At 46.8% G+C, this 71,573-nt stretch overlaps 1 protein-coding gene across 3 annotated transcripts; it reads left to right on the forward strand.

Annotated features, from left to right (window-relative positions):
- Positions 1 to 4,498: 4,498 nt before the first annotated feature.
- On the forward strand, positions 4,499 to 33,759 carry JCAD (junctional cadherin 5 associated; the record flags this gene model as incomplete). 3 transcript variants are annotated; one of them, XM_082325371.1, is made up of 4 exons in its annotated part: positions 4,499 to 4,579; positions 17,475 to 17,833; positions 24,642 to 28,291; positions 32,320 to 33,759. In XM_082325371.1, exons 2-4 carry the CDS (start codon positions 17,535 to 17,537, stop codon positions 32,352 to 32,354), a joined length of 3,984 nt encoding a protein of 1,327 aa, XP_082181497.1. In that variant the 5' UTR covers positions 4,499 to 4,579; positions 17,475 to 17,534. The 3 variants fall into 3 exon arrangements, with proteins under 3 accessions (XP_082181497.1, XP_082181496.1, XP_082181498.1); XM_082325370.1 differs by lacking the exon at positions 32,320 to 33,759 and having other exon boundaries at positions 24,642 to 28,386; XM_082325372.1 differs by lacking the exons at positions 4,499 to 4,579; positions 17,475 to 17,833 and having other exon boundaries at positions 24,710 to 24,942; positions 25,161 to 28,291.
- Between the last annotated feature and the right edge of the window lie 37,814 nt (positions 33,760 to 71,573).

Genomic DNA, 71,573 nt, shown 5'->3' on the forward strand with positions numbered 1-71,573 from the left:
CCTTGATGGAGCTATAAAATATCTGAAGCTCTTCTGTTTCAAACTCAAAAGAGGTGCCAATTCTATAAACAGGTGATTACTGGCGGGATGGGTAATGTGACATGTTTTCTTGCAAAAGGGTAATAGCTGTTTTGTTTATTACTAGCATCTGTTCTAAGAAAGTTTAATATATCATGGCTGTAACGTGCCATATAGGACGGACAAGAGGAAAAAATAAGCATGGGTTTAATAGCACATCTGTGGCTAGTTAGTTATGGTAAACTTCAGGTATGTGGTGATTTCAGTGTATGTTCCTAAATACATTCCTGGCAACTGGATCTAAGACAAAAACTGTTACAGTCTTTCAGGGGATAATTAATGCACCTAGTCACTTCAAACCACACCAAATTATGAAGAAATCTGCTTGATTTCAATGTAAAAACCACTAACACAGGATCACCTCCAGAAATGAGGCTCCAAGCCTGCAACAAGCTCGGTAGGAATGGCAGGAAAGCTCTGGCCCCGAGCAGCAACGCTGATGATGGGACATAAAACATAAACAGAGGACTCCCGATCAGGGAGGTTTTGAGGCCAGAGAGAATTATAAAGTCATAAAGCAGCAATAACTTGCACTGCGCAGAGCAGGACTTCCCATTCACTCATCACACAGCAATGGCACGCAGCGGTGCTGTTGCTGAAGAGCTGGCGGGCGTGCAGCATGCCTGTGTGTTTTTCCTTTCCCCTACCCTGTGCATTAATTCATCTGTATTTCCCCCATCTGGCCTGTCTCTCTTGTGTTTGTGCATTTCTGTTTTCCACGATTTCTGTCCATAACGGCCACTCACTCAGACTTGCAGGCGCTGCTCTTCGTCTCCCGAGGAGCTGAGCCTTGGCTTTCCCTGCTCACCCAGGCACGCAGACCCGCTCTACTGTGTCCCATGGGATGCCGATCTGAACCTGACTGCTGTGACACAGGGGACGGCTTGACCGCTTGCTGGGTTCATGCAGCCCGTCCATGCTCCTGTCCAGATACCTGCCTTTGCCACGCAAACCCACTGCTGGCGTTTGATTCATGGGTTCTTTGCCCTTCTCCTTGCCCCCTGCAAGCCGTGCAAAGCAGAAGGGCAATAATGGCTCTCTCCTCTGTTGCCCCATCGTGTCACCCTGCCCCATTACACTGATTTTCACCCATCTCATGAGTCCTCAGTGGCAGGGCAGAGGCTTTAATGCTCTTTTCTCTTCCGCAAACCCCATTTGTATGCTTCTCTCGCAGCCATGTTTAGTTCTTCCAGCCTTTTCAAGGCTGAAGCTCTCAGCTGAAGAATGTCCAGCTGCCATCCCTATCTCCGGAAAGAGCCAGGAGGAGATCTCCCCAGGTGGTTTTGCAGGGGAGCAATGCTCCATCGGTTGTGCACATTTACTCTCACCATCAAAAAGCAGAATTGCTTTCCTGCCTCCTCTGCTTTTCTTCATCCTTGCCCTTCTCCTGGCAGTCATGGTCTGCATTGCAGTAGCCACCTGCGACCACAACCCCATTGATCTGGGCACTGAGCTAAGGCAAAACCAGAAGCAACATCTGCCCAAAGAGTTTGCTCTCTAACAGGCAGAGGGAAAGATGCAGCAGGAGCAAAGGGAGTCCCTGAAAGCCGCATGGCTGCTGAGGAGCACAGACCATCACAGCACTCAGGCTTCCCAACCCACAGACTAATGGCTTCATTTGTTACCCCAGCCCTCTGGACAACCCCGCTTGGACATGACTTGGGGCTGCCAGCTGTCATCGGTCGTTAATTGTGAATTCAGCCCGAGAGATCCCTCAGACTGTCTCAAAAATCATGCAGTTTGCTTTCTGGTGTCTGACTGTGGAGCTATGTTCAGCTCAGTTTTTCAGGCTTTTCTCTGTAACAGGAGAGGTAGAAGCAGGGGCGGCTGTTTTCTTTTTTTAGGAGGAAAGCTCTGTTTCTCAACTTGAGGCCCTTTGACTTGACTCGAGGGAAATCTTCAGTGACTGCAGGACTCCAAGCAAATCTGCAGAAGTGCCTCCTTCCAAGGGCTGTGCCTCCCTTTGCAGCTCACAAAGTGTTCTCAGAAGAGATGTAACAAAAAATACCCCCAGGTGCAGAGAGGCAGCTCTGAGGTGTGCTGTCCTCTGCGCTTTTATCGTACTATCCTCAGGCTATGACCTCCTGAAGGTAAAAAGATGTCCTTTCCTTTCACCTTGACATTTTTCAGTAAATGATCCAGATTTCCTTTGCTGGAGTGGCAGCTCCAGCCTGCGCCTCCCTCTTCCCATCCCCTGATGCCAGTGCCGCAGCAGCTTTCCCAAGGAGAGGCGAGAGCTCCGGCAGCGAGGACCTGCTCTGTGCGGTGCCTCGAAACTACCCAACAGGGAACAAAACCTTTTTGGCTCGGGAAGGAGGGACGTAAACAAGACTGTCTCCTCCAACCAAGGAGAGCAAACAGCTCTGAGCTGCAGCCATGCAGATGAGAAAAATCATCCTGGAATTTTTTTCATACAAGACAGTAGAGACAGGTATTTAAAAACCCCACAACTCCCAATTTGCCTGTCAGAGTCAAGATATTTAAATAATAAACCATTACTTATGCCAGCACGGCTTCCTTGATGGAAACCCGTGCTATCGTCACACCCACAAGAAGCGGCTCTGTGACAAAACCTAAACTTTCTACTGATTGACTGCGTCAGCTACAAGGCTTTACCACGGGAAAATACGGGGGGTTCCCAATCAGCAAAGCCATGGAGAACTCCGTGGGTACCCTGCAGGGACAGGGTGTAAGGCGCCTGTGCAGGGTCCTGCTGGAGGTCCCCCTGCCGCCGGTGGCATTGCCCTTGGTGGATGCTTCATGTGTCAGCGGCTGCAAGCTCAGAGCCTCGCTGCTGGGAGACAAAAGGAGATGTCCATAGAAAAGCAGGTCAATGACGATTACTCCCAGCACCCTACGAAACCGGGGCACTGGGAAACCTGCACTCGGTTCTGGGCTCTCCTGCAGACTTCTCCTGTGACCTTGGACTCATCGCGTAACTTCACTGCCCTTGTTTTCTTGGTATTAACTAGAGCACGTATTGAATAGGACTCAATTTATGAACATGTGTAAAGCGCTTTGATAGCCTAGGGTAAAAGTCAATTAAGACATGGTGAGTTGTTGATGGGCCCAAGCAATTGCTGAAGTAAATGATTCACAAACATACTCTTTCGAAAGTGTCATGAAAACAAAACAGATTTGCAAATTATTCACCTGTTTCTAGAGGCTGAATAAATGACAGGGAGGGGAGAGATGGGGAAGCAGGCAACCAGCAATGCTTCAAAAACGCTTGCTGATGTCCCGGTGAAAACCACGGCAAGGACAAGCCCTTTGGGTGTGCAGCCACGTGCCGGCAGGCACAGTGAGCTTTGAAAGGGTCTAGTGCCCCTGTACTCGGCACTGGTGAGGCTGCACCTCGAGTGCTGTGTTCAGTTTTGGGCCCCTCACTGCAAGAAGGACATGGAGGTGCTGGAGCGTGTCCAGAGAAGGGCAATGAGGCTGGGGAAGGGTCTGGAGCACAAGTGTTATGAGGAGCGGCTGAGGGAGCTGGGGTTGTTTAGCCTGGAGAAGAGGAGGCTGAGGGGAGACCTTATTGCTCTCTACAACTACCTGAAAGGAGGCTGTAGCGAGGTGGGGGTTGGTCTCTTCTCCCTAGTAACAAGCGATAGGACGAGAGGAAACGGCCTCAAGCTGCGCCAGGGGAGGTTTAGGTTGGATATTAGGAAAAACTTCTTCACCGAAAGGGTGAAGTCAGGCATTGGAACAGGCTGCCCAGGGAAGTGGTTGAGTCTCCATCCCTGGAGGTATTTAAAAGATGGGTAGACGTGGTGCTTAGGGACATGGTTTAGTGGTGGGCTTGGCAGTGCTAGGTTAACGGTTGGACTTGATGATCTTAAAGGTCTTTTCCAACCTTAACAATTCTATGATTCTCTGGTCCCTCTCCATCCTTGATGGATCCCGGTTTTCCCTTCTGCAGTTTTTCCTCTGAGAAAGTTGGTGTCTGTCTTCTCAGCTGAGAGGGAGGGGGCAGGAGGTGCCGGTTCAACTTTGCGGAGAAAACAACCTGCACCCCGTAAGAGCGTGTTCCCGGCAGGGCTGCCGCTGCCGGGGCAGGCTCTGGGGTCCTGGATGTTATCTTTCTGGAAGGATGCTGTTGGACGTGTCCCCGGCACAGCTAAGCGTCCACAGAGCAGGCCTGTGACGGGTGGGTTTGGGTGCTTGAAGGTAACCAGACCTTCCACGGCTTTTTTAGCTTCCTAGCGCGTTTCACCGCCGGCGCAGGACGTCGGCTCCCCAGTGCACAAGGCAACGTGTGTTACAGGGATGGATTAAAGGAAAATCGGTGGATCCCGGGTTGGGAAGGAGCCGGCGGCGGGGGGGGGCGGGACGGGGCGGGAGGGGGGGGGCGGGCGGGGCGGACCGCCCCGCCCGCCCCCCCCCCTCCCGCCCCGTCCCGCCCCCCCCCGCCCCACAGCGGGCTCGGCGCCTCACGGCTGCCGCGGCCGCTGAACGCGGCGGCCCCAGCCGCCACCGGAGGGACCCGGGAGGGTTGTACGAAGAGGTGAGTCCCGGCAGAGTCGTGGAAGGAGCAGCGGGAAGCTGGAGGAGCCGGGAGGGGGAACGCCGGGGCCGGGGGCGGGGGGGCTCGATGAGCGGCAGCGGGGGACGCGTCCCTCAGGTTCCCGCCTTGCACCTGCTCGTTCCTCTTTTCCCCCATGGCCCCCGTCTCTTGAGGGCCGGCACCCCGAGCCCCGCATGGGGCCCGGCTCTCCTGGGGGGCTGGCCTGGAGCAGGGGTCCCAGGGCAGTCAGTCGGTGCCGCTCACCTTTGTTTTATGCCTGGTGCCGGGGCAGCGGCTCCCATTGACACCGACTGGGATGTGGCATCGGGCTGAAACATCAACGGCCGCCCCTCTTGGCGTTTATTCTTATTCCGATATGTACACAGCAGTCAAATAGATCTTTTGGGTTATTTCCTTTTCGGTGGTTGTTTTAAAGCATGTACTGTTGCAAAGGAGATGAAGAAAAGCTGTTATGTCAGAAGGAGATCTGTGCTGTTATGTCATGTCATAATTGCCTCAGAATTACAAATTATGGCCTTAGTCTGCCACTGGATCTGTGCCAAAGGACTCTTGCATCTATTAAGCATTTTTTTTTTTTTCCTTTCTTTTTTGTCAAGAGTTGAGAATAATGGCTTTTTTGTGGCGTGGATCCTACATGTTAAGTTACTCCAGCCCATGTCTTTAAGTGAAAATACGATGTAACTGTTCTGAGTAGTCAGTCTGATCCAGGCAGGCAAGACATTAAATCTTGGCTAGTGGCAATGAGAATTGTGTCCTGCTGAAAAGTATTCAGCTACGCTTCTTTGCGTGAGCTGAAGCATTTTCTCTTTGTTACTTTAAAAGTTCTGATTCTGCCAGAAACGCTGTTGCTGTTTGTGGGTAACAGACAGATGGAAAATAGCAACCTTCCGGCTTCAAACTAAAGAATATCGGATTAATGACAGAGAAGGGCTCTGCAGTTCAGAGATGCAGCCACTGCGAGAGCCTCAATTTGTGCCAGCGCTTAGTTTGTAATCACAGAGGCTAGGTCTGCCCTACCCTACTATGCTCTTGCAGTTCTACCACTCACCATGGTACCACTCGGAGGAAAAAAGTGTGGTCCTGCCAGCTATTCCCTTTGCCAAGGATGCTGAGGGCAGCAGGAGTCCGGAGGAGGTCAAGGCAGGTTGCTGCTGCGGGGTAGAGAAGCTGGGCAGGGCTGTCCCCCTCAAGGCGGGATGCTCTCCTAAGCTGTGCCACTGGAGCATGTTACAATACCAACTAAAATACCAATTTAGTCTGTTGTTTCGAAGGCTGGGCCCAATTCTGCATCCTCCCTTCCTATGGTGATGTTCAGGATTTCTCCATGCTGCAACATGTATTTGCCAGCTCTTGGAAAAGACAGATCTTTCAGAGTCTGACAGGCTGTGTGTATCAAGTGGCATATTACAGTAGTATATTGTTCTTTAGATGCATAATTTCACTGGCCTCTTATGACCTAAAAAGCACACAGAAAATAAACAAGGGCATATTGTTCGGTGGGAAGGATGCAGAAAATTCTTCTGCCTTAGCCGTTAGTTAGGGAAAGATTACTTTTAAGTGTTTCTCCTGATTGTCAGAGAAATGACATGGCACATGTGAGCTTGGTTTTTGCCAAGCAGGCTTTATTTGGAAGGTGAGGCATTTCTGAACTTCTCGGTCACCTTGGAACTAGTTACGAGTGCATAGCAAAGTCCTGCCCAAATCTTCTCTTCTAATTAATTTGGCTGGAGGCCATCCTAATTAACCTTGAGGGAGTTCAGGGGTGGGAGAGCTTGGTATGAAACAATTGTTCTCTTGTAATTTGCTCTTCACAATGTGTTGACCAAGCCACGAGCTGCATCTCTAAAATCCTTTGGGTCTCTTGCTGAAGCCATTACACCGGTTTGTTTGGTTTTTAACAGATGTTGTTTTCCACTTCTTGAGTGGAAAGGGTTATCTCACTTTCTGCAACCTTGTTATTGTGCTTTGTTTCAAGAGCCAGTGGACTCAGGCTTTCTGGGGAAGCTTACTCACCAGTTCCAGCTATGAAGGAAGGGGTTGGTCAGCCTTTCAGCAGTCTTGATGCGACCATTAAGGTCCCTGTGTGAACTGGTGGCATCTTTTCACATCTACCTAGACATAACCCTCAGTTCTTCTGGTATTGGCAGAGCCTGCAGAGAACAAAAATCAGCAGCAGCCTCTTTGTCCCCCAAGTGTGTTACAGTTAGGATATTAATAGAATTTGTTGGCCCTAACTTGGACCATTTCAAATGGTGGGGCAAGGGAAGGGGTTTTGAAATCTGAGCTAGTAGGAAAAAAAAAAAAAAGTTAAAGGCTGAGTTCTGCTTGTTGAAAGGGCTGAGAGCACCCTGCAAATCACCAAGTGCGTGACAAAGAGGGAAAAATTAACAGCTCTTTCTGAAATTTTAGGTTGGTCCCTCTTCCCCTGTCATGATGATGGCTGCTCGCCTTGTTGGTCCAGGGGGCTCATCCGTGCTCAGGAGCTGGGCCACTTTTCACCAGCCTGGGTTTACTTCACCAGTAGGCAGCCCTGCCCAGCACACGCAGTGCCTCAGCAGCATAACGGCGCTTGCGTGTAGGCTTCTCTAGTGTCTGTCTTATTTTTTTCTACGCTAATGCATACAAATGCCACTTTGGCATTTATTTTCTGGTAGCGTAAGGGGTCGGGGGGAAATCCTGCTGAGACTTCAAGGCAGGACACACAGATGCAAGAAAGAAAGATCAAAGGCATCTATAATACAGGAAGAAGCAGAGGGTCAATCCAGAAGAGAGGGCATTTGATTGAACATACAAGGGTAATATAAAAGGGATAACAACACAGGAGAGGATGGCAATGTCTGAAAATGAGTAAACAAACAGATGTGTAAGACTATGCTGAGAATTTATTTACTCCAGCAGACACAATCCTTATCTCTTTGAAAGAGGAGAAGGCCACATCAACCTTGGAGCGCCTCTGCTCCCAGCCACGTTTGTGAGCGGGAGAAAGTGTTTGTTTACGGATCTCTCCTCCGTGAGTCCTGGCCTGATGGGCTGGCCCGTCCTGCTGTGATTAGTAGGATGCTAATGTGTTTAATCCTTTTGATCACAGAGCCCAGGCTCTATAAGTCATGTCACTGTCACCTCAAAGAAGTTCAACTATGTGATGGATCCCTTATTAAAAATTTTTACTTCGAAAAATTTAATACAGTTATTATTGAGATCCTTTTTTTTTTTTTTGGTTTGTACAGATGGAGAGCTTTTCTGTCAAAAAACTTGCAAACAATAATAATGATCCATGCAGTCTTAGCGTGGGAGTAGCTTATTAGCACTTCGCCATAGGTATTTTAGGTGGGATGATTAACCCTTAATATCTTGATTTTAAGATGTGAGCAACAAATGTGATTCCATGTGCTTTGTTCCACCAGAGTGTATTGCTCTGTACAAAAGCATGGAAACATTTGTCTGAGTCCTAAAAAATATCCTCTTCTGCAGTTCCTTTTTGGGAGGGATAGATTTGGCTAATTACGTTTTGTTTAATAAATGTACTATTTTGTTCTCCTGTTGTGACAAACAAAAGCTGTCATTTGAGGAAATACACCATACGCTGCCAGTTGGTTGAAGGACTGGTTATATCTGGAGCACAGAGTAGCAGTGAGTGCTCTTTAACAATTGCTCCTTCTCTGAAAAAAATCTGGACCGATTTCAGTGGAGTAATGTGCTGCTCTGTCATCGGTGGAAGCGAGCTGTTGACATTTTGAAAACCGGCTAATACGAGCAGCGGTATCTGTGCATGCTTGGACATTTCCTCTCTCCCTTTATGTATTTACTTCTATTTGGATGCTTATGGGCCTCAGCAAATCAGTGCTCAGTCGGGGCTGGATTGGTCCACGGCAAATTTAAAAATCAACCTTATTTCAGATCCCATCCATGCACGGTCAGACACATATTTCATCATTGTATGAACCCAGTATTCAAACACCCACATGACTTAAAAAAAAAATAATCTAGCTCTCTACCATTTTTTCTTGGCAAATCTGAGAAGGCAAACTTTGAAATATGACCTGAAACCTCCTAACAAACAGGGCTGGCGACCCCTGGAGAGCAGCTGTCACTTGTTAAGGTCTCCCCCAGGAGATGCTCTGTACTCTCTCTCATGCCACAGTGGGTTTGCTGATGCGTCTGTACCGGTGAGATACAAGACAGGAATAACTACCTTCTGAGAGTTAAATAAACTCTTCAAGACTCACTCCTCTTCTCCTCCCCACTTCCTAATTTTATTGGAGGCACATCGTATCATTAATTTATTCTATGGCACAGCTCCTCAGTGATTTCAGTGAGGACTTTTTGCTCAAAGAATGCAAAGGCGATGTGAGCTGTAATTTTCAGTGTCTGTGAATCTCTGTGTTAGAGAAAAAATGTGAACCCTCCTGCCCGCAGGTAATGAGGGTTAAACACAAAAATTCACAGATTTCTTTTTAATTTCTGAGAGATGAATGGGAGAGACATGCAAGCCTGGGAAGACGTGCGGAGCCAACACAGAGTTGGCTTATCTTCCATCAATGACTTTGGCACATCTTCTTCCCATGTAGTCAGCAGAAATGATTGCGCATTTAGCACTAGCGGCTTTGAAGCCCTTGGTGTTGGCTGCAGTGGGAACTTTTTTGAAGCTTTGTCTGGTGTGTCTCCATGATCTGATACAAGTCCTCTGGTCAGGACTCTGTTCTTCTGCCTCCACTCAGGTTATCTACTGCCTCTTGTCTGTGCAGGATCCTTCAACGTGAGCATGTCTCTTGTGTCTCAGTATCCCTATCCCTCCCATCCCTGGAGGAGGGGGAAAGTTTCTCTTCCTATTAAGTGGTGCTTGCCACCTTGCCAGGCCTGCTTGCCCTTGGCACCCCCTCACTCTTCCCTGCAGAGCAGAGGATGTCAGGACAGGGGGGTGGCAAGGTCGGTCATTGGTAGCATTTTGTGATAAAGTGTTCATTTTACTTTGAACAGTAGTATTGGGGGAAAAGCCACATTGGAATTCAAGAAAGGTGGCTATTTATAAGCCTGGGAGTCTTGTACAGAAGGGTTTTGATTTTGTTGGAGAGAAGATCAGACTGGTAAACAGTCTTGTGTATGAGGAGAGTCTTGTGTACCTTGGGGAGTTATGCTTCGACCCCATTTCTTTGTATATCCCCAGAGGACTTCAACTCCCAAAAACCAATGCACTGATCCTCCTCAGCTGTATGTGGCTCACCATGGAGGTACATGGAGGTTCATGTGAGCATACAAAGCCAGGGAGCCAGCTCCATAGGAGAGAACGGAGGACAACAAACTATAACTGATGAATCAAGGTGAGAAATATTCAATATTTGAAGTCTGGAGACTCCAGGTGTGGGGCATGCCAACAAAGCAATACCTTTTTTTTTGAGTGGAAGGGAGACAAGGAGTGTAAAAATACTTAGTTTCCATCCCAAATCCCTTGGTTCTGAGGCAGGATCTGCTTCATCTGCACTGTTCCTGATAGATCTTCATTTAGCCTGTTCTTGAAAACCTCTGTTGATGGAGATTCACAGCCTCCCAGCATAACCAGAGGTTAACTATCATCATGGCTAGACAGTTCCCCCTAATATCTAACCTAAATCTTCCTTGCTACATGCTAAGCCAGTCCCTTCAGTTTTCCACATCCGCAGGGAGCAGGACAGGATTATCACTACCTTTTAGCAGCCTGACATATTTGAAACTTATCATCCCTCATTCTCTCACCCTCATTCCTCCTCCTTTTTCTTTCAACTAAACAAGCCTGCTTCTTGTACCCTCTTCTCAAGGGGTCACACTTCCTAAACTTTTAATTCTTGTGAGCAAGTGGCAGGGAGCAGCATCTCGCTTGAGGTAGGGCCCAAAACTGGATATAGGACTGAGGGGAGGAAAAAGCCTGAGGTGTGATGCTCCCCTTTGTATATCTCCAAGCGTATTCGCCTGTGTGTACCAAGCTCTGTGCTTCTCTTGATGTCTTCTCTTGTTGTGTCTCTGGCCCCCGAGACTCTTTTGCCATACCACTCCATTTTGCACTTTTGCATTGCATCCGTCTTCTTCAACATGGTGCTTTACACCTGCCTGTATTGAATCTCAGTCATTCACTTCAGACTGGGTCTCTAATTTATGAAGATTTTATTCTAATTGTAATCCCTGAAAATGCTTGCAGCACTCCCTACAGATTTGTAATTGTAATCTTTATTCTAATTTACAAGTCATTAATGGAAATACCGCATAGAGCAAGACCCCAGGCACAGCCCTTATGTGTCTTTTCAGGTTGACACTGAATTTATTAACAATTCCTTGAGTACAGATTCGAAACATTTGTATACCCATCTACAGTAAATTGTACCTAAATGGTATTCACCTGGTTTGCATATAAGACTATCACAGGCATCCATCAAAAGCTTTCCTCGTTCCAATGTGTGACTTCTACTGTTTCTTCCTCCCTAGTCACTATGCTCCCAACTCCGTCAAAGAAGAAAATTAAATTGATTAGACTTAATTTGTTCTTGACAAGTCTGTGTTTTCTGTTTTCTCATGACTTTATCATGTGGGAGTGGATACAGCTGCAGTGCAGGGCGGAAGGCAGGGAGCTGGAAACACCGCTGCTCCTCCTGGATCACATACTCCCTCCTGCTCTGCGATAAATTGACACCTGTTATAAGTATTTACAAGTCGGTTGAATAATAATTTGTCTGAGTCAATATCAAAGCCAAGCTGTTTGGTCTATGATAACTCAGATCTGTCTCCTTCCCCCTTTTGTTTGAAGTTAGATAATATGTTTGCCCTTCACCTATCCTTTGAGAATTTCTAGGAGGTATTTACTCTTGGCTCGGAGGCTGCCCTGGCTAGCTCTCTACTCCTTCCTTGCTCCTAGCCTACGCTTAATTAAGCCCTGACGAGTTGAACACATCCAACTTACATTAATATTCTCTAGTCTCTTTTTCCCTTGTTCTAGACTATCTTTGCATTAAATATCTAATATTTGATCACAGCGAGCGTTGTTGTTAAAGGCTCTTCAAGCACATGAATTTTATCTTTCCCGATGGAGCGTGTGTCTGCAAGCCAGTGAATGTGGTGGTGGTTGTTTCTGCAGTGGAGGGCAGGGGCACGGTGCGCCGGGGCGGCTGCACGCACAGCAGCACAGCAGCCTGCCGTTTACAGTCCCATCTGACTTTATTATCCCAAAAAAAGATTAAATGGTCAAGGTAAAAGCCTCATTTAATGTGTTTATTTTTGATAATCTGTCTCATATGCACACATGCAAAGCCAGAGTGAGAAAACAGGAGCGATGACAATGGCCAAAGACTTACATATTCTCCTGGGATGTAGCTCAGGGCTATATTTAGACTGAGAGAGTAGTACCATCTAGTATTAAAACTTCTACTACAAGAACCCGTTTTCCATTGCTGTAGTCTGTCAGGCTTTTATCACTTGATCTGAGACTTTCAGGTTATGTCTCTCTCTCAGGCTAAATTTATTTTAATATTGTCAGCTAAACCAATTCAACCATTTCCAAGGAAAACTAGGAGGGAGGAGGGAGGAGAGAAGGAATGTTGTTTTGCCCACATTAAAAAGGGTAGAGAAAAGAAATCCTCCAGCTGTTTGATTGAGAGCTGCGGTGCCATCATGTTCAGGAACAGGATCTATGGTGACAAGGCTTGGAGACATCTGCGCATGTTCTCGCTGGACTCGTCTCTGTTACTAGACGCTCTGTTTTCCAAAGATTTTTTCCTCCCATCCATCAGCATCTCACAGCCTCTGGTGCTGAGCAGCCCACTCGTGACCCAGCCCTGCGCAGGGACGGTGCTTGTGCCCTAACTGCTCCAACAGATGTTTGAGCAGAGGTTGTCTGCATAGCCCCAGCGCAGTGCCCCTGCCCAGGGCTGCAGCGGTGGAGCTGGATTGGCCTCGTAATGACGGCTCCTGCTTTTTCCAGGTACAGGTGAGACGGGGTCTCGGACCTGGGAACAGAGAGCAGGCAAGAGGTGCTTCTGCTGTAAACATAGATGGGACAGAGGCTGGTTATCAGGAGGGGAAGGAGGAAAATTGGGGTGAGTGATGCAACCAGAGGACTGGTGGGGAGAAGCTGTAAGGGCTGCAGGAGGGCAGGGTGGGCTGGTTAGCACGGCGGTGGGCTGTGCAGGAAGAGCGGTGGGACCAGAAGATGGGAAGGCAGGGGAGGGATGCTGGGGGGCAGTGGGAAGGACAGGTGGCTCTGACCAGCCAGAGGGCTGGGAAGTGGGAAATGAAGGCACTGGTGTGCATGGTGGTGAGGAGCTGACAGGGGTGGGAGGGAGGTGGGGGCTGCCTTGACAAAAGCATTAGTGCTGGATTAGATGGGCAGAGGGACAGAGGAGAGCAAGGCAGACAAATTACTGCAACTAATTTTTTTGGCCATTCCTGTGTCTTCATTGGGTGGGCACCTGACTTGCTGCTCTTGGCTTGATGTGCAGAGGCACTAGGTTCTTGCAGCCATTGCTTTGAGCGTACCTACTTCCGTTTTAAGGCTAAGTGCTTTGAAAAATCAGATTGTAGAAACTTCAGACTGGGTGCCTAGAATGGAGAGGGTTGTTTTCACTTTAGTCTATCCACGTAAATACTTCTGTCTGGCACACATCTGATATGAAATGGGAATAATGTCACCTAGACGTGAGTGAAGATAAGCTAGTTTAATGTGTGACCCATCTGGATAATACGCTTTGTAATTCAGATGCCTGTTAGTAACTCTGTCTTCAGAACAGTGTTTGGATAGCTGCTGTAGATAAAGCCTAGGAAGACCAGCATCGCCTAGCTCACGTATCAAACAAGGCAGGAGTCCTGCAGACTTCAGTAGCCTGAAGTCATGTGATTACAGACTGCGGCAACGCGTGTGTCCATGCAGGGTGCCTTGGTTTTGGCAATTCATGATGTTTGTATGCTTCATTTCGCAATATGAATCATGTTCCTTTGATGTTTTCTTTTCTGTAAAGTTGTACAGAATCACTTACAAAAATGTTATAAATAGTTCTGCGGAGGTGGGCAGGGCAAATGATGCACAAGGAGTCTCAGGGGTTGTATTCAAACAGTTAAAGGGTTGCCACCTTCCTAGCCAGGGCTAACCACAGGAGCATACCAATGGGATGCTCTAAATGCCATGCAGAGAGGATTCAGTGCCATGCAAGCTATTTCAGCGCGTGGAGGTAAGAGCTGCTTCTGCCGCTGCTGCAAGTGTTGGCATTCATCATCACTGGTACTGGTCATCGTACAGGTGGTGGTGGTACCACCCAAAATAATAAGGCTTGGGAACCCCTACCACTGAAAAAACCTGCAGATAAAGGCAGACCATCAACAGAAAACAGGGCGTTTCCCCCAAAGCACCTCAGAGGAAACTCTAGCACCAGATTTCTTCAGGGTGTCTTTCAGCAGTGCCGTGGGCTTTTCTCAGGGCCAGTGATGAGATCCCCGCTCTGGGACAGACCACCCCAAGGCGAGGTGCTCTGATGACGTTTCCGTCTGGTGGTCCCATTGTGTCCTGCTCGCCGAGGCTGCGGGTCCCCATTGTGTCCGCATACACGGGGGCTGATGCCGATTTCCGCCAGTCAGCCTGCGCTTGTTTCTTTGCATCCCAGAGTGCTGCTGGGAAGTTTCCAGAGAAAAGCTTGGCCCCTGTTTCCAGTGTAATGTGGAGTTTTACCGGCTGACGGGGACAAGTCGGAAACGCTGGCAAGATAGCAGGCATCCTCAGGAAGCAAACCCTATCAGAAAGCACTGATGTCATTGGCAAACAAAACAAATGAGAGCTGGAAAAACAAACTGTTTTCCAACGTTGTTGATCTTCCCTCAAATTAGAAGCTCTGCACAGCCTTTACTCTTTGGCCCAGTCTGACAGATTATTTACAAGACAGTGCTGCAGCAATGGTTTTGTTACTCCTGCCAATCCAATTCCTTTGATTTTATTTTTTAGATTTATTTATCTAAGGGAGGGTGGGAAGAGCATCCCAGCACCACAGCCAGGTTTGGAAAGCTGGGCAGCATCCTTGCAGACGTTGGGTGCTGACATGGTTGATGTCCTGCAGGCTTTGCTCCGGCAGGGCCTCCAGCTCCCCTGCCCCGGCCAGGTCCGATGCAGGGGGACAGTACCTTCCTGCAATTTCTGCGCAGCCCTTCGAGGCATGTGTCCTGACAGCGTACCGGCTAGCGGCCACCTGCCACCACTGCTACCAGCTCTTGGGAGCTTGTGCCATGGGCATGGAGCATTTCTCTATGCAGTGCATCTGAGGAGAGCTCATTGGGGGTTTGGTGCCAAGGGCACCGTGGCAGGCAGAGGGGTGCAGGCTTCTCCGCCTTGTTTCTTCCTATTGCGGAGCTGTGATGGGCACAGTGATAGCATCCAGCTCCCAGCCAGGCCTTCATACCACCCATAGCGCTGTGGGATTTTCCCTTCCTCACATGATAAGTTTGCAGAGCAGGAGGAGGCCGTTGCACCAGTTCCTCATGGTTCATTTCCACCCCGTTGCTCCTCACCACCAGTGCCAAAAGGAAGATCCGAGTAAACCCCACAGGCTGCGGGTTTCGTGCCCACTCACCTTTGCCTCTCTGATGGCACCATGGCTGCAGTGGGCGGCAGAGAGAGGGTTAAGCTGCGCTCCAAGCCAGCCTGAAAATAATAGCAGGAAAAGCACATTTCTTCCTTGCACCTGCGAGCGCTCAGATGGGCTTTCTGCTGTTTATGGTAGTCACATTGGATCTTTCTCTTGTTAGAGGCTGAACAGCTCTAGCAGCCAGCTGTTCCCCTTGCTCTGCTCGTACCTGGCTCCTTGCATGGTCCAGGGCGGCGGGTGGATGGAAAATCAGCCTTTTAGGTCAACATTCAAAAATAATCCACAAACCCTTCCCTTCCTTCCAAGAGGGAAGGGTCCCGCTCCTCCCTGCTTTCTGCCTGCTTGTACTTACTGCTGGCTCACTTACTCAGAGCACTTATTGAGAATTTGGAGTCCTGTTCCAGCAAGGGATACTCCTAAAATATCTTCGGCACAGAGCTTTATTTCTCTGTTTTTAAAGGGTGTGTAGTGTTACATGTGTGAAAAGGGAAGAGATTCATTAGGCTCTAGAGACAAACCAGTTTAAGTGCTCAGCAGGCTCTCAGGCTGAAAAGCCACTTTTGCAGTGTTCCAGGTTACCAGTTAAATTGTGTCTCTGCATAAAAATTGTGCGTGTTTTTCCACACTGCAGGCTGTCCTGGGGCGAGCGCCGTGGCCGCTGCAGGCAGAGGCAGCTGGAGGGTCCCTGCGTGCCAAGGAGCCACGCACCAGGCTGGCCCGGAGCAGCTGGCTGGACCGGCTCCGCAGTCTGCAGAGCATCCAGGAGACAGGGCGGGAGCAGAAAATGTATGGGGCGCTGGATAGGCAAAAAGCGGCCATAATGTATGGAGTGCTGCACCACAGAAACTGGTTTATATTCTAAGCCAACCCATCAACTCCTGCGTATATGTAGCCTGAGAGATTTACTACTAATAAATGTGCAGCAGCCATCTCAGTAGCTGCTTCATCTAAAGTAAATTATTGTAAATAGCAGTGAGCAAAGTTCTCCCTTTCTTCTTGCCCAAGGAGAGCATTAGAGCCCTTGAAAGAAATGCACTTGCTTTTCATGATCTTTGCAGAGACAATCTCCTTTGGAGCAGCTGCCAATGCTGGGCTCCTGTCCCTCAGGTAGACCTGCTACTGCTAAGGACACTCACTACTCACCAGGCATGTTAAATGAACTCTTCATGCAGGGAAAATAATCGCGAGTGTTTTATGCTTTACATAACAAATCTATTTCTGTGTGTTTCACTTATTCTTTATGCAGCTTTTTTTTTCTTTCTTTCTTTCTTTCTTCTGGTAACACAGTTCAAGCAAGGAGGAACGTACCAGAATGGGTCCGTTGTTGTGCACAACCTACAGCATAGATCATTACCTTCTACTCGTTTTAAAACTCTGGAAGAATGAGTATTCTGTAATTGCCATAACAAGCTGTGAGAGTGGTATAGACAATAGAGATTGTTTCCGGCCAACTAATTCAGTTTGCTGAATCTTTGCTGTAGTCAGTGCAGAATTGAGGGCTGTCACTGGGAAGGAAAATCTTGACTGTCCCGTGTCTTGGAAATCATTGAGACACAATAGACATGGGCATCTCAGGTTGCTTCCAGTCATTTTATGCAGCGGAAGTGTGCTGCAAAAATAGACTACACTTGAAATCTTAGGTTTTGTATTATTCTAGTTGAGGATTACTGATTTCCAACAGGCCAACGCAGGCCAAAAAGAAAGTAATCTGTAAAATGGACTGCTCAACTGGGGTATTGCATGGTATTACCTGGGTTTCTCATGTGGTTGCATAATTCATTTTTGTTCTCATGCATATTTTGTCCTTGTTCATGTGAACATTTTTTTCTTAATTGGAATATGCAGAGCTGTAGGGAGAGGCATATTGCTCTGTAATCCACCCCCTCCTCCTGCAGCAACTTAAAATGTAATACAGAGCACACCTCTCCATGACTGGGGAAAAGTTGCTTTTTAAGGAAATGCCTGACTCAAATTGTGAGCTTACCTCCGGTGCAAAGATTTTTTGAGATCACTTAGTGAAATCTGAAAGCTGCAATCGCCAGTGAATTCTTAAGTGAAACGGACTGAGTCAGCAGCAGCACGGCATCTGCATGGAGGTGCATTGTCTAGGGAAGGTCAGCACATGATTCATCAGCATCTGCATGCACTTTGCTTCATCTGTTTTATTATAAGGGTGGAAGACTGAGGCCAGGGGATGAGACTCTTAGTTTCAGCAGCCTACCAGCTGATCAAAGATATCCTTCCTTGTTTAAAGCAGCCTTCTGTTTGTTTCTGGTTTTGTTTTCCAGTGATGGGTCCTGCTGGAAAGAGCTTTCTGATGGCACAGCTGTGAGTGAAACCAGCACAATATGTTCAGTGTCGAGGACCTCCTGATTTCTCATGGATACAAATTGTCAAAAAATCCTACTGTTTCATATGAGAACAGATATGATGGATACCGGCATGAAATCACGGGGAACAGATCTGCTCAGAGAACGCTGAATGGGTTTGAGGCAGAGTCGAGAGCCGGGGCGTACAACAAGAAACCTCTCATGAAAACCAACTCGAGCAGCACTGAAAGCAGCCATGGGAGCCACGGGAAGCAAGCGGGTCCTGGTTACCACCATGACCTTCAGGGTTTGTCCACTTTTCATACTTCAGAAGGGGGGTAAGTTTCAGCATCATGCCATGGCTTTGCTTTCTCTTCCTTTTTGTCCTGACAGATAACTAAGCATGACCCTAACCCTTGACACCATCTTCCTGTGATCCTTTCCTGCTCCCATACTAGTGACCATTTCCATGCACTGCAAGTCCACACGAAGCAGTGGCACATCCATTCACCTTCTGCTAGAGCGAGGCCTTTGAGAATACTGGGGTGATGGGAAGAGGCCAAGAGTGGGAAAATTTCATTTACTAATGTGGTCTGTATCAAACAGGCCTTTCTGATAGGCTTAGAAAAGCTCAGTCCAAGTACAATAAAAAAAAGGGGGCAAAAGTTCTTCTTCAGTTTTAAAAAACTGAACCCAGCTTCTTCTGCCACATACACACCCTGGTTTTTTGCTATAGATTCAGCCATGTGCAGCTCTTGGTGGGTGTTCCTACATGCACTGACGACTTACTTGGTTTTTTAAGGCTGCTCTCATGGAGTAAACATGAGAAGGTGCCTGTTCGTTTCTTTTTAAAACAGCTGAAAGCCAGTGGAAGCTCTTGTCGTCACTCCGTGAGATGTGCTTGTACAACTGTGGCTTGCTTAACACAGCGTACGTGCGCGCTGGGGCTGGGGCAGGCTGGGCAGGAAGAGCCGTGTGTACACACCGCGGCTCGGCCATTGTTCTGTGGCTATTTGAGTGCTGCAGATGAACAAAGGAAAGGGGCTAGAGCAGGACTGGAAGCCAGGCCAAGTGTGACGATGGTTTATGAGGAAAAGCCCCTTCCTCCTGCTGAATTGGCTTGAAACTGAAAGCAGAGAAAAACGCTGTCGCCTTGGGAGCTTGTCCTCTTACGAAGACCTTTGCTAACACGTGGCAAAGGCACGTGTCTCCTGACTGCTGGGCTCGTCTGCTCTTTCCCTTCATATCTCTTCCCCTTGTGAGCCTGCTTGCCTGGAGCAGGAATGGCTCCCGGCTGCCAGCTAGGATAACGGGCAGGAAGAGATGTAAAGCAGTCCTACAGCAGCAAGTCCCAGCCGCGGTGAAGGTCCCCAGGTGGAACTATCCCTTCTGGAGAAGGAAGGAGAAGACACAGGTTTAAAGGTAATAAGAAGGATCCTTCACGGTGTGTTTTGGGTGAAGTAAACTTGATGACAATAAAGTCAGAAAAGATACTGAAAAAGAATGAAAGGGGAAAAGGTTTTGAAGCCAGGGAAGAGAGTGTGCAGGAGTGTCAAGGACAGTGATGCTTGGCCTTGGAGTAGAGTTTACAGCGTGGAGAAGAACTGGTGTGAAGAAGATATGGCTGTGCAAGGCTGGAAGCGACTGCGGCGCTGCTGCTCCCAGGCCCTGTAAGGCAGAGCCTGCATGGGTGCACAGCGGCGTGGGAGGGCTGCTGCCTCCTGCCTCCCGCCTCTCCAGGTGCACCTGCGGGGGCTCACGCGTCTGCCCCATGTCTCGGACATGGCAGAGGTATCCGTAACTGCTGGTGTAGGCTGAATACAAAATAATGCTCTCTGACAGTTAAATGACTCTTTCTAACATCCCAAAATGCAAGGGGTGAAACCTGCCAATCTACAGTGTAGTTAAATATTATATCCTGGTTTTAAAAAGTGGCTTTTCCCCATAAAATAGGAAGTGCAGCCCTGGAAATGGCTTTGTCACACTTTCACAAAAATAGAAATCTTTTCTTACCATTATCATTACAGCAAACTCTGATTACCAGTGAGCCTATTGGGAACTCTTACAAGGCACTAGCAGCTATGAACAAGGGACAACCTTTGTATCAGCCGTCCCTTTCTTGCCATCCCTGGGTGTGCAGAGTACCTCTGGTGCAGAGCATGATGCTGCCGCTGTCCTGCTGGTACAGGAAGGGAGGAGCGAGCTCTCTGGGCCAGATCTAGGGAAGCTGGCTGCAGCTTCAGTGCTGCAGCACCTGTGTTTCAGTTGCTGAGCTCCAGGGTGACAGTCCCCCTCCAGACCCACTCCCCTGCCCTGGGGAAGCATCCGAGGCACGGGGCTGCCATGCAAATGTGAGCTGTTTTAAAACTGAAGAGAATATTTTTGTGATGGCCCACTTTGGGATGTTTTGGCCTGTTATGGGTGGGCCGTAGTGAACGCCACCAGGGATTTTGATCTCGCTGTCTGGTTTCTGGACCATAGCAGGAAATAGGTTCCTGGTTCTCAGGCTGGGACAGAACTGCACACTGCAGAGACCTGGGATCCATTTGGGCCCGAAGAGGGGACAACCACCCAGCAAGGTCCAGCATGAAGACACTGCTCTTCGGGCATTGCAGGCTTCCAGCAGCCATCTCCTGACGCTGCCTTCCCAGTGCAGCACAGGGCAGGAGAAAGCCAGGAGAGGCAGTGTGTGTCCCCACTACCTTCACGGACCTTGACCAGCTCCATGGCAATTTGGAGCATGACTCAGGCTCCTCAGATGAGGAATTATCTACACCACACTCATGCTCAGACCACTGATGTAGAACTAATCACCCTCCAAACACCACAGAAGTGAGTGATGTTGCCCACCTCATTGCTGCCTTCACAGACAGGTTTGCAGGGCTCAGGGTGTTTCATGACGGCAGGGTATGATGCTGTTGTCTCCACTCATTAGGATTGTTCTGCTGATCAATCCTTGCTGAGGAGGAGGAGAGAGGCTTCATAGCAACTGCATGTGGGCACATCACACCACCTGCCGCTGCTGCTTGCAAGGGAGGAGTGACGCCCCGGCAGAGTGGGGAAGTGGTGTTTTGCTCCATCCCGTTGTTCTTCAGGCAAAGCGTGGGGGAGCAGATGGTAGGAGGGCTGTCCTGGCTGTCCTTGCTTAACTGAGCATTAGGAGACTGCACAGTAAAGGTTTGGAAGAGGAGACAAGGCAAAGAAAATGGGAAAGCTGACCCTATGGATAGAGATGAGAGGGTTCACAGAAGGAGAACTTCTTCCTGCTTCTCTTCTGAGTGGAGAGAAGAGGCACTTTGCTTAGCTGTTTGTGTGGGAGGAACTATGTTGGTAGCTAGCAAATTTAGAGATAAATAGATAGCATCATTAATGAGATTACCTGCTGGAAAAATTAGAAAAGTGTACTGGTGTTTCCCAACGTTGAGGCTTGGAAGAGCGTATGTGAGGATAGGATCCCAAAATAGAACAGAAGCTGCCAGTGTCCAGAACAGCCCTCTGAAAACTTTTTCCCCTTGTTGCCAAATCCTGGAAATTTCTTAACAGTGCCTCTTCGTTGGGTGCAAAGTCTGTCCTGGTGCCTGCGGCTCACCCACCCTGAGCTACTGGGTGCCTAACGCCTACTGCTTGCATGCTGGCAGCCAGATACAGGGACAGGAGCTCCCACGGTGTTGTTAGATAGCCCTGCAGTAGCCTCATTCTGCAGGGTTTTGACTTCATAGACTGTGCCATGCTCCTTCACTTCCAGCCCTGTTCTGTAGGTTGTGCAACGTCGTGTTGGTCCAGCGTTGCCCTTGGGGAACTCGGCAGCTTCAACCCACTCCTCTGAGGGCGGCAGCTCAGTGAAATGCAGTCATGCAGCCGGTGCAGGGTGGACTGATGGCCTCGTTTCTTGCAGAGGCCTAAAATTCATATAACGCTAGCAATAGCTTATTTTTTAAAATGGTTTCATTGGATTAATTTTATATAGAATCAATTCAAAGCACATTATGACAGTAAATGTGATATTTATTAGAAGCAGGCCTGTTAGAAAAGAGTTCATAATGTGAAAATCTACCTCCTTGGTCCCATGGGACTGCTCTGTCCCTGGCACTTAAATCTTCCCAGTTGGTCCCATGGGACCGCTCCATCCTTGGCATCCTTCCCAGCTGTGAAGAACTTGCAAGCCACTGTATCCCGGTGTGTGTTTCTTTGTGCGTCAGTACCGTTGCATCATGGAGTGAGACAGAATGGCATAGTGGCAGCCAGAGACTAGCTGCTTGCTAGGAGGGACTGTGTGGTCTCTTCATTGATATGTCATGGACGCAAAGACTGCAGCATGACTGGCATTCGCCATCCAGAGATGTAGCATTGCTGAGACTGTAGTGAAGCATTTTGAACTTGGGGTGGCTCTTGGATGCTTCCCCATCTCACCACTTCATTTGACTGCAAGAGCCAAAAGTGTCATATATCCTGGAAGGAGCCACTCTGCTGCAGTTGCAGCCACAAGCAGTGTGGTTGTGCTGTGCTGCCCTGCCGCCTGCCTGCCGCCTGCCTGCCATGCCTGCTGCGTGCAGGTGTGCAGGAGCCACCCTCCATCTTTGGGAGCAGAGGAGTCTTCAGGCTGGAGCCAAGCTGGAGGGCCCTTGGGGAGACTGCGGAGCACCCTCTTCCCACTGCGCAGTGCAGTGCCATCCTCTCCAGAGGCTTGCGGGGCCCAGGAAACAGGCCGTCGGTGTAACCACCCCTAGCACCTCAGCCAGAAGCTGGAGAGACTGATACTGTCCACCTTGTGAACAGGTCATAGAAAAGATCAGGTTTGAAATGCTCTAAATACCTCCTTTTAGGTGTCTTTCCTACATTCACGTTGCAATGATGACATAGTACGGGTCACAGTGGTTTGTATCATGTTCAGAAATTTATTATTGGAGCCTAGTTATTAATCTTTTAATCTTTAAAAATAAACTTAATCTTTTAAACAGCTTTTAATAAATGGAGGAACATCCTTCCTGTAACTGAAGCTGTCCTAACTTAGGGCTAATTTAGTTTAATGAATGTCTGAGTTTGGGTTTTGTTTGTTTTTAAAAAAGCAAACTAACCAAAACTCGTCTGTTTTAGTGGTTTCCTAGGAAAGAGTCGAGTAATGCTTCCTTCCCATTCCTCATTTCCTATTAAATCCTTTAAACATCCCCCCCATTCCATTCCTGTGCTGTTAGTTGCAATTGTTGCGAATCTCAGTATTATTGACTACCATACCTCCTTCCCGCCATGTTTTTATATTTGGGTTGATAAGAATTTGGGTTTACTTTGGGTTTTTTTAATGGTGAATTAAGCTTTGCAACAATATCTCTGGAAATGTAAAGATCAAGATTTTTAGATGCCTTTCTAAAAGGCATTCCACCACTGAAGCAGGAATCATTTCGGGGAAGTCTGATGGCCTGTGTTGAGCAAGATGTCAAACTAAATAATCGTAACAGTCTGTGCTGATCTTGGAGTCGATGACTCTCTACTTCCGGCGATTTCTGTAGACCCTTTTACGATGATGGTTAAAGTCAAACAGAACGAGCAATCTGTCCATTCCCTCCTCACTATCGCTAGTCCCTGTTTCTCACCTTGTTTTGTAAACACAGATACAAATGGTGCTGTAGCAGCATGGGGATGAGATGAAAAGGTAGATTTGATAATCTCAGAAGGCGGAAGCATTTGTTCAGCTGCATGTTTCCACATGCACAGAGGCATGGAAATGTTCATTGTTACAGCAATCAACTTTCCAATATAGGAGGTGTCCTATTCTGTCTCACTGATTAATGAAGAAGCCTGTTACTTCCTGGGGTTCAGCAATCAAACCGTACTTTGGGCTTCAGAGGCAGAACATTTTGTTCAGATGTTAAGTCTTAATCCAGTTGAATTAATATGAACAAGGTGCTCCTTATCCCAGTTTGGTTTTTAAACTTTTATAGTCATAGGATGAAGTTAACATACATACAAGAAAATTGCTGTGGATCTGGATTGCTTAGTTTTCATTCCAAATTTAGAATTGTATTATGTTTTCACAAACTACTATTTGAATAGATCGTTGTTTTTAGTAAAAAAGAGCCAGATGACACTGTTTATATACCTTGGGGTGGAGGGAAGAGAAAGAAATTCTTGGGTTCTATCTACATACTTGTCCTATTTCTGTCAATTTTGATTTTTCTTTCCAGTCTTATGCTGGTGGCAGCTACATAGTGTAAAGGCAGTTATATTGTTGGACACCTTTGGTACAAGAATAGCAGAACACGATTCAAGTAGAAGATTAATTATTTATATAGAAAGGTACCGATTTTGTTCAGCAATAATATATTAAATAGTTTGCAGTCTGTTCAGAACACACAAAGAACCTATTCTGTTCATGTAAATCTGTGTTCTGAATTTCTAATCTGCAATAAAATGTCTAATGTCTTTCATATTTCAGTAATAGATTGCTGGAGTTAATCCTCCTTTTATTTAATAGTGTTATACTTCTTTTGAGGTATTTTAGATTTCAAATATTGGTTCTGTCTTATTCAGAACTGTGCTAATACATCACCCTTGTTGTGGCATGTATCATTTCATCCAAAGCACGCACTTTGGAGAAATTTGTTCCCTTTGAAAGATGAACAAGAATCAACACTGGAAATGACATGTTTAATTTCAGCTCTTGTACTAGGATGCAAATCACGTTTCTTACAGAATATATCTTATGAAATAGCCCCCTACCTGCTCTCCCTACCTCTGCTTTTTAGCTTTGGATTCCTATTAAACTTGCGTACCACAGTAGTCCCCTTGATGTCTATAGATTTTGATGAAGCAGTGTGCAGAAATAAGTTCAAAACAATCATTTCTGGTTTTCTGGTGTCCGTCGAGGAGGGCTGTGCATGTTTGCATAGCACGTAACTGTGTGCATTTGTTTCTCTTTCTAACAGCTTTGCATAGCTAACAATGTGCCAGAAGAGCATCAGTCCCTTCCTTTACTCATGTTAATGACTGACTTTTAAATCCTCTCATTAAAATCATACAGTCATCTGGCTGCAAATAGATTACACAAACCTCATTGGCATAACTCAACATTTGACCTCCTAATGGCCTTACCCATAAGGGAAAGAAAGGGCATCTGTGCAAACTGCCTGTGACACTGTGTTTCTTTTTCAGGGTTTATGACAGGCCACAATTAGCATGGTCTTCCCAGCCCAAGACTGACAAAGATCTTGCCTACTGGAGAAGACGAGGACAGGACTTCAGCGTGCTCCTGGGCTATTCCCAGAAAGGCGGTGTGGAAATGAAAGGCCTGGCTGCAGCCCCGGGAGCACCCCGGCATCTCAAGGAGAGTCACCTGAAGGTGGGGATGGGTGCAGGGTATGTCAGGAGGAGCGGCTTGCAGGAGAGCTGTGAAGTGCCTGGTGACTGCAAATGGCAAAGTCTGGGAATGGAAAGCTGGAACCAGCCAAAAAAGGTAGGGAGGCAAGTGTCTGAGGGGGACAGGGAGAAGCTGCTTCAAGAGCTGTATTCAGTGACCCTGGGAGAGAACGTACTGAGCACCCACAACAAAGGGAAATCACAGTCCTTGCCGAGGGTCCTTTCGCCAGAGAGCATGAGGTGCGTGGATATGCCCTTGCTGAACAGTAACAACTCGCTCAGTGTAACTAAAGCCCCTTCCTATCCCCCAAACAGACTGAGTGTGGAACCAGCCAAGCACCACGAAACGGGAGGCCATTTCCTTCCCCTGGTGAAACCCAAGTATGGGAGACCTCTGAAGCCTCTGTCCTATGAGCTGCAGCGGCAGACAAGAGCACCTGCAGAAACTGTGGGTTTCCAGGACCACTACCAGAAAGACGAACCCATCTCCTACTTAGCCAAAGTTAATGAGCCAAGGCAAGATGCTTGCATTCAAGACTCTGGTTTGGAGCCCCCGGTCTATGTACCTCCTCCTTCTTACAAATCCCCACCTCACCAAAACGTGACCCCACAGCCCCTCAATGAAGTGCCTAACATCAACACATACGCCACCAGCGATCAGCAGGGTCCTGCAGAGCGGGCTGTCCCCTGCCAACGACCAGCTGCGAATACTTTTGAAGTGGGGGGGGACCCTTGCAAAGACAACCGTCTTCCTCATGGGAAGCAGAGCCATGTGAGGCACCCCACTGACTACCTGCGTTCTGTGCAGTATATTCCCTTTGATGATCCTCGGATACGACATATTAAAATTGCACCACCAGAAGGTCTGCAGGACAACACTAAATACACTGAAAATGCATGTAGTCCCAGTTCTGGTGCTTTGCAAGAGAGAGTTCTTGAAGTACAGTACAACAGTGCCTTTTTGGATGCATCAAACTTGTCCAATTCTGCAAAGGAAGAAAGAACTTCCGACAGCTCCACCCATAGCAACAGATGGTTGGCACCATCCATCCGAGATCAGGAAAATTGTGCCTTGCCGGACCAAAGAGACAGTTGTAGCACAACTAATCACAGCCCCCGTAATGAAGCCAGCACGGAGTACACAAAAGGCAAACTTTCTGTAAGAAATTCACATATGGACAGCACCTGTGAGACTGTTACAAAAGTGAAAAAGTTTGAACCTGGAACTGGGATGCAGAGCAAAAAGAGTTCAAAGAAAAAAATGAATGAAACTATATTTTGTTTGGTCTCTATCCCAGTTAAATCAGAATCCGATCTGCCAGATACAGATAGGAACAACAACATAACCCAGAGCCCTGATAAGAATGGGTTTGATAACAATGGGGCTTTGCAAGAACAAAGTCTCTTAAGTATGTCTTCAACAGACTTGGAGTTGCAAGCGCTTACAGGAAGCATGACCAATAAAAATGAGTTACAAAAACAAGAGCTGTGGAGACCAGAAGAGTTCAAACAAATGAATGACCTCAGATTTATTCAGCCTACAAAACACAGAGAGCTCAAATACTCTGGCTCCTGGCCAGGTGATCAGTACAAAGACCAGCAGACACAGACCAGTTTTGCTGAAGAACCTAAAAGCCCACAATTTTTCCATGGTACAAAGCCTGGGCAGCCCAGTAGTAACAAACTGCAGTCTCCAAAGCTCCTAGGATGTACAGCATCCACAACAGGGTCAAAACAGACAGAGTTACCTTCTGACGAGAAAAGCTGCAGACAGAGCGCTTACAGTATGAAGGGTCAGATGTACCTCAGCCAGTCTAGCAACAGTGCATTTTCCAGGACTGCCACCTCGGTCCTTCAGGCCCCCTCCCCAAAAGCCCACCAGAGCCAGCCCGTGCCTGCCCAGGAGAGGGAAATCAGCCTTCTTTCCAAGGGAGATGTAGTTAAGGGAGAAGCAGGCGCTCCCTGCAACAGTAAAGAGCTGTTTGGGCAGTTCCTGTTGAAGCCTGTAAGCCGCCGTCCCTGGGATGCAATAAGTGAGCTAGAAAGTTTTAACAAGGAGCTGCAAGGGCAGGAGGAGAGCACAAGCAGTGAAGAAGATCTGGAAGGTGCTGCGGCTTCTCCGCAGGCAGGTGCCCTTATGCAGAGGAGGGCATCCAGAAATGAGAAGTCGAACCAGGAGCCAAAACACAGTGGGAAATCAGAAACGGTTGTGCCAGAGGTACCTGTATTTAAGTCAGGAAGAGTTAAAAGTAAGTCTGAAAGTTGGAGCATGGGGACAGAGCATGGCGGCAAGCCGGGCTGCATTGGCTCTCAAGGCTTCTCGCAGCCAGGAGGGAGCAGTGAAGGAGTCAGGCCAGCAGATGGAAGTCTGATAACAGAAATGAGGACGGAGGAAGCCAAGAGCAGAACAAGCAAGCAGCCAGTTCGCGTGGGCCCTGTCAAGAGGGTTTTGTCCAGTAGCCCAAGCAGTTCGTGTCACAGTAATCCTTTCAATAACCCCGTCTTGCAGGAGATGAGTGAAGACCAAAATTACCTAGACTTTGTTAAACTGAGCAAAGGTGCAACTCCCACAAATGATACGGTGTTAGAGAGAGGCTCGGTAGTGCGCTTGTCACTAACAAAGAGGAACCAAGGGCGCTCTGAGCCGGATTTGAGGTCAGTAGGGCTTGATGTAGCCCCAGGACCTGGTGCTAACAATTCTGATCACTCTTCAAATGCAAATGCAGTGGAAATCCCTGTGAATGAGTCATTGCAGGCAAGAGCTGCAAGAATTTTAGGTATAGATATAGCAGTGGAGTCTCTCCTTCTGGATGACCGCGTTGGGCCCCGCCCAGGCACTAGCCCGGCAAATGGTGCCCAGGACTTTGAGTCATCCGTGGGGAGCACAGTAGGTGACAAAGAAGGAAAAAAAGATGGTTCTTATGAAGGCAGACGAAAGTGTGGCTGGACAGAGAGTGCTCTCTTTGTTGGAGCAGGAAGACGATCTGTATACCCTGATGAATGCCAGACCTCTCACCAGGAAGCCAGCGCTAAAACACTGGTAACTGAGCAAATTCGTGAACAACCTGCAAGTCCTAGCCACGGTGAGGACCAGAACTTGGTTTGCAAGTCAGCTGTGTATCAGCATTCAGAAAAGAGAGTGAGAAGCACTTCGAAAGTGATAGAGACACTCCAAGGCAAGCTCACTTCTCCACCTAGCCGGACTGCCATGGATCGCTTAGTGCGAATGAAAGAAGTTGACTCTGTGTCCCGGATGAGACGTCTGAGCATTAAGAGCGCAGATTCAGGAGAGGAGGTGGACGAGGAGAAGCTGTCGAGGGTACAAGAGGAGAGAGGAAGCAAACTGGCAAGCTCAGGGGCTGTTTCCAAGCGTGTAATCTCTCTCAGTGAAAACGGATATTTAGGTGGAATGGACAAGAAGAAGATTGACAGAGATTTTTCTTTAGGTAAGACCCTGTTATGGGAGATTCAAGTCAGTACTGTTTCCTTGTGTACTGGGCATGATCGTTTTGCTTATGCCCACATAATGCTGCTCAAATAGTAACAGGCTGTAGGTGGTACTACCCCTGTCTGGTTGCCACCCCCTTTGCTCTCCTTGTGGAAGAGATAACATGAGTGTTCTCTGATCCCATTTCAGGAAAAGTTACTGTAAAACTCACTTGTGATACTGAAACTCATTCACAGAGAGTGGAGCACTCCCTGAGGTCTTATCTCTGTCTAATTGTTTCAGGGAACGGACAGCTTCAAACAGCAGAGTTCAAAGATAGTCACTCTTGTGCCCGTGTTTGGGAACATGTAGTGGTTTAATCATAGCCTCTCCTTGAATACCCATTTTTCCCTCTCTAATATTTAAGTAGACACATACTATATCAGAGTTCAGAAGAAACTAAAAATAAAAATCTGATGTTCTTTTGTGAAGCCTCTGGGAAATGGCTCCATTAAGGGACCTGGAAAATTCTCTCTCTCATGAATATTCTCCAGATCAGATGTTGAGAATAACTGTTATCCCCAGGTCAAATGGAAAGCTGACTTTTTCAGTGAACACCTTTTTTTTTTTTTTTTTTTTTTTTTTTAATGTGTGTGTGTGTGTTCCTCGTCTCTCAAAAGCATGTAAACTTTTGTAGTCCATATGCATCCCCAAAGTAACATGAGCTGTTCTCTCTCTGAAACCGTTTTCATACAGCATTGTGTTGAACAACTGAAAATCAGTTGTTGCCATAGATCTGTGTAAAGGGATAAATCTCCCAGGCCACCTGTCTAGTCCATTAAATTAATTGGAGTGAGCAAATGTATGGTGTGAAAGTGGTTAAAGTAATATTAATCTCCTCCTTCCTTTTTCCATCCTCTCTGTAACAGCTGACACTCTACCTTGAAATCTGCACAGGTTATTCATTAAACCTCATCGATATAAATCTGTTCACAGTTTTCCAGTACAGAGGGACTGAAACTAAATGGAGCATACTTTAAAGTGGATTTATGTATTTCCATCTGAAGAGAAATATTTGTATGAGTTCTAAGTATTGGCTCCTGCAGTCTTGCAGCCTTTCCCTTCATGTCTTTTTCTGTATCCCACAGCTCTGTGTCTCTTTCTGCTCTGAACTGTGTTTCTCTAGACCAGATTTTCCAAACAGGCTAATTCAGCTCCCTTGTACCCATCAGGTCTAGTATGCCCCACATGCATTTCATATGCTTTCCTCCCTTGGGGCTTCTGCTGGAGTGAAGAAAATAACTGTTGTGGTGACATGACTTCAGGGATGTATCAAAACAGATTGTGTGTGTTTTATTGGAGAGTTATTCCGCAGTAAATTAGGTCTAAATTTATCCCTCTTGCTGACAATGCCAGGCTTGTATTCTGCAGTGTGTTCCCATTGCAGCAGTTCCCTCGCAGACGTAACAGCCCTGCCCACGTCTGGACAGCGCGGATGTCTCTTCCTGTGGCCCACGTCCAGTAACACAGGGTAGCACGCACTCACACGGGGCGGGAAGGTGTCTCCTCCACTGGTCTCTTCACGTCCAAAGAGACCCTGACTTGTTGATGGCCACAAGATCTTCCACCTTAGCGGGGCAGGACTGAAGATTCACGCTTGTAGAAAGGCCTGATGTTGTCTCTTCCTCTGTTAACCCTCACTCCAGCTTCCAGACTAGCTCACTGGTACCATTGAAAGCCAAAATGAGAATTAATCCTGGAAAACCATTGTATTTGTTGCCTTTAAAGAGTAAATATTGCTAAAGGCTGTTCTATTTGGAGCGAGGCAGGGTGATACTAGTCTTGTAATTGCAGACTGGGCCCATCGCAGAGGCTAGAGGCCTTAGCAGAAACAGGCTTTCACATGTAGAATGCAGCTTGGCAGAGGAACAGTCATCTCGGAGTAAGAGCTCTGCCGAAACTCAGTGCAAGAAGCTCATCTTACTATGCAAATACTGCCATTAGAAGAACATCGCCAAGTGTTCCCAAATGCACTGGTTGTCTTTTCTCCTTTGCTGTTTGAAGACTACTTCCATGAGGCTGCTGGTTTGGCTTTGTTTCTGTAGAGAGCGTTTCAAATGAGCTTAACCAAATGTTGAATAAACATTTCTGTATCAGTGTTAGAACTCCAATGTTTATTCCCCCAGAAGTGTGACATAGCCTGGCAGTCTGGCCCTTTTGCGTCCTTGGTTTGGGGGCTGAGGGTGTGGGTAAGCTTTCAAGGAATAAACTGAGCCATGCTGAGGCTCCGTGGCTTGTGGCCTGATTTTTCTCCCCGAAACAGTGAGCACCTGCAATTTTGTGGGAAGTTCTATTAGTGTGAATGTGCCTGGCCTTAGGAAGATCAGGTTTCTGAAATGTAAATCCATTTTTATTCTTACGTCAACATCACACAGAACAGTTCAGAATTTTTGTACGTTCTAGCAGTTTAGATGGCAAAATACTCACAATTGAAAAAATATTACTGCTATAGAGGCATCTTCCCACACCAGCAGTGCATTAAGCTTAGAAAGATGCAGCGTTATCCTGGAGTGCACTAGCCCTCAAAAACTTTTTTCCTCTTGATTTTTTTGCATGCATGTAGTGTCTGTTCTTGAAGTTTAGAAATACCAGAAGAGGCTGAATAGTGATAAGCAGTTCTGAAAACACAGGCGTTGCTGGCACAGACTCCTTTCTTGGCTAGCCTCGCAATTTGAGGAGGGTGGGCAAGAGAAGCGATAAAGGATCCTGCACCAGGAATCCACCCACTGGGGCCAAGTCCAGAAGTTCTGTCTTAGCCAGTCCCCACTTGATACGGATCTGGATGCTGCAGATGGACCACTTGCACACGGGAGTAAAAACTTCCCTCTGAGGATTTTTATGCTTGTTTGAATGAAGACGTTCACTCACATCAACATAAAAGTCCGGAGGGTGAGCGTTTGACTCCAAAGTGTGATATTCATGTGTGCAACTATTTTCATGCTCAACTGTTTCAATGTGAGTGCTGTGGGAGCACAGCCTACGGGAGGGACGCTTAAGGTTAGCACAGAGACCCAGGTTGCGCAAGAGCAGCAAGTAGCACATGGTAGCACGGGCTGCAGTGCCGGTTTGTCCAGGCCCCTGTGTGCCTACAGACTCCTCTGTAGGTAGCCCTGGTTCCTCCGTGCCGTGACCGTGCATCCCAAGGAGCCTGGGGTAAGTCAGGTGTGTGCGTGATGGCACAGGGCAGGCAGATCTCACAAAGCAAAGCCCTTTCGTTGCAATCCTATCCCACAATCACAAGGGTGAAGAAAAAGGCTCGTATCTGCTCACTTCATGGCCAATGCTGGGATAAACCCAATAAAAAAATCTGGTAGAAGAGTGTCCTCTGGGCTTCAGGAAAAGAAAGGCAAAGTCTGGTCTGTCCTGTGAACTGACAAGAGGCAGGCTGAAAATGAAGACCGATGTTAGTAAGCCAGTCCAGTGCTTTAGTGAATAATGTTCAAAACGTGAGCTGCGGTTTTGCAGACTGAGGCGAGACGGTCTAAACATAGTGATGCAACGCAGCTGCGCTTTCCTGTATGCTGTTGAATTAATCTGAAACCAAGGATTTGCAATCGCATGAAAAGACCCTGCTGACTGGATGGCACCATCACTTCTTCAGCTGGCCTTAAACACCCTGCTGGGATGCTTAAAGCATTTACCTGTCCTTAGTGTTCAGTACAAGGGGGGCAAATCTTATGTCTTTCTCTCCCTGTCAAAGCATCTGGAAACTAGAAGTAATCACTTAGCAGTCAGTGTGCTTGTTCCTACCTACTCAAGGTTTCCCAAATTACATCTGCATGCATTTGATCCAAGTTGCTCCCAAATTACACTGGCACAAATACAGAATTTGGGTCAGGAATGTAGTATGTATCTTTAAGGCTGTAAGTCCGGTATTCGCTTCTTTTTTTAATGAAAACTGGGGAAAAGATATCTCATTTCCGCAGCTAGCAACATTGAATAGATTTCACAATGCATTATTAATAGTGTTTTCTTGTCTTTTTTCAGATACATATGACCCCACCAAAGTTGAAAAGGTGTGAGATGAACGGAGAGGAGAATAGAGATTTCTGCTCTACTAAGAATGTTTCACTGATGTTTTTTCTGGGTGCTTTTTGTTTGTTTTTTGTTCTTTGATGCTTGGAAATTGCCTCCATTTGTGGTGTTCACGGTGTATTCATAATGCCTTTACCACTGTCACTAGGAATTAGCTATTCATATTGAAACTGTTGTGGAGACCACAGAAAAATCTGACTTCTACATTGGAACCATCTGGCTTTGTAGCCTTAAGACTTAATACCTACCATTGGCAAAGAGTTTTTATCTGAACTCTATTTCAGTCTTCAGCGGGGATGATGAAATGCATGAAGTGAGGCTTTTGAGCTTTCTCTTTGGTGTAAATGTAAACGTGGGAGATCAGTGAAATGATTTTTAAAAGAATGTGAATTTGTAAGCTAAACTTCTAAGTATCTACAGTCTAAACTTTGTTTAACTTAAGGGATTTTTGGCCATAAGTAGAAAGTGCTGCTGCACTACACGGGGGAAGGAATGCGAGAGAATGGTAGCGAAGACTGATTGTGAAATGATTTCTGACTTCCAGAGTTTGAATTTACTTGGATTAAATACTTACTTGCCACCTAGAGAGAAGAAAAGCAAAAACCCCAAAGTTTCTAAAAGATGGAAGACTTTTGTAGTACAGTGTACAGAACGTGTAATTATAGTAGCTGGCAACTAGTGTTTCAAACCAATGCAAAGTATACCACTGGCTGTTTTGCACTCAGTATTACCTATTTTTGTTTTGCTGTTTAGAAATTCTTTATATGAAAGAATAGTAGCTGGTTTAAAATAGCCCATTTTAACAAAGTAACTATATTTCTTGTTACAGAATACTATCTATTTTTCTACGATGTAAACAATTGCTAACAAGTGGCAAGTATAAAGAAGTATTATTATTATTATTATAATATTTTAAGAAGACTTATCCCTCTGAGTGAAGGTGCCCCAAGCAGATTTCACTTGTATATCTTAATACACACTCCATATTGCCACATAGTCAGTACTGCTACCTTATTTTGTTCTGAAAAGAGCCGTCTGTGTATGTATGTATGTATGTACTACAGGGTTAATTTCTGTTTTTCCCCTCAACCCTTGGATCGTTCTTCTTGGAGCCACTTTCTGAGACACAGCTGAGAACCGTCCGGGCTTGTGTTGCTGCCATTACATTCCAGTGACGGTGATGACCAAAAAGTGGGTTTGGATCTTTGTCCGGGTGTCTCTGAGCGGCTCAGAAAAATACCTGGTTGCTTTCTTCTACTTTGTTCCCTTTTACACATTATGGGTTTGGATTAGGCCAGTGTATAAAAATAAACAAACCTGGGTTTAATTCTTCCCTGAAGTCAACTGATGTTGCTGGGGAGGAGTTCAGGTGTCTTCTTGATGGCAATTAAATACATGGCTTTAAGTATATTTTATCTGCACACACAAATGCATGAATCACAGAGTTTCTAATAAAGCCTATGCATTCTGCTCTTTGATACTGAATTAGCCTGCATAGTATCTGTGTCTTTAAAGCCTTTACGTCCACTCCTGTGTGTTTTTTGTAAGTACCTGTGTACTAACATTCTTCTGATGTTCATGTACTGCACCGGTCTATTCTACTGGCCTTTTCTGGTTTTTAGCGTAATTTTATTTTTTAAAATCTTCTTATTTCTTGAAATATTTTTTCCTAAGTCTGTAATTTGGAAAGAACGACAGGAAAAAACACTCATCCTGTGTTTTGGCAGCAAGAATTTCTTGTCTGTAACACATGATTCTGTTACATATGGACTATTTAAAGCTTGTTTGAAAAGAAAATGTGGTGTATAATTTATTTTATTAACTCTTGTGCATGCTGTGTAGCAATACTTGTTGACAAACTGTTCCCGCCGCTCTTACTATATCCACCTTTCTTCATCACCATCTAGGACATCTGGGGGCTAGTAAGTAGCTACAAAACATATTTCTTCCCCCCTCCCCCGTCCCAATTCTGCCCATAAAAAACAGTTCTTAAAAAGAATTGCTTCAACTCTCATCATCCCACTTCCCAGTAAAGCTGAGATGCCTGGCAGTAACTTGAAAGTTTTAATCTATCCTTGATTTCTGGAGAACTGTAAGTTGTCACAGATAACCAGTCCTGCTGAAGGTATCAGGTCGTGTCTCTGTGGAACAAGAGCTTTCTGTGCATTTTATTTTCTTCTGATGGGGAGGGGGTTGGTTAATTGATTTTGCAACACGTCTGTTTCATCAGTCATGTCAAGTAATTACTTTTCCAATGCTTGTAAACAGCCAAGGTCTTAAAAAAGAAAAAAAGGAAAGAAATAGGAAGCAGCAATATTGCAGGGAAGGTTTTATTGGCTAAGAATGAGAAATTAAAACCTAGAAAGTTGGTAAGCTTTGTTTTGCAGTAGTATGGGACTGACCAGTGGATGAAAGCCTGGAGTTAGTGCTGCTTTAAAACTGGTGTCTTGCTCTAACAACGCTGGCTGTTTCATTTCGTGCTATGATACAGACAACCAAGAAATACACGGAGTACGGTTTAATGAATGATTGTGGCTCAGTGTTTCTGCAGTACCCGTGCCATAATTAAAATGTCAGCCATCGGGATGGGCTGGATGGTCCCAGAGCCGAACAGCTTTCCAGAAGCCCTTTGCCAGCTGCAAACAGCAGTCAACAGAAAGCTCCTTTTACACCAGATGTAGTTAAAAACCAGTAAATGGTGACTCTCGGTGCCTGCCTCGATGGGTGCATAGAACTGTCACGGCAGCAGCCGTCACTGGTAGCGGCAGCGGCGGGCGCTCGGGGCTGAGGGATGGAGAGGAGGAGGAGGAGGATGTGGCAGCCTGGTTCCAGCGGCTCTGGCGATGCAGCCGTGTGACTGCAGAGCAGCAGCGAAGAACTGTGCGTTGATCTTTATCCTCAGGAGGAGGAGCAGAGCTGGAACCTCAGAAATCACCTTGTCACAAGCAGTTGTGTATCCAGCTTGTGCTGTTGCTGTACTGCTGCAGCTGGGGAAGCTGGGGTTGGATGACAGGTTATCAAAGGGCTTGCTTGGGAAGATACCGGTTTCACGAGCATTCCCAGAAATTCATGCAGAACCCCGTGCCTGGTTTATACATTTCCAAAATGTTTAATGGGGAGCCTCCTCAGGAGATGGATAGCTAAATAGGGCCTGCCATCTCCTTCCATTTACCCTACTGAAATCCAGAAGGGACAGTCAGCCTAAGGGGTTAGTGGCAGTGACAGCACCTGGTGGCAGTGCTAAGGTGCCAGGAAGATCATAAATCATAGAATCGTTTAGGTTGGAAAAGACCCTTAAGATCAAGTCCAACCATTTACCCAGCACTGCCAAGCCCACCGCTAAACCATGTCCTTAAGCACCACATCTCCCCGTCTTTTAAATACCTCCAGGGATGGGGACTCAGCCACTTCCCTGGGCAGCCTGTTCCAGTGCCTGACTACCCTTTCGGTGAAGAAGTTTTTCCTAATATCCAACCTAAACTTCCCCTGGCGCAGCTTGAGGCCGTTTCCTCTCATCCTACCGCTTGTTACTAGGGAGAAGAGACCGACCCCCACCTCGCTACACCCTCCTTTCAGGCAGTTGTAGAGAGCAATAAGGTCTCCCCTCAGCCTCCTCTTCCCCAAACTAAACAACCCCAGCTCCCTCAGCTGCTCCTCATAACACTTGTGCTCCAGACCCTTCCCCAGCTTCACTGCCCTCCTCTGGACACGCTCCAGCCCCTCCATGTCCTTCTTGCAGTGAGGGGCCCAAAACTGAACACAGCGCTCGAGGTGCGGCCTCACCAGTGCCGAGTACAGGGGCACTGTCACCTCCCTGCTCCTGCTGGCCACAGCAGCGCCGGCAACGGGATCTACTTCGAGATGGAGGAAAAGCAGCAGCCAAACTGGCCAGAAGTGTAGTTTCAGGCTCTTATCCTCTACCTGAGAAAGAGCAGTCACGCGTGGGCTCCGGGGGCTCCCGAAGGGCCGAGGGTGCGGGCCCGGCGCGGCCGGAGGGGCGCGGGGGGCGGGGCGGGGGCCGCCCGGGGCCGCCGGGCTCCCGAGGCGAACGCGCTCCCTCCTGCGGTTCCCTGAGCACCAACTGCAGGCTGCTGGCCACCAAGAATCGCTGTTTTCGGCCCCCGCTCCCGTCCCCTTGCACTCTGAACTGGGCAGAAGCGTGGTCTGAGAAGAGCCGGTCAGTACGTGTCTCACATCCCGCTGCCACCACAGCTGAATGGGGCGGGGTGGGGAGGCAGAGGGAAACCCCTCGGAGCGACTCGCCGTCACCGGCGTAGTGTCAGCTGCTAACGCAAGAAACCTTCCCGCGGCACAAGAAGGACTGCTGTATTCCATACCATGGGTCTGATGACAGGCTAGTCCTTACTGCAAACCACCCTGTATCAAAACCATCCCGTTTCCTTGACTCAGCTCCTGATGCCGGGAGCAGGTAAGTCTATATACTGAAACAGCCCATAACTCCTGAACAAAAATGAAGGACAGCACATGCTTAAAGTGGTCAAGTAACAGAATTAATCTGTCACCCTCCAAAAATAACCAGTCCCATCAAGCCTATTTACATATAAATATCGGAATTCAGTAAAATATTCTGTTTGTTTAATATCATAAATCAATATTAATATCTAAGGTCAACATTCTGTTGCCTTTGCCACATGGACAGCCAGCTGAATGTTAGTTTTGACCTTCTCTTTGGGTCAAAATGTTGATATTTTCTTCACTGCCCCTTTTCAAAGGAAAAACTAGTGGATTGATTGGGAGAAAAGTAGAAGTGAAATGTCCTTGCATTTTAAATGGCAGCAGTTCTTGCAATTGCAAAGTGGGCACTTTTGTCCAGGTTCGAGATCTGACAGAGGCAAGTATGTGAGAAGCGAATCTTTACTTGGCAGGAGCCATCAGCTCAAAGAAGAGAGACAGTGTTAAAAGGAATGGGAAGGATTGAGAGCTTGCCAGCCTTTTGAAAGTTTTCTGTAAAGCTGTCCTTTTGGAGGACATCATTGGTATTTTCTTGGTTGAGGATCAAACGATCCCCTAATTTCCCTCCACTGGCAATAAAGGACGATGCTGCAATCCTAATTTACTGGAGTGAGATTTAATTACAAATGGAGGCTACAAAGCTTAAACTCCTGTTCTTCTGCATAATCCCAATAAAGGATCAAGCTGAAGATTTCATGAGATGATGACTATATCATTGAAGTAATTAGAAAAGTTGGGAAATTGTGATTTAATTCTTATTCAAACTTGCATGAAAATGTTCACGGTACCTCCCCCGGGGACTAAATGAAAGCTGTTTACCATCAATTCTATTTTTAAAGGAAAAAAATGTTTCAAACAAAGAAAAAGGGAAATCCTGATATCAATAGCAAAGCCCAAAACCACAATATTACCTCCCACCCATGCTGAAAAATATGTTTGCAATATGGCTTGCAGAGCTGCACAGCAGGGAGAGGGTGAAGGGAACTTAAGTCAGAATTGACCGACACATGGCTGAGATTAGAAATAAAAATGAAATTTCCCAGCCAAGAGAAACCGCAATAACATACAGATTATAAAATGAAGGAGGAACTTTCCACCCTCAACAGCAGCAATCTCAGCCTTCTTTCGAGCTCTGGACCAGCAGAGAAAATAATCAGAATCATTCCAAAAGCCATTCCTAACCTGGAAGGACAACAAGGAGACATACGTGCTAGACAGGATATCAGTATCCTTGTGTCTTCGTCCTTATACAATGCAGCTAATTCTCCATGCTGACTTTCAAGATACTGTGGCCTATCTCCAAAACTAATACTATGTCACTGCCATGGTTTGCTGCTCTCTAACTAGCCCAAAGGCAGATGTAGAGGGATGAGGAGAGGAAATGGGGGTAAGCAATTACAATACTATTTATATGATATCAGAAGATGAATGTGTTTTAAGAATTTTCTGTGTATTTTTTCCTGCATAATGCAAATACTGTGTTTCTGGGCTTACGTGTAAACTGGAAGGGGGCTGTTATTCAAGAGCAGACATTCTCCAAATAAAGATTTTGCATGGATACGCTCCTCTGTGATGTTGTTGATGTTGTTATCATGGGGCAAAATGGAGCGTGTACTCTGATGTTTGCATTGCCTTTGGGAAAGATAAATGTATTGGTGAAGTGCTTAAAGGCTGCGACATTCTGCAGGGGACTGCCACTTCAAAACCTGATGGTGTGGCTGGCCTCTTACACCATCAGGTACAACCACCTGACAGGAGGTTGTAGCGAGGTGGGGGTCGGTCTCTTCTCCCAAGTAACAAGCGATAGGACGAGAGGAAACGGCCTCAAGCTGCGCCAGGGGAAGTTTAGGTTGGATATTAGGAAAAACTTCTTCACCGAAAGGGTGAAGTCAGGCACTGGAACAGGCTGCCCAGGGAAGTGGTTGAGTCCCCATCCCTGGAGGCATTTAAAAGACGGGGAGACGTGGTGCTTAGGGACATGGTTTAGTGGTGGGCTTGGCAGTGCTGGGTTAACGGTTGGACTCGATGATCTTAAGGGTCTTTTCCAACCTTAACGATTCTATGATTCTATGATTCTAATTGAAAGAATTACTTTCCACATCCACACTTTGTCAGATCAGCACAGAGTGTAGGTCCCTCATTTCCAGGTTGTGTTCTGTTTGCTTGCTACATGCAGGGTATGTTCTGCCTCTGCGCGGGAGTCGATTCCTCCTGTACTGCCTGGCAACCAGCCATCTGCTCTGGGTAAACCTACGGTGGCAGAGCATTTTCTACTCCATGTCAGTATTTTCCACTCCCTTCGCAGAAGTTGATATGGCACTGGGATAGTTTACTTTGGCTGTGTTGCAGTAGAGAATGGCATGCTCTGTATCTGTGCTGATAGGACTTCAAGAGAGCTAAGTTACCGAGCTAATTTAAAAAAAAAAATCTTTTTTTTTTTTTTTCAGGCAAAATTGTAGGCTACTCATGGCTAGGATGTGCAGCTCTGTCTTTTGACACTGGCTCACAAGCAGGTTAGACCTTACTGTCATGCTCACATAAATTGCTGTGTAGAAGCAATAGATTCATCCTGGTACTCCTCGCCTGTCACCAACAAACCTGTGGAGCAAAAGACCCAACAGATCTGGGGAGGCTGAAGGTGGACATCAGTGTGGCAGTGTGCCTCTCCTTTTCTTTCCATCATCCAGCCAATCTGATCTCACTATAGCCTCTCCTTCCCCACGTCCTTGTAGTATAAAAATCTGTAGTCCAGCACAATCTCATATTCCACCCAGTCTGAGTCTACAAACCAATTTTCCTACTTTTTTCTGCCAGTAAGAGAAGGCAGGCATTCAGTTCTTTCCAGTTGCTGATGGGTGGGTTTTTTGTTTCTACTCTTCACCTTAGTTTTGGTCCCTGCATCAATGCACACATATTGTTCATTACTTTTTCCAGAAGTAACAACATACGTAACAGAATTGGTCCATTTGCTATCAGCTACAACAGGAAGAAGTCCCCAGAGTGCCTAAGGACCAAATCGTCCTGTTACCCTGAGACCTGATGATTCAAAGCCAGGGGCTGGACATGTCTTGGGGAGCTACACACACAGCCCAGTAGGAAAGGTGAGGGCATGAGGGCAGAGACCTTTCTGCGCTTGCTGCCACCCACCCTCTCTGCAAAGAGGTGGGCAGCTGTACCAAGGCTGATGCTGGCCAACACCAGCAGGGAGCCGTCTCTTGCTTTTGCTCTTGGATGTTACCTGGCCAGCACTCCCATGAGATGCTTCAGGCGGTCAGATGTTCTGCTGTCTGCCATCAGACAGGGACCGGGCTGGCCAACGTAGTCTATGCTCCCTCCAGACAAATCTGTAGGTGCTCAGGCCCACCCCGGCCTGCAAAGCAAGTCAGCAGGAAGCACAGGGGCAGCCAAGGATGAGCGGATGCAGCTCAGCCCTCACGCAGGTTTCTTGCTAAGTCAACCAGAAACCCTGCCCTCTGCAGGGCTTCCCTTCACCCCCTCTCCAGCACTAGCTGGAGAGCCACCAGCTCACTCGCCCTTTGCCACACTAGCCCACGCACGCCTGACCCTTGGCTAATCCTATCAGACCTTTAGCTCTTATCTTACTCTACACGCACCTCATCTTCTTTATCTCACCCACTGACCTGTTGCAGCCCTAGAGCATGTTTGACCTTTCCTGGGTAACAATGGTATGCGTGCCCAGGTTCAGTTAAAGCTGTATTATCTCTCTCTGTTTTTCTCTGAATCTTCCCTTTCCTAGGGGAAAGAAAAACAGCCCCCGGGAGTCCCTTTGCACCATTTATGCAGTGAAGTGCTAACGCCAGCCCGCAGAAGTGTCATACCTCAGGGGGTGATGCAGAACGGAAGGCAGGCAACTCCCTCCTTTTACCCCTTAAAATAAGAACATTTCTTGTAACAATAACTGAGATTCAGGCAAATGTTGGCCAAAAACAACAGCAAAAAAGCCCTTAAATCTCTTTGAGGGGATATACTACTGCTCTGCAGCGGTGTACTTCAAGGGCTAGGTGCATCTCGCTTTGCCGTGGATTTAACAGCCAGTCCTTGGGAAGTGCTGGGTGGACAGATGTTGCCCTAACCGGGGAGCTTCAGCTTCTCCTCCTACCCCTTCCCTACTCCATTTAACCTGCGGGTATTTAGACTCACTTTCGGTGTACTGCCCCAGATACAGCCTTTAGCCTCAGTTTCACTGTAGTAGCAACAACAGCCAGTAACCTGAAACCCGCTGAGCAAACAGCGTGCTGACCTAGCCAGCTCGCGTCATTTGAAGGGGCAGGGTTATGACATTTTGTGGGCAGGAAGGCTTGTCATTTGTCCCAGTTTCTCATTATTATTGTAGCATAATGTTTAGAGTATAAAGGAAGTCCTCTGCTCTCCCAGCGGTGGGTCACACTATAAATACCCCAGATGGCACAGGACAAGGAGGGCTGTAAAACTCAGGATGTGGGTCACAGGATGGCTGTCTGCTTTCTGTCTGGGAGAACACGATAATAAACCCTCGCAAAGAACTCTGATAGCACCACATGAAAGGAGTACAAACACTGTGGAGAAGATCTTCAGCTGCTGTAAAATGTCACTGCTCTCTTCACTTTGTGATATGCTGCTTTTCTTATTTCTTTCCCTTCTCAACCTTCTCTTGAGTGCCCAAGGCTGAAAAGTATCCACAAAACTTTTTTTCCCTTCTGCATTACTATTCAGCTCCTTCTCCCTCTCAGTGCAGACACCTCCATGTTCCTGCAACACCCTCCTTACAGCTCTCATACAACCTGGTCACTTCAGCCAAAGGTCCCCTGAAGGATATCAGCACCACGCCAAAAACGCAGGGCCATTTCCCCTGCCCCCAGGAATCACAGCCGCTGCGGGGAGGTGAGTCAGGACAGTCAAACAGAGGCCACCGAGCTCCTGGGCCAGATTTTAAACAGAAACATTCCTTGTGTAAAAATCATCCTTTATTCCCCTGGAGAAGTGAAAAAGAAAATAATGAATGTTGTCAACTCGTGGAATAAGGGGATGCTCACGGAGAACATCGTGCCTTTTATTGCTGTGTACTTTGCATTTTCATTATCAAATGATTATAGGCTATGGTGTTGGTGTTTTAATAACCCCTGGATAATGTTTTTGATAATACAAAGAGGATTTGGGGGAAGTGGGAATAATGAAACAATTGTGGATACATTTCAAACCTTCTGAAATGTTCTTTGAAAACCCCCTTTGTTCCCCCACAAAAGTAATTTTTCATACTTTTTATCTGCTTATACCTCCAGGTTCCTCCCACCCCCGAACTTTCATACCACAACCACCAAAGCCTGGTGTGCACACAGCTCGACAGAGCAGAGTATCTGTTGCAGCTGAAGTTATAATTCAGTAGTTGGTAAATGCTGGTGACTACATTTATATCTGTACAGTTTTGTTGACTGCTGAGAAATTATACTGCCTTAACTATGTGAGTGAAGCAGTAGAGTTTTGTAATATAGGCCCACGTTTCACTCAGACAGGGTTGAAAGGTGTAACTCATGCCTCCTAAGGCAAAGCAGATTTATCTCTTTTATTCTCCTTCCCCCTGAGATAGGAACTGCCCTCTACTGCTGAATCAGCAGGATATGCCCTGTGACACAGACTTTAGCTGGCTGAAGAGCTGTTAATGGGTCTGAAAACCATATCCTACCCCAGCCTCCCTCCCCGCAGCGTCCGCGGGAGAGGCAGGGAGCCGAGCAGGCAGCATGGGAGAGGGAAGCGGAGACCCCTGATACACACAGCTGCTATCTGTGATAAGCTGCATCCTGTGCCACGCTCCACCTCGCTGCAGCGGGGAGGGCGTTTGAACTCCAGGACCCTTTCTCAGTTCAATCCCTATCTGACAAACACACAGCAGGCAGCTGGAAGAAAAAAGCAAAGTTCTACCCATCCCCAATGACTCAGTTTCTAAGGCTTCTGACCAATTTCCTAAAACTCCACCTTAAGGATTTTTTTAGGCAGTGTCGGTCCATTTGAAGCACATAAATAGCTGAAGGAGTTCATAATAGCTGTGGAGCAGTGAAGCGAAGAGGTCGAGCTGAGGAGGGAAACAAAAAACTCAATTACATGCAGGCAGGGCAGTAAAAAAGCTAAGCTCCTTTCAGGAGAGTCACTTGTTTAAAACGGCTGCAGCTGACCTCTGATCTGCTGTCAGCCCACGGTCCTCACTGGAGTGTGGCTGTTGGCTTGCATGTCCCCGTCACAGGCGGTCAGTAACCACTACGCTTGCTCTGACAGTCGGGTTTGACTGTGCTCTTCAGTGGAAACCCCTGGGAAGGCGGCGGCAGACCTCCTTCCCCAACGTCCTCCTCAAGGACTCTTCACCCATGAGGGTGTAGACCGTCATCCTCGAGGGTGAAGACATTAGAAGAGAAAAAAAATCGCATCTGTGAAGTATCCTCCCCTTAACTCCAGGTTATCTTTGTCAAGCGCTTGTTTCTTCTTTCAGTGTCCACGCTGTTTTTAGGCACAACACACGCTCACGGGCCTCAGCGGCCCGTCAGGGAGCTGGCCCTTTCCCCTCCGGTCTGGCCAGCCCGGAGCACCCCTTCAGCAGGACTGGGATCTCGCTTCTCCATTTCTCCCTCACACAGAGGAGCCAAGCGGAGACGAGGAGCCGCTGTGACCCCTTCCTTGCAAACCCCCTCAGAGGCACGGCGCAGCTCGGCAGAGCTGGCCGTCATCGCCGCCCCGCACAGGGCTGCCACACAGCCCCGATCCCTCCCGAGACGTGCCCCAACCCTGAGCCAGATCCTGTGAGGAAACACCCGGGTCCCCCACACCCGGAGCGGCTGCGCTGCTGCTGGGGCGGGTGCCATTTTGTGCCGGTGCTGCGGCCCGGGGCCTGCAGGTCTCCCATCTGGGGGAAGGCTGCCCTCGGGCTGGCTGCTAGGGTTGGTTGGTTGTTTTCCTTCAGCGAAAAACTACTCTGCTTTTTAAATTTTATTGCTGTTCTTTATGTAAGGGAAAACATCATGAGAAGAGGCCATAGTTTGCCAAGTCTTTAATGCTACTGCCCATCCGGTGGCAGCCCCACTCCGCATCGCCTCCTCAGGGGGTCCCCCCGCGTCCCTCAGGATCACGGGGCTCTCAGAGAGGCGTAAATACCGGCAAATTCAGGCCCTCCTTGCCACACACCGCGCCGCAGGCGCTGCCGGGCTCCCGCCGGGCTCCCGCCGGGCTCCCGCCGCTCTCCTCCCGCCGGCTCTGCGGAGCCGCGCCGCGCCGCGGGCACCCACCGCCCGCCGCGCCGGGCCGGCCGCCGGCGGCGGCCTCTGCAACAGCGCCACCTGCGGGCGCGCCGCGGCCGGGCCGGGGCCGGGGCCGCTGGGCGCCGCCCGGCGCCGCTCGGCGCCCCTGGGGACGCCGGGGCCCGGGGGCAGGGCCCCGGGGAGGGCCCCGGCCCCGCGGGGTGCCAGCAGGCGTGAAGCGAGGGTCTTGGGGCATGAGGGACACCGTGGTCGGGGTGCTGGGGGTCAACCCCCGCCCCAGGCACACGGGTCAGCTGAGGCGGAGGGTGCAGGAGGACTGGTGGTCCTGAGGGTGCCTGGGGAGCTGACCTGGCACCGGGCGGAGGACGGACCCTGGCAGGGTGGTCCTTGAACAGCTGCTGCCAGGCCTGTCGTGACCAGCCCGCCCAAGCGGCTCAGCCCTGACAGGCCAAGCTGGCAGGGAGGCCATTCGCCACCCTGACCCCGCTCAGCTTCTTCCTGGCCTTGGGGTTACTGAGCAGCGTGCGGGACGGAGAGGAGTGCAGCGGGAGGGGGCTGTTTGCTGGCCAGGCACCTTTTACCGAAGATGAAAGGGGCTTGTCAGACAGCTGAAACGCAAACAGGCTGTGGCAGGGCAATAGGATTTAGCGGGAGCGTTCAGGGACAGGTTGGGGTTGGGTGGGAGACAGATGGGATGGGTGGGAGCTGGTGGGCTCCAGCTCCTGTTACACTGGAGCCTGGACAAGGGGCAGAAGGAGCGAGTGGCAGATGAGGGTGGGGGGCCGGACAGATCAGGTGCAGGGGTTGCTGCTCCAGCTGGTGCTGTGGCACGCTGTTTGTTAGAAGCAACATTTGGCAGACCTGGAAGGAGTCAAAACTTCCAGAAACACTTCCACTGGGGCTCCCGCTCCCTTGGATTTACCTATGAGACATGTATCAGTATACCTCAGTCCTGAAACCACTTTGACTGTGACCTTCCTTAGGATTGGCCTGCCCAGGGGTACCTGACCTCAGCAGCTCCCTTCAGGTCTGTAGAGACACCCGTTACAGCACCAGGCTCAGCGTCTCTCTTCATAGGTGGCCAGTCCATTACCGCCATCAGTTTGCCCTTCTAGCATCCCTGAGACACGTGGGTTCTGCTTTGGCAGCTGCCCCAAAGGTGTGGGGATCCACAACTACACTATGAGAGGATTTCCTAGGACTAGGAAGTGATCAACAAAACATCTGCGAAATTACTCAGCAGTGACACCGCATCAGCTACCAGTGACCTTTTAAAACATCTGCCTCTACCTCACTGACATCTTCTCTTGGTTCTGAACAGAACACCTCTAGTCCCACCTTGGCAAAAACAACATCAACATTTGACTCTTCAGTAAACTTCTTCAGAGCATCCCGCTTTCCTCCCGTAGCCATCCCTCCTCCCTGCCTTTGGTGTCATGCCTGGATTTTTCTCATCTACACCTTGCACGCTGGCCAAAACCCTATGATGTTGTTAATTCCTTCCTCTTTCTAAACTGGGATGCCAGTAATTAGCAATCAGTTTACTCCAACTAATGGCCTATACAGACATGATTTCTCCTACTTTTACCAAATATCAAATTATTTATTCAAACTAGGATACTTTTAGCAGGGGAGACTGAGACACAATCCAGAATCTCAAAAAAGAATAAAAGCCAACACACGGCAGCCAGACTCTCTGCCCTGCATGGTACATACCCAGATTATGGGGTTGATTTTACATACTCCAGGCTGCTGGGCTCTTCTGGCAAGGGAGAATCTTATATTTAATGAATATTTCAAAAGACCTGGGGTTCATTCCAGTGATGGTTCTCATGGAGGCAAAGCAATAAGAGGCTGTTTTCAAAATTGGATTAACCACAGTTTCTTCTCACTTGCCAAACCATAACAGCCAGAGCTCCATAGCTCTTTTCATGCCAGCCATCCTATACCCCAGTCCCAAATCTGTAACCCATAATCCCATTTGACTTTGATACCACAACTGAATTGTCCGATCCCAGTCCTGTGGTTTCAGACCCAGTGTAGGCAAATTTGACATTTCACACTTGTATGGAAAATAGCTTGAAGGCAGTGAGTAAAATGAAAGTCTGTGGAGGTTGGCTTTGTTTTTCATTGTTGATTGTATGGAGATGGCTGAAGAATAGCTGGAAAGGGATTAGGCATGTTAGCTTGATGCTGGAGGAGGAAAGCTGTGTCTTGGCATTTCTTTCATGGGGAGCTGGGTGCAGGATGACTGGGAACACCCACTGAACTGAAGAATTAATTGTCCGGCTGCGCTGTAACCTCACCCATCACTTATACATTTTTCTCAAAGTTTGAAAGCAATGTTGCCAAATTAATTCCATTTTTCCTGAAATCCATCTCAATCCCAAGTTTACCTTAAATTTCCTCCACTCTTTGAACTCAGTGAACATCTGTTGTGGGGAAGGGGACATTTACATTGAAACATGTCAGAAGGTGAGCTGGAAGGAAGAAGGAGGAACATTTCAAGAGCGCAGTAGCATGAAGGTACTTTTTCACCCTTGATTCTGATGTAAACAGGTTTGGTGAACTGGGCAATGGGCTTTGAGTGCTTTCCATCTTATAAAATGGTGAAGCATTTTAGGATCTGAAGGTTGGAAAAGATTGTACTAGCACTACATCTTTATGAGTGTGTTTTCCATTTTTTCTCATGTTTTTCTTAAAATGTTTGTTTTTCCATCTCTCTACACGTCTTCTCTTTTCTCTCTTAGCTGGGAGAGGGGCAGATGCCTTGGTCCATCTCCTCCTCTGTGGTGGCACAAAAAGCAGGCAGTGCCATCACGTTACCTGTGCTGTGTCAGCCTCGGCTCGTTACACAGTCCTGAGAACTTTGCCCGTCACACAGCACAGCATAACATTTTTTACCTGCACCGATCCCTTTGGTGTTATGGACTATAGGAGGGAGATGAAGGCCAAGCACTTCTGATCTTCCTGGGTGGGAAGAAACACATGCCAGTTGCACTCCTTTTGTCTCCCCTTCTCGCCTCACCTTCTAATCCTGACTAGGATAAGGCAGGGTATTCACATAAAAGACACTGAAGAAGGAGAAAATCCATAGTCATGGCAGCAGGACAAAAAAATGAGAAATAAACAGAAAAGGTTTCAAGTCCTGCAAATAGAAACTCCTCTTGTTTCACATGACTAATAATTCAGACTCTCCTCTTCAGGTCTCCAGAAGCATTTATCTGATTTTTTTCTGAGCTGACCAAAGTCGGAGCACAGGCTGCCCTACAGGGAAATGCCTGCCAGCCACCACCTCTGAACAAACATTTCTCAAATTAAGTCTTATTTCACAAGAAAAGACAAACACAACATCCAGCCTGATAGATATCTGCATTTGATAGCTACAAAGAGCCAAGCAGCTCCCTTCAAGCGCTTGGAGCCAGGAAGGGGTGAACATCTCTCTCTCCAGGGACAGCTACCACGGGAGCCCCGCTTCCCCAAGCACGTCCTCCCGCTCCCGCCGCAGCGAAGGCCAGGTTTGAGTCCCGCAGCTGAGAATCTCGCCCTCTGCCCCCTCCCAGCACCTGCAGGCTGCTTCCTGCGCCAGCCAGGCCAGCTGCTTCCCCCGGTCTCTAAAGGGCACAGATTTCTCTTACGCTGTTTTTCTGCGCAGATTTATTTGCATAAAATGAATGATCTTTAAACCCTGGTTCTTCTTTTTTTAAGATCAAAAGCCTAGTGCCCTTCACTGCAGCTGTGTCTGTCTTTTAATGTGTGAGCCAGTATTATTTTAAAGATCTACGCAAACTGGCTTCAGGGAGCTCTTCTCTCCTGCAGTGCAAGAGGCTTTTGGGAAAACACGTATCAGTGAAAACTAAATCCAAAAGAATAGAGATGAGCGTAAAGCAGAGAACCCAAAACAGCATCTGGAATGATAAATATTCAAGCATATCTATCTCACATTAGGTATCTAAATCAGAACCTGTTTCGAGTCACTGTTTCAGTTCCCACGTTTTAGCCCTTAGAAAGTGAAAAGCAGGTAAAGAGAGGCAATGCTCACACAGAGGCATTCAGTGTCAAACTAATGCTTTTCTTTTCTCTTCCAAACAGGGCTTTCTGCAAATGTACCGTAACATTTTTGAAGAAGCCATCTGTAGGCAGAAAGAAGCTGATTTGTATGAATATTTGTTGTGACCTTGATTTAATAAGTGATCAATTATAGTCCATTAATTAGTCCTACAGATTGTTAGTGTGGAATAGAAATCTAGTGATTCAGTCTGAAGAGATTGGCTACTCACATTAACCAAGAGACACTATCACTTTTTGGCTGTGGATTTAGTTCAGTACAACTCTTGGTGTCAGTCTAATCTCAGTGAATGTCTACAGGAAAATGTAGAGGATTTTCTGCAGTCCTTCTAGGTCTTTATAAAACACCAGTCCTTAGCTTATTAGCTTTGAACTCTGTGTGGAGAAACTCTTGCAGATCTTAGATCAAGTGCTATTTTGGAGAGATCTAGCAGCTCTACTTATTATTTGGGTTGAACAGTTTTCCCTGTTGTAAGACCCCACTCTTCCTTGTTTGTGATTTTGCCAAACTTTTGAAAATGTTTGGGCAGGAGATTTTCCATGCCAGTTATCCAGCTTGAGCTACTTCCAAGATCCAAGTTAAGGATGAAAAATGCCTTTTTTCTCATGACCTGAAATTCTTGAGTGCCCTTTTTTGGGTGGGGGGTGGGATGGGTGACAGTTCTTTCACTCTCCGGAAAGGGCTTGCAGTGTGGCAAAAGAACTGGCTATAGTGCAGAGGATGGAGCACAAGAACAGCCTTTGAAACACCAGAGCAGTGTTCCAGGTACGTTTACAGACTGTGATTTTAGTACCTCCCAGAGTCCCTTCTCTCTGAGCAGAAACAGAATGGAAGCACACATTGCGGCAAGGAAACACGGGGATGGGAAGGACAGTGCCACCCCAGAAAGCTGGATTGTCCTTGTCCCTCTGTGCCCGGGGGACGCAGGGCACATCATTCAAATAGTCTTTGAAGAGGTAGGTGGTGCCACTGAAAGCCAGTGGGAGCTGTGCTTTGGGCAGATGAGGTGCCATGCTTAAAAATCCTAAAAATCAGGTGAGACACACTTCAAACAGAGCAATCAATTTTCTGGCAAGCTCTGGCTGTCATGATTTATATCGATGGGTATAGATGGGATCTTCACTCATGGAAATGCTGATCTCACAGACTGTCTTGAAAATAATAATTGTTTTCTGTGGAGGACAGACACTACACTGATGACTGCCATAGAAGGATAACATGGCCGTGTCATTCAAAGTGCTAAAACAGAGCGTAATGACCTTATTTCTGGTATTGCCTAGCTTTTGAATACTCGTCTTGGCAACCTTTGTATTGTTGATCTAATAGAAGTTTTATGTGCGATAATAGGACTCCGACAGGCTGGAATGCCAATTATTAGGCAGGCTTCTTAATCTCTTTCTAACCTTACAGTTCCAGCATGGAAAAAGCCCAGCCCTGAAATTGGGTTGTCAAATATGATTGATCGAAAACTATGGTTTTCAGCCATCATCTGTGGATCCCTGGAACAACTCCTGCAGGACTTGTCCAAGTTAACTGCTTGTTGTCAACCAGCTTGCATTTGAAATGCAGGATCTTCCCCTCCACTACATGGTTCTTTAGAGGTTTGCAAATGAAAAACATGGGGTTGAAGCATCAAGGCTGATTTTCCTGGTGTCCTATTCCTGGTGGCTTGCCAGTGGGGTGTGACTGGATACAGGTACCTGATTGTTGCCATGTGATTACAATAGAATAAACTGCTTGAAATGAAGATTGCATTGGGTGATGTCTTTTTTTTTTGTGTGTGTGTGAATTGACCAGATGCAGGTTATGACCATTTAGAACATTTTTGCTTAATCAGAATTACCCCGTGGTCCCTGGTGAAAAGCAATTTGGGAGCAGCCTATAGCTGGTATGCAGTATTTGAACAGTGACTGAGGTGACCGAATTCATGACTCATAAGGATGGTTTTGTTCCTTGTTCTCCCGTTGGGCAAGTGAAGCTTAGCTTCAGGTTTTGTGCATGATCACTCCCCTTGTACAAGTCCAAAATTGCCCTTTTCTGTGAACATTTCCAAATGTTGCTTAAAAATCTACTGCTTGGCACAAACAATAGACCCTGTCAAATCCAATGTGCACTTGAACACCTGCAGGGCCTCTGGAAACTGGCTCCTGATTGCTGAAGAAACATGAACAACTTAAATTAAAGGCAGTAAATGCTTCACCTCACGCTTCCTTTTTATTAAAATGCCTACAAACTTTTTTTGCCCTTATGATATTTCTATAGTAAGTGAATCACTTGCAAAGATGTGAATGAATGTTTCCAGAAAACGTTTTGTATGCACAAGATCTGGCGAGGGAAATTGCTTGGTTGTGTACAGGACACCTGGAAGAGCTGTGTGTCACTTGTAGGTCACTACAGCATATCAGATATTGCAAGAGCAAAATAGCTATAACATAGCATCATAAATCAAAACACACAGCAATTTCCCTTGTTGACTACTCTAAGTCTGTTGACTCCCGGGTGTTGTGGATTTTGAGCAGCTCCGCAGGGGCTGATACTAGGCTGTGCATTAGTCATTAGGTTTGTTAATTATATGATTGCCTTTTATAGATTTTGAGAGACAAAACCTGTAAAAATTAGAAGCTCCCACAGTTTTTTGATAAAATAATCTAGCTGCTCTTTTAAGAACAGAAACCTAAAGGGTTCAATAAAGGAACAGGATATTTTACTAAAGTGGTTTGCACTCTAGACATAAAGGCTAATAGGGGGCTGTTCTAAGGGGAGAAGGAAGGGGACGAGAAGGGTTTTGGTCTGTCCTCCAGATTTCCACATCTGGATCCAGCCATTGTGTTGCTCCTGGCCACTGTAGGTAGCCAGGCTGTTTGTATTCTGCCACATGGGCAACCGGGATTTGAACGTTGCAGTTAGGCTTAAATCAGGACCTGCGGAGGAACTTCATCTCGACTGGGGCCATTCACTCTGCCTCCCTTTGTAGTCAATGGAAAAAGAGGGGGGCAACTGGGGAGCATGGGTTTTTAGGCATCCGTTTGAGGATGAGACATGACATGGCCAAGACTCCACTACCTGTATTAACTAAGTCTGTATTTGCTAAACATTATTTATCATGCCGTACCCAGATGTCCAGCATGTCTCTTGCACTATAGCTCCCATAGTCACTTGATGTATAGCTGCAGCTCCCCATGCTAACCGTGCTGGGCTGTACTTGCAAGTCTGGCTAGGAAGTCACTCCAAGTATAAAAGACATCTACAGGGTCTCAGCACTTGGCTGAGCAGTTCTCCGAGACAGGAGAGGCTCCACTTAGGAGGCAGCGAGCTGTGGGAGCTGGGGCGCCCCTGCTACCTGCCACCTCCCCTGGAGCTGCCGGAGCACACGGGACAGTAGCAGGAGCAGAGTGGTGAACAGAGCACCACAGCAACCCCAGTGCAATGGTGTCTTGCTGTGACATCTCCTGGGACACCAGGAGACAGGGGGAGATTGCATTCCTTCTCCCCCAGATCCATAGCTCGTTTCCATACTAAACTATTCTCACTCCAAGGACCTTGCTCACATGCACTTCTCCCCATAACTCAAGAGTTTTTTCTTTCCTCTGTAAATCACACACATAGTGCACTATAGAGCCCCATTTATGAAAACAAGATCTATAACAAAATTGTCTTAACACCAGTAAATCTTCTTTTAATGAATTGGGCCTGTAGCTTCAATTATGAAGCTGGGCTGTGACGGCTGCTAAGCGAGCCATGCCAACAACAACACTGAGGCAGATCACTGTCATAAGGGTGTTAGGAGAGTCTCGGGAAAGGCTTGGACGCTCCCTCTTTCCCTTCAAGCACTTTCACATCTGCACTGCATTATATCCCCGTCCAGATGACTTCGCTGGGATCTCCAGTGTTCTTGGGAGTATTTACATTATCAGAGAAGAAACCACTAATTTATTTGTTCAGTCTTCCACATGAATATACACATAACCCAGTGTGAAACAGCTCACATTTATCTGGTTTGCTTTGTTTTCAAATGGACCTACCCTGGATTTTCAGTTTTACAGTGTGTATAAAGAATTAAACTCTTTAATTAGATTGTAAACCCTCTGGATCACATTTTTGCCCTGGGTCTGTGCACTACATACCATCAGAGACTACTCTCCTTCAGCATTATTAGAAATAGATAGAGGACTTCCAGGTATCCTGTAGGAGCTGGACGGGCCACTTACGGGGAGGGGCAGATCTAGTGGCCGATGTGGGAAGGCTGAAGATGCTATTTCTGTCCTCTCCCTTGGGTGGTACATTTGGGCCATCCATAAGACAGGGTGTTGTGGAGCCCAATTTTCCTTTTTCTGGCAGTGAGAAATGGCCAGTGGACCCTGGGATAGGAGATGCTCTTACCTTTGTGGTCTTGGGCACAGAGAAAGGGGCAAAGCACAAAGCAAATGCTCACCCTCAAACCTTCCTGCCCTCCGCTGTGACCAGTGTGATGATAGAGGCAGTGGGCTGGAGGGACCCAATTGCCTGCTCCTGCTCTGTGCAGGACCTCAGATTTCCATCTTTAATGTGAAGACCAGGATGATTTTCGCCCATTCTTGTCATATTGACACCAATTACGAGCTTTTCTTGCTACCTGCTTCTTCTGTTGGCCTCATAGAGTAGCTCTCTTGAGTCATTTTGGTGCTGTAGTAAAACTCAATATTGCAGAGGACCTCTTTGGCTCCATTTTATTAGGTGGCCTGCACTTGTCCTGTTTTCTGTCTTTCTGCAGCAGGCTGAGTCATGTTGATTTAGTGATGGAAGATCCCTTGATGGAGAAATGGGAGAAAGGAATATTAAAACAATAAATTCCACTTACTGGAATGCTTGGCCTAGAGACACCTGGTCCTGTGGACTTTCATCAGTGAAAGTGGATACTGGTCCAAGTAGAGCTAATGCAGCACATAGGCACTCTTGTGTACTGCAGGGTGGACTGCAAGGTGGGGTGATGTCTGGATTAATGACAAAACCAGACACCCAGCTTGCTAAAGAGAGATTGCTGAGCACTGAGGAGAACTACTGAGGTTTTTGTGTGTTGTAGTATCTCCTTCCCTGAAGTGATGTGGTTTATTAGAACTGGTAAAGAAGAAAAAGATAGTGAAAGTATGATAATTTCCAACACAATCAGCTGAAACTGGGCTTCTACACAATGTTAATCATCCAGCTTTGTTACTGCTTTTGTTTTTGGCTTGGACAGGAGTTTCAGTTTGGGGAAAATTTGGAGAAATTTGAGGAATATTTCTCTGCAGATTTTGAGGTTTTCTTAAAAAAGGTAGGATTTTTTTTTTTAAGAATCACATTCAAAAATTCAAAATTTCAAATCGGGTTACTGCAAAGATGTATTTCTATGCATTCCCTTACTTTAATTTAATCTTCAAAAAAATTCTGATGAAAACAGATACATTCTGCAGAAAATGTCCCTTCTGCTTAGCCCTACCCCGATCCCGACGTAAACCACCGTCCTGCACAGCATTGCTTGGCTGGGGAGGGGTGGCCGTGCCTGACCGTGCACGCAGGTCCTTGCTGGCTGCCTCCTCTGGGTGCTCACACTGCTGGGAGAGAGCCATCAGCTGTCACCTATGGGTATGGACCCGAGAGCGGTAGAAAGGCTGCAGATGTTTAAGCTCCTGAAGAGCCAGAGCAGTTTGGGGTATAGCAGAGAAGAGGTGTGGAGGTGTGCATTCGGCATGGCCTTCTGGTGACATCCACACGACAGCTATGGTGCTTGGGAATTTGAAGATGAATATTTCTCCTGATGATAGCTCAGTTTCTGAAAACCAGCCGGGGACACATCAGTAAGGTCAGGCATTGCTCATGAGTCAAAAATGAGACAGTACTAAAGCTCACTCTTTATCTATATATCAAACCCTAAATGTTCTGGTCTGGAAAATCATTTTGCTGGTTTAGACTAACCATTAAAGGCCCTGGGCTTGGGGTCAGCTGCATGACCCAGGCGGGGATTTAAGGGAAGGGTGTGACTGAGAAACCAAGAGAAAAGCCCACAGGACTGCGGCCAGTTTTAGTCAGAGGAACTGCTTTGTTATTGTATTACAGCTGCATGGTGTTTTTAACTATAAAACATGCTTCAGACTCAGGCTGAAATGAGCTCGGGTGCCGCAGTGATTCATACAGCAAAACAATTTACAAATCCCACATGAAGCAGTGTTTGAAAGTCCTTTGAAAGCATTGTTTGGCCAGCAGCAGGGCTCTTTTCAAGCTCGACTCTGGTTGCAACTCTTATTTCTAAAGGTACAGCTATACAAACAAGTGACTGTGGGGATGTGCATTTACATCACATCATGTTTTCCACAGCAAGGTCCCATTCACAGCCTGTGGTAAGTGAGAAGTTGCCGAACCTAAAGGGAAATTTGCTCCAAGGCAAGAGGCTGCCTCTGAGAAGTTGCCGCTAGCAGCTACACTGACACCGCAAATCCACACCTCCATCATTCAGAGTCACCTGTTTGTGTAGCTGTACCCTGTGTGACTAATCCACTTGCTAGAGGTGCAGTTTCATGGCTGTACGAAGCAGCCGTGCAGGAGGTACATGCAGAGTGTGCTGGGTATTGGAAATGGGTACAGCTACTTGAGCAGTCAATGCAGAGAGAGGGAAGAAGTCCAGTGTGTCACTTTACAAGCCTATGTATTACAGTGTTATCTGCCTCCTCCATCCATTGCTTGGAATATTCTGGCTAGGGGGATGTTTTCCAAATAAATCCTAATCCTGACTCTTACAATCAAAAGGAGATGGGCTGAATTCGCTGTCTGCTCCATCAGACACTACGCAGTTACTGGCCACCAGCGTGGAACTAGCAGGGACCTGCTGGAGGCACTTGCAGCCTTGCAGGAAAACAGCTCCTGCACTTCTGATGAGCTCCTACGGACAGTGCAGGGCCTGGGTTGGTGGAAGCCTTATCTCGTTGTGTGGAGAGGCCATAGACTCAGAGTAGATTTCATTTTATACACTTCATTCATAGACTTCATTTTATCTGTTACCCTCTTTTATAGGAGCAAAAGGGAAACAGTGTGTGAATGGGACAAGGATTATACTATTAAGTCTATCCATATTCCCCCACAGCTGGGATTTCTAGTGCCTCTAATTCCCTAAATTAGTGGAGAGGTTAAATAGTGCCAGAGAAATATGGGCTAAGGTTGGAGCTCCAGCCAGCCAATATCTAGGTAATAATTTAAAATGTATTATTCATGAACCCTTTATTAATGTTCACATTAAGTCATTATAATTCTTTCAGTACCAATGTCCCTGCTTCACATGAGAGGTGTTTAATATTAGCTGCTGTTCAGCCCTTTCCAGCCAAATAAAATCAGTCTTAGTTCATTCTGTCTCGCTTAGATCAACAAACACAGAACATAATGAACTCGCCCCACTCTATGACTTACCTTGCCAGGATGGGAAAGGGAACGTACCACAACAAAACATTCCCCAGCTCTTTCTTTTGACAGCACACGGTCCAACTTGGGCAAGGACCGTGGCAGTGCCACAGGGTACTACACCCTCTGGACTCCTCCATCCACTTGTAGAGGAGAGCCACCGTGCCTGCCCTCCCCAGCGCCAGCAGCTTTGGAAGGCAATACGGCAGTGCAGCGGGTCCTGCGGTTAGACTGCTTTCCAGAAAGGCTCGAGGAGGGATATTCCCAGCAGCAGCCTCTCTCCTGCCCCGTGGCCCCTGTGCAAGGCACGGGGTGGCTGCTGGGTTGGACGCTGTGCGAGCAGCCCTGGTGCTGGGCCGGCGACACGGGAGGTCCAGGCTCTGCGGCAAGTAACGGAAAGCTGGCTCACCTCTTGAATGAGTCCCATTCATAATGATGGAGACAGGAGAATTTGGGTATACCCACCCCCATCTCTATTAAGAGTTTGAAAGCAGGGCACTGGGAATGTTTTTTGAATTGTGAAAGCGATGCCAAGAACAAAACCATAGAATAATGTCAAGTTCTTCTGATTAAATCTAAAATTTTCCCACTATTACTTGAAAATTAGAAGCAGACAAAACTATCCATCATGTTATAGATAACTTGGCTGCAGAAATATGGCATCAGCAGATGCTGAAAAGTAAAAGCTAACATGATTAGTAGACTATTAATTCTAGCAGCAGCCTTGCCTGTATGGGATCCATGTGTTTAGATAAGGTCTTTGGAGCAAAGACCACCTTTTCTGTATATCTGCAAAGCAGGTGGCATAGGTCTGAGCATGAGACTAAAAATCTGGTCTTGCAAAACTGGCAATGACCTTTGAAAATTTTGGCCCATCTGAAGAATTGCCAGAGTCTTGTTCTTCTATTGATCCAAAGCTTGATGATATCCCTAAGTTTCTTTCCACTGAGCTGGTTAGGCTGACTTGGATCCGGCATCCAGATATACCCATCCAAAAACTAGGTTTTCAAAGCACATTGCAGCTCCTGGAGTTCATAAAAGCTGTGATTACAGAACTGGTAGTCAGTGCTCTACATGATGCAGTTTGCATGATGATACATTGGGCACTGACCCCTCCAGGCCTCCCAAGCCTCTATTTTTTTGTGGCTGGTGTTTTCCAGGTGCTTTAACCTAGCCGCTGCAAATACCCCTTTCCCCATTTGTGCAGGGAAAAAAAAAAGAAAAGGACTTGATTAAATACTGTTAAAGGCTTGATAACTGCTAGTATGGTTATAACTGCTAGTATGGTTAGCCCCACTGAACTGCAGTGCTTTTCTTTTCCCTGGGAAAATGGAGAAGAAATTGCATCCTGCTGAGTTTTGGCAACAGTTTGGCAGGGGAAGGTCCATAAAGAAAACACTATCAGCAAAGGTCTTGTGAAAAACAAACTTCAACATCACTTGATCCAAATAGTCCCGTTAAATCATGTTAAATGTTTTCTATGCATCCACGAAGGGTATGACAGCTGGTGTCTCCATATCACTGCAGCCTGGGTTAAGTTACAAATTATACACATACCGTCCTCTGCTAGCCTCCTTCTCATGAATCCGGCTTGGCCCTTCCAAATCAATTTGGCTATAGCATTTTCTGGCCCGATCTTTAGTATTTTAACATAAATAATGTGTGTTGCAGTTCGTCTGTCAGGATTCTTGTTTCCTGGGTGGGATCCATTCATGTTCCCTTTCCTGGGAAAGGCAGTGATTTCCTCATGGTGGGTGAAAGCTTGCCACCACGGCCGCTCTCTGCCGAAATAGCTGTCCCTCACCCAGGAACGCGCTGTGCTGTACAGCTCCCAGCCGTGCCTCGTCTGACCTCCAGAAGTCACCCCGTACCACGGCTCAGTCATGGGAATTGTGACAGCCCAGAGAAAACCCACAGAAGACCAGAAGACTCTTTCGTATCCGTGACCTCTCCGTCATTTTGATGTCACTACATTTCATTAATTCCAGCAGTTTTTATGTTAAAAATCTTGCTTGCAGGTGAAGAGGAAGCTCACTTTATACTAACCGAAACCTTAACAGTAACTCAAGAATCACTGCTAGTCTAGATCTAATTGTTACAGAAAAAGAAAGAATAACAGTGCAGTTAAAATTGTCTCAGACACACTGAATTTCTGCCCCTTTTCCTGGTGTCAGGCTCACCTGCCCCTGCTCCTCCGTGCCCCGAGGTGGATGGTCCCAGTCTGGTGGGGCTGGGGGTGTTGCAGCGAGTCGGGGGCATCTGGAGTGCTTTGCGGGGAGGAGCGTGATGTTCAGGTTGATGGTGTCTCCTTTCTCAATCCAGGACCCACTTGGAGTCATTTTCATAGGTTTGCTAATATGCTTTTTTACACCCTTCTCTTTCTCCACTGGTCTGCAGCTCCATGTTTCATTGGCATGTACTATATGTGGTGCCTTTTACATATGTTGGGTACTATTTCTTTGCTCTCTTTTCTACCCTAAAACCAGTTTTATCCAGCTCCACTTTTATCAGACTGACTATGGGAGAGATGCTTATAGCAGTGGGATCACCAGTGCCAGCCTGTGCCCTGTCTCTCATCATCCCATGCCAGTGCTCCTCTGCGCCTCATCCTGCATCTCCACTTCTCGATGGCTGTTGTAGCAGGCCTGTCCTCCTCTGCACTACATTATTATATTAGTCATAAATATCTCATTCTGCACAGAATACCTGCTATCTCTATAAAAGTATGCTTGTTCCATGCAAAGATATACAAAAGTAAAACAAATTAGCTTTGCGCACGCTGCCACTTAGAGAACTTGCTGCCACAGCTAAATGAAGCGAAGCAAAGTAAAACAAAGCTGCAAGCAGGTCAAGAAGAGTTCAGACCAAGCACAGCCCAAAAGCCCCAGTTCTGAGGCCTTACAAATTCAGTGCAAAGCTTCTGGCCTGCTCCTGAGAGAGGCAGCGCTGTACTACAGGACTACATCATTGCGCGATGCTCTGCGCAGCCTCATGGGCAATAGCTTTTCCAGTGCCTCACCTAAAAACCAGACCGCAGGCTTTGGAGCATGCGAGGATGGATGACAGTGACATGCAAAGGCAGTGGCATGCTTCAAGCATTATACCAGTCTGTGCTTGCTTTTTTGATTAGCTGTTTGAAAGCTGCTGGTGGAGAAGTGCTGTTGTGGGTGATGGAACAGGTATCTCTTGCTTTTTGTCTCTTGAGCTCTTGAACTTCTGGCCTGTTTTAGCAGAGTCAAAGGCTGGGTTTGACAGCTCAGCTGCGTCCCAGCAGGCCTGGGAAGGCGTACCTCCTCAGGCTTACCCTGCTTGCTTCCAGGAGAGAGGAAAACACTTCACATTTGGCGTGGGCAGCTTGTCAAAATTCTTTTTATTTTCCATTTCAGACACATCGTTTCCCAAGTAAATAACTCCTGAGAACTTCTGGCATCACCGCATTATATTTGTGTCCTTTAAAGAGAGATGAGTGGCCACGTCTGCATCAGGCTGGCTTTCACTGAGTTAGAGTCACGGGGCACTTGGCACTTTTAACCCAAGCTGTCAATAAGTCTTGCCCTGGCAGTCCTGCTGTAATGAGACACTTAGTGCCGCCGAGCGAGGAAAATGCCACTTCTGTTTGCAAAGTGGACACGCTTCCCTGGGTAATAAATGAAGCGAGTCACTGTCCATATGGGCTGGCAGTTATCTTCTGCTCCTTGCTCCTTGATTTACTGTGTGTGTGAGGAGCACATCAATATTGCAAATTAAATACCAAGCGGATAGGTGATCTTTTGAGTTTGCATCTTAGAAGGAAAAAACTTTCAAGCAGAGGTTTCAGCTTTCCTCTTCTCTTCTTCTGTTCAAATCATGGCACGCAGCTGATCTAACAGTGTTTGATCAGGGGTTTTTATGCAGCTCCAGGCTGCAGAGACTGTTCAGGGCTTTTTCTCTTCTCTTTCTCCCTCTTCCTCTCTCTGTCTCTCTTTCAGTAGTTAAATTTTACATCAAAGGCTGGTTGAAGCTTTTAGACTAGTATTACACCATTGTTTAAGTGGAAGCTGCTTAAAATCTTGCATAATTACACTGTCTTTGCGTATCTGTTTTGCTCAGTGGCCCCTGTGGCATGTGGAATCAGTGAGTCTCTTAGAAGTATCGGGGCAAGGCACAGTTTACCCAATGAAAATGCTAATTAGAATGGAAGAACATACTGTATGCATCCCACATGTTTAGCTCTAAAAAAATGTGAAAAATCCTTAGCCTTAACACTCTAAAGATGTCAGATATACTTCTCTCAGACGATGCCTTGGGAGCCCTAGTAAGCCTCAGCAGAGAGAGATCACTTTGTTAATGCTCCCCCGATAATTAGATCCACATGCACACACAATACACCATGAGCCCTGTCTTGCTTTTCAACCTCAGGCCTGTGACAGTGGTTTATGTTGAACTTCAGGGTGTGTTTTACAATATAAAATATCACAAAAATATGTCAACTAAATATTGAAGCTACCAAATGAAGCCCCCGAGCTAGGAAAGGCCAATATCCATGCCCGTGCTACCCCCCTGTGCCTCCTTGTGTCCCATCCTGCACAGTGGCAGAGCCTCTGGTTGCACAGCCAGATGCTACATCTCCTCTATAGGACCTCTGTCTTGCCCAGGGTACAGCAGGCTACCGTTAATTAACCAACAGCTAATCAAGAGATTGGTTTCATCCTGTTCCTCAGAGGGTAACCCAGTGCCTTGGGTACTGCAGCCTGCTCAGCCTAGGGCAAGGTCAGGCCACAGACCCTGCAGCTGGAGCTCAGCGGCAAGTTGCCATCACCTAGGGGAGGTGGTGAGGATGTGGCTGTCCTCCCACCTTCTCCAGGCATCCCATCCGCCCCAGCAGACCTGGCTCCTTCCTCTGTGTCCTCCTTCCCTCCTTCCTGTGGGGAGACCCCACCGATCTCTCTGTCCTTCACTTCCCACTAAAGGCAGATGCTGCATCCCGCCCCTTGCCACCCTGTTGGCAAAGGACATTTGGGAGCCCAGGAGGGAGCGTGTGCCCAGGCTCACGGGGCTCGTGGGGCAGCAGCAGCACGGCCGCTGTGGTGGCACATCTGGGGCAGCACCGTGCAGCAACAAAGGGGCAGCAGGGCAGGCTCGCTGCTGTGGCACCGCTGGAGCCTGGCAGCTTCTGTCTCTAACAAGCATATGAGAAGTGCAAGTTCTCAGAGGCAAGAGGGACCCTTAACTTGGGGAATGTTCCTGGGAGGGCTTATATCTGCAATGGCAATGCTAAACTGCCGCTCCAGCACATAGCAGTAGCTAGAGGAGGCTCATCAGCAAGGCTACAAGGAAGATTGTTAGTGTTTACAGTGAGCTGAGCAGTGTATATTTTATTTTAGCCTTACTCTTGGAAATGGATGAATTATTTTATACTGCACTCTCCAGGTCACAGGGCCCCTTGCAATGCCAGCACTTTGCTACAGACCATTTCTGAAAGATAAAGGAGGTGAGACCACATCACTACCCACTGGAGGAAGGGTCCACTTCGCCCCTTCCTTTTGCCTCCCCCCCCCACGCCTCGCACTGTGTCCCCAAAGCCACACGTGTGCCCAGGAGCCCGGCCCGCAGCTCTGGCATCGGTCGGTAGTGAAGAGGCTCACGGGATGATTTCCACCCCGCACTTGGCGTGTGTCAGGACTCACCTTCCCTTCCCTCGGCCCCAGGGCTGCCGTGCAGACACAGAGTTTATGCATTAGTGCAAGAGGAGGGGATCCTGTCCTTTGGAGGAGGAGAGCATTACAACATAAATAACTGCAGAAAACGAAAATTACGTTAAGAAAACAAGTCCAAAGGTTTAACCGTTAAAGTGGAAAAATAACATTTCATAAACATGATCTTCCTAACACTGCCTAATACAGCTCTCCATGTCACGCAGCACAATAATTTCCTGTTCAGCTTCACTTTCTGAGCAAAACCAGAGATGAAGATTGGCAAGCCCCAACGGGAGAGCCGGGGCTCTCCCCGCAGCCCCAGCCACCAGAGAGGGCCTGGGTTCTGCTCTCTCGCTCTCGGCATAAGCCACTTTAGCCACCGGGTGATCCTCTTGAATCACTTTTTAACCAAGTCAAGAAGACTTCTATGGCAACAGCCTTGTTTGTGTGTGAGTAATGAAGGGGATTTCTAGCTTAGTAGTGAAGGGGGAGGGGAGGGAAGAGAAGACATTTGGCCAAGACTGCTTGCACAAGTAAAAACCAGATTTCCTCCACATCTTGCTTCACAGTAAGTTTTTGGAGAACCAGAGCTCTATCAACATGTAATTACTATTTGCTTTCACTACAGATTTCTTTTTTTTTTTTTTTTTTTTTGCCATTGGGGCATTGCTGTTTCTGGCTCTGGTAGAAGCCAGCTTGCTCTGCAGGCTGAAGTCCCCGTGCATCTACCTGCTGCTGTGTTTGCAGGGGAGACCTGGCTCTGCTCCGGGTCTGTCCTCCCTCCGCTCGCCCTTTCCTTCCCCCTCCGCCTCCACGAAGAGCTGACTTTCGCACGTTGTACAGCATGTCCTGAGGTGTGAGGAGGTTTGTTGATTGTACGCGGCTGAATCCAGATTGTTTTTCCATTTTGATAGAGCTATATTTAGGCTGTCCAGTAACTGCGTCCTGGACTTTCTAAAATAAATCAATGCACAAGGCCCCGATTCAGCGACCGCCTGTGCCGGCGCGGAGCCCTGCCTGCCCCCGGCTTGCCTGCAGCCTCCGGAGGCTTTGAACAGCCGCTGGCAGAGATCTGGTTGCAGGTTCAGGGTTTAACAAGTCTCTTCTCCTGCCCCACTCTGCCCTTGTGTCCTGCCTGCCAGCTGCTGACCTGCACTCAGGTTAATATAGCTCTGGAATGAATTCAGCTGAATTACAGATTTGCACCTATGCAGAGAGGCCGTAGCTCCTGGGGTATTTTCCTATTTTAACCATCACTCGATACCCATTTAGATTTGTGAAAAAATAACTGCCCTTCTGCAACCTTTGTAGGAAACAAGTCAAACAAAACAATCTCTTCTATTGCAAGAAGCAGAGTTTGGTCCTAAATCTCTATTTTTATCCCAGGGATCCAGTTATAAACTGAACCAAGAGAAAGGACTGTAATTTTCATAAGTTGTTCTGCAAAAAGTGGAGAGCCAGTCACAAGAAATTTTCCTCTTGCTCGATGAAGACTTTTTTCTTTATTGTAGGCTGGATATTGTGGAGCTAGTTAGAAATTTCAGTCTACAGGACTTAGGCCTGAAGGCTCAAATATTACTTCCCCCGTATTTCAAACGTACAAAGATCTGATTTTGTCCTGTGCCTTTTAGCCGCCAGTAGTTGGGTTTTTAGCCACATACTGTCACTGCAATAGAGAATTCACAGCTAGAAGTTTGTTTCAGCTCTTTTTTGTAAAGACTTTTCTATGTCTCTGTAAGACTCACTGACATATTTATCTTACAGACCAGCCGTAGGCTGATGTTAGTAGCATCATTCAGAGGTTTTTGCAGAACTGAATTCCCACTGGGCTGGCAAGGCGGAGTGCCAGCAGCCGGGCTGGCCCCACAGAGGGTTCATCGCAGAGCGGAGTGGAGGATCTCTGGCGTGAAACTGATTTTCATACCTAAAATATCAGCCTTGAAGACAGCCACATTCTCCTTTATTTAGAAGTCATTTGAGACAATGTTAGTAATTAATTGACTGTTCAGTTTTTGTAGTTGAGATAGGATTTTTATCAAGCTTTCAGTCAGACAGCATTGAAATTGAAACATGCAAAACATCATCCATCCGCCCGGTCTAGTCCAGCTCTGTGTCTCTTCTCATGCTGAAGTGTAATCGCATTCTCCGTTTACCAGACCTCGTATAGCCAAACTATGTGTGGGTGACATTTATAAATAAAAGGTGTCATTGCTGTGGTCATGTAGATTTTGAACAGCACACAGCTATTCACCGAGGTGTAAGCTTGCCAATATCAGGCAATGTGAACATCCAGAGTTCAAAGGAATGGTCAAAGCCTACCAAATTGCGACATTTCTCATAAATAAAAATGCTCTAGTGTATCAGCTGGCGGGAATTCAGTGCCTAATCTGTCTCATCATTGACTGGAGCGATAAGGACACTGCAGTTGGAAAGGTGCCATTCTGGGAAGCTCTCACATCTAGTCTGTAAAGTAATTCTTGGAGATTTTCAACAGTTTTGTCTAATCAGCTTTTTTATTGTTGTTTTCTTTTTAAGAAATCTTGTGACTTCTGCTCCTGTGATCCGGCCAGACCCAAGGGTGAGGGGCTGAGAAGCTTCAAATCAAATCAGATGTGAGAGCTAAATAAATTGGGGTGTTCTTGGCAAGGCTTCTCAGAAACACAGAAACAGATGTAAAAAGAGGCACAGACGAAACAGCAATGCCTCAGCTGCTCCTAATGAGAGCCCCGGGCAGGGAGCTGGTTAACCCTGCTCAGGGGCTTGCAGGCTCCGGGCTAACTGGAGAAGAACCCAAAAAGGCAGTGTCAGCACATGCAAGAGTTAAAATGGCTCTTAACCAACCTTGTGAGCTGCCACCACACGCTGCCGGTGGTGTGCAGTGGAACATATCGCACAGCCTAGCAAGGCTTCGCTGTCTGTCTTGTGAGGTCTTGTGCAGTCACCATGAAATGATCAATTCAGCCATTTTTGGCAGAGCTTAGCTAGAGAACGTGCCTGAGAAAATGCACAGACTGTCACTGTCACCAGTGTGGCCTGTGCTGGCATGAAATTCAAGGTATATGAAGGATTCAAGAAGAGTCATTTTCCAGTGGTGCCAGGTTTGGGGTCTGTCTTGCTGCACCAGCAAACTCTTTACTGAAAGAAAAAAAATAGAAAATATGTCATAATACCCTCCTCAGCAGAAAGGTTGCTGCTGCCCTCTGAATACTGGCTGGAAAAATTCCCATGCACTTCAAGTGCCTGTGGTTATATTAGTCATGCAACGATGAGAAAATAGTCTGCTCTGGGGGCTAGGCTGGCTCTGGCTGGGGGAGTGGGACGGAGCTGGCTTCACCCAGCCGCTCCACCTTTTCCTTCCAGACCGACACCGAAAGGGGAAGAAACCACGGACAAACATGCACAGCAGCTCAGGGCTGAAAAGTCAGTGGGGCAGATCCACTGCTGAAGCCCTGCTGAGGAGGGCACGAAAGAATACATGCACTGGGTATTTTCAAGGGCTGAGAAGTTGTATTTTAGCAATTATTTTGAAATGCAAACAAGGAGAGGTTTACTGTGTAACGTTTCCTGAGTTTGAGGTAATCTTTGTTACAAAAGCACATTGTCACTTGTAGATTTTGTTTCATTCCTGTTTAACCAAATTCCAGATTGCCCACATCTGAAATACTCCTATTTTGTGACTCTGTCATTGCTAGAAAAATAAGAAGACAACACTTGACTGGCATGAAACTGGACTCTTTTCTTGCCTTTTTTGGTAGAGTGTCCTACTACAATAATTCTGTCAAAACACAAACAAAGGGCACTTTCTAATCGCTAAGCAAAAAGCAAAACAAAAAGCATAAAATATTTAGTGGGGTAACCCTTGCTTTAAAAATTGTATTTCTGAGCATGGTGTCATGTTCTTGTACTAGCGGTAATGCTCTGCAGCTACTGTGGTGGTGAGGTTTGAAATGCTGATATCCAGCAAGCAGGTAGAGAACTAAATAATAATGTAAAAATGAATTTTTTACACGGGAAAAAAACACAAAAAGCTAAAATTTATCCTTATTTTTGCTGAAAACCAGGCATTTGAGTAAGTATATTCTACTGCAGTAATTTACAGGTGTTGTGGCTCACGTGCCTGTTCCACTGCAGGGGTGTAGCTCCCGCGCTGGGCTGAGCCTCGCACGGTGCCCCAGGCATCGCTGCCTCCTGAGCCTGAGGGGCTGGGCGGGCTGGGGGGACCCAGAGGAACAGAAGCATAGGGCTCAATCTAACAGCACTTTAGGAATGGCAAAGTTTAAAAGATTCTTGTTTCTTGTAGTTTCTAGGAGTCGATTCGTTCCATATAAAGCCAACGCTGTGAAAACTGAGTGGCATTAAAAAACCAATATTCCCCAGAGGAGTCAGACTGCCTGGAAAAGTGTTGGCCACCTGTAGTAACAAACACAACATGCTGCTGCGCTGTTCCTGGGCAAGGACCGGCATATCTGAAGATGCCCCATAGTTATGAGAGTTTCTGTGCCTCCATGTTCTTGACCAGAAAGGGAGGCCTGAGCATGGACGTAGTAGACAACAGCGGTATGCAAGGCAAGTCACGAGCTGCAACGATGACGAGCAGATGGCCAGAGGCGGGTGTTTAGTATATCTGTCTCATGGTTTTACAGTGAATTTAAAGTATCTGTATAAGGAGCAGCCAAGGTAGTTATAATCCATTAAGTTTGACAAGGAACATTACTAGATAGAATATTCTCTCATAGTGGTCTTGCTGGGGTTAGAACCTGTGTTGTAACAGCTATTCCTATTTGTCTTGTTATCCTTGCTAATCACCATTTAACTGTGCTCTTTGTTTTTTCCCCAGCATTTTGTTTAGTTAGTCTTGCAGCATCCTGTGGTATTGGGGAGGAAATTTGGCCGTGAAGTTTCACAGCAGGGAGAAAGGTCACTGTAACAGTGAGAAGCAGCAAGAAAAGATATGCAACATATAGCTTTTTTCTTGCTCCCTTGCCCTGGGTGGGCTGGTACAAATTACATCTCCTGCTAGACTACAAAAGCTGGAGAGGAAGCACGCTAGATACCAAGGGATTTAGCTAACAGGAATAAAAATGTGTTTGTATTAATTGCTCAATGCTCAAATGTGTTAAAAATATCCATATAACAATAACAATCTATTTCATACCTTATGTATGACGTGATATTTCCAAAGACACTGTTAAGCAACAATTCTTGCTGAAGTCCCTGACAGCAGAGGACAGCTTGTATGCACGCTAGAATGGATAGCTTGAACGCAAATAGGCATTCCATTTTCTGGCAGAAGTCCCAAACTCAGATCCAAAACTTGGGGAACTGATGAAGTTATGCATCTTAGCAGGAAATTTGGGAAAGATTATCTTTGAGGAAGGCTACATTTGCTTAGACTTGGGGTATTGCAGCCAGGGGGAGCGTCTATAGATACAAAGCAAAAAAATACCAGCACAAAAAATTTGCAGGATATCTGCAGATCTCTCATATCAGCATGTTTTATGAGTGTCCAGAATTGCTCTAAATATTTCCTTGTCAAAGTAATGTCTCACACCTGTTGAAAACAGCAAGAAAATAAATTAAAAGTAAACCAAACTGTACCAAGATTAAATGCATTATGCCAGCTGTACTACAGCATCACAGACAATATATGTTTGAATCTCTGCATAGTTACTATGGATGTGTTTAAGCAGTTGGACATGGCATTGACCTTCTTTGCAGGAAAAGAAAAAAAAGAAAGAAAAAAGAAAAACCATTCCAGATAACGAGACTACAGAGCAACTTGTTATTTGGAAAATGGTTTCTCACTGAGCCGCCGTGTCTGCAATGGGTTGAGCTAATCCCCAGTCCTAAACACTAACAGGATTGATCTTGGCTGAACTTTGTGACTCTCATCTGTCACGCTTAGTGAGAGAGGAGCCAACAGTGCCTAAAATACCCCTTCCCCCAGTTGCTGGGCCGTTGCCCTCCATCACTGGTGTGCACGGAGAGCAGCACTCCTGCTCCTTGCGTGCCGAGCTGCTGGTGACGGGGCAAGAGGAGAGTGCTGGAGACCATACGGCAGCTGTGCACATCAGAGGACTCCGTGCTGAACAGTGACTCAGCCAAATAGTTCAACTCCGGTTGGCCTTAAAAATAAGAATCGGGGAAAAGTGTAAGAGTCCATTAGAACTCCCAGGCTTGTCAGCATAGACGGCAGTCCAACTGAGCCAACTTGGTCAAATCAGGGGAATGCAGCACGAGGCCTTGTGTGTCTCTCTAGCTTGCATGTGCAAAGTGACCAACCCAAACGAAGTCGAAGCAGTTTACAGCCTGCTAATGGCACAGCACTTAAAAGTTATGCTGCTTTAACTAACACAGACCTTTATGCTATAACAAGACTTGCTCTTCTTGAAACATATATTTGAGACCTTGAGAAATACATCTGAGAAACTACATAATGATAAGAATAAATGTAGGTCTTCCTGGAATAATTTCATTCTCTTGTGTGCCCCTTTGAAATGTTTAATATCCTTACAACCTTTTCTATAAAGTTTGTGGAACTTTATGGCCCTTGTTATTAAATTCATTGAAGTCATTTTTATCAGGGAGAGGTGGAATCCTTTCTCTGCATCACTTCACACTGAACCTGCATCAACTCTATTTGATTTTATATTATTCCTTGCGAACATGACCCGAGCCCACTCCAACATCAAATGAGAGAGAAAAGGTCAAAACCATAAATTTTTGACCTTGCTGGGTGAAAGTAGACATTACACTCAAATCCTTGTTACTAATGGTAGCTATACTTCATGGCAGTGCAGGCAGTGCTAAAGGGCACCAGCAATGACATCTTTCATCACTTGTGCTAAAATACTCTTCACTTACTGCCTCTTGCATGGGGTGCCAGTGAAATGAGATGCAAATGGATCTGTTGACAAACAGGTTAAATGTCAACACCTTCGGTGATACGTTGTTAGGACTAAGGGCACAAGATACTACAGAATTGTTTAAAAGGGGTCAGTGCTGAAAGGTGAGTGAAGTTGTCATCACGGTTATTTGCTGTGTAAGGACCATGGTTTGACTGGTTGGCTCTGGTTCAATGCAGCCCTCATCCTATCTCCCTTTTCTTTCAGGCAGCCTCGCTCCAAACTTTGCTGCTGATCGTCCACATCCTTGTGGTTCCCCTGTTATTGTTGCAATGCCACAGGAGGAGTTAGAGGACGTACATGGAGGCACCGAGCCCTCCTGGGACCAGTGATTGCGGGCTAAGATGCCTTCTGCTTGCTGGAGGCTGTTCTGAGGGACGGTGAGAGCTTCGGATAGGAGAAGTTAGATATTGTGCAACTCAGGGCAGCTTTTAGATGTAACACTCTTTCTGTGTGCTCTGACTTGTTTGCTTTAGAGGGAGGCTTTTTAATCGCACTGATGTTTATATTGTTTTGCAATATTTTTATTATTATTCTGAATCGCTGTCCAGGGCTTGTGCTAGGCACAACTTAATCAATGCAGTTATTCTCATTTGCTTTTCTACTGTAATAGGCATCTCGAGACCCTGAGAGTTGTTACTGAGAGAAGCAAACTGAAACCCTCCCTCTCTCTGATGCTGAAATATGCAGTGTTTTTCATGGGGAAGGAGCTGGAGTGAGTGACTGCTGTTTGTTTCCACTGTGCCTTGGGCAAAGGAGGAAAGATGCTACAGAAATATGTTAGGAACAAACACATGCAAGGTGGTACTCGTGATTGACTTAGTATCTTCCAGGCAAAATAGTTTCTAAGCAAGGTAGCAATTAGACAAATGATCCATTCTTTTTGTAAAGCTGTTATTACTATGTTATGTTTAATGTACAGTCATGCCCCCATGTCCCATTAAGGTCTGCTGTCTTGGGTGCTGTGTAAACATGGTAGAGTATATAATGGGCAAGATTAGACTTATTCCCGTCAGTTTTTGATGAATAAATACTTTGATGGTATATTTTAATGATGTGAACGGAGAAACTATCCCATAAAAGGATGTTAGCATGACATAGGCAAAGGGAGAAGCAACTTCTAATGAGATATGCGCAGCTCTGAAATCACAGGGTTTCCCGATGGATTTGTCACTTCCTCCCTTGGCTCTTTCCCAAATGTAGATGCCAAATGAAACAAAAATAACTTCAGATGAAAATCTTCATAGATAATGGCAAGAACAAAAAATCCCCATGCAGAGCATTAGGAAAGTATCTCCATGAAAATATAATGTCCATATAAAATGTGAGTATGTCTCTTACTAGAAAAAGAAAATATGGTAAATAATAAAAAGAAAGCATGACATGTAAGGTCAGCAGGAACTTCTGTGGAAACAGGGCTGGGTTATGTCTCAATCAGCAATAATCTCAGATGTTTCTTACAACTAATCCTGAAATAACTTCTTCTTCAGCTAGAACAATGCAACTTTGAGGTGGAAAACCAGGGGAAAAGTGGGAATTCCTGACACTGAAGAAATAACAATACATATACTTGACAGTTTCTATGCTTTGGAATAGATTTTATTTGGTGCAGTAATTAGTGGGAATGCAGTATTATTCTAAAGAGATTTTCAATTATGAGGATTATATGTTGGTTTGAAAACCAATAGTAACCACGTACATTCTAGTGTTAAACCAAATAAAACTGAAGGAGCAATGGGAAGGTTCTAAACTTTGAGGCTGTAGGGCAGAACCTATCGCCTCGCTCCTGGGGAAACCTTTCCTTGCAACATCTTTTCCTAATGTCAGCTTCAGGCTTCGCTCTTCCTTGGCCATGGCTTCTGGCTGTTCTTCCACAGGAGGTGCTGGACTGTGAGTGTGATCCAGAGCAGCGGTTCCTTAGTCACCAATAGAAGAAATAAGCTTCATGGAAATATCCCAGACATACTGGTGATGAATGCTACTCGTTACGCTACATGGCAGCTTCTAGAGCCATGCCTGGCCTGCTCTCCAAGCTCTCTGCATCCCGGTTTGGATGCATCCTCCAGCTCCTCCTGGCTTTCTGCTTCCTTTTGCATTTTTCCCATTTTATTCTTAGGGCTCCTTTGTTTTGCTCTCTAACCAGGCAGCTCCATCTGGCTCCTTCTAGTGCTTATTCTGTTTCATGATTTCCTTGTGTGTCCCTCAAAGAGTGCCGTGTAGGAGCATACACATATTGGACAGCTCTCTTATTGTTTGCAATAATAAGAAAGGGAGTATGTAGCTCTTTTATATGAAATTTCTTGCAGGATTACAAAACTGCCCCTCTGCTGTGGTGCTAAAATGCTCTCACTGTACCTCAGGCTATATATCCCTGCGTGCCCCTCCTCGCGAATGCTTCATCCTATATTAAAGGCAGTACCTGGAACCTGGCCATCTGTAGGATGATGCTTGAGTGCTGTCTGCTTCAGTATCATCACATCAGTTTTACTTCTACCTCATCCTGGTTCTCTTTCTCTTTCCTCCATGATTTTGTCCATGCTTTGAGCCTGACCTCCCTTTCTCTGCCTGTTCATCTCTCCTGTGTGTCCTGGTCGGGTCCTGTCTCTTGACAGTCTGTACAAACAAAGTGACTCCCTGGCTGGACCTTCTCTCCAGACCTCTGTTGAAGTCCAGGATCTCTCCCATCTTTCCTGCCTTCTCTTCTGCCACCTCTTGGACCTTTCAGCAATCACAGGACATCTTTTTCCAGTTCCAGCTATCCATAACCTCAAACTTAGTAGTTGTCTTTCAAACCCAGGAACAGCAGTAAATATTTATGCTGTGTTAGCATCTTAACTGGTAAATACCAGCTTTATTGAATTGCCGTACAAACTCAAAGGGAAGCAATCTTTGGCCTGACAGCAAAAGCTGCTGAAGGTGAGTTCAGCAGAGTGCCTTGGGGCAGCGCATATGAAAGGGTGCCTGTGCTGTACCGCAGAACACTGCCTTTTCAAGTGGGAACTTCAGAAACTTCTATGTGCCATACGTTTACAGTGTGTAGTCTGCTCTCCTGTCACTGCGTTGCCATACAAATCCCAGCCAAATAACTCATACTGCATGCTAAACATTGGTTAAAGAACACCACACATAACATAAACTTACATAAACGCCTAAGATTACCAAAGATTTAACTCCTCAGAACAACAATATTTAGCAGCTCTAAGACCTTAGCATGAACTCCCCCAGGAAATACCTCATCACCTTCTGCCCTCAGCATAAACTCTGTTTCTCTGATGTTACCTTCTCTTAAATCTATAATAACATGTGTGTGTTGTTAGAAAATTAAAATCATTGTATACACTGGAAGAGAGAATAAAAGCAAGCAAGCACGTGAGAAGCTAATCCCAGTGGGGACCTCAGGACGGAGACGTGCTCAGATGTGGTGATGGAGTGTATCAGT

This window comes from Platalea leucorodia, assembly GCF_965183815.1.
Source record: "Platalea leucorodia genome assembly, chromosome: 1".
NCBI classification, from domain to species: Eukaryota; Metazoa; Chordata; class Aves; order Pelecaniformes; family Threskiornithidae; genus Platalea; species Platalea leucorodia.